Source organism: Cyrtonyx montezumae, unplaced genomic scaffold (genome assembly GCF_038088225.1).
Source record: "Cyrtonyx montezumae isolate F1298 unplaced genomic scaffold, pur_monq_1.0 scaffold_16, whole genome shotgun sequence".
NCBI lineage: Eukaryota > Metazoa > Chordata > Aves > Galliformes > Odontophoridae > Cyrtonyx > Cyrtonyx montezumae.
The window spans coordinates 10,123,128-10,195,216 of record NW_027071892.1 but is presented as its reverse complement, the minus strand read 5'-3'; the positions used below and the strand labels follow the sequence as shown (position 1 = coordinate 10,195,216).

The 72,089-nt window shown below is 43.3% G+C and overlaps 1 protein-coding gene across 1 annotated transcript; it reads left to right on the top strand.

The window, feature by feature from the left end:
• The first annotated feature begins 38,896 nt into the window (after positions 1-38,896).
• TEKT4 (tektin 4) lies at positions 38,897-50,639 on the top strand. The gene is made up of 6 exons (XM_065732800.1): positions 38,897-39,463; positions 44,969-45,039; positions 46,374-46,517; positions 47,697-47,919; positions 48,724-48,878; positions 50,423-50,639. The coding sequence occupies exons 1-6, from the start codon at positions 38,897-38,899 to the stop codon at positions 50,637-50,639; spliced, it is 1,377 nt and encodes a 458-aa protein (XP_065588872.1).
• The last annotated feature ends 21,450 nt before the right edge of the window (positions 50,640-72,089 follow it).

Below are 72,089 nucleotides of genomic sequence, written 5' to 3'. Positions count from 1 at the left end.
CTCCCTGTGTGGAGAGGAAGGACAGATCTGCTCTGCTTGTCATCAGGGCACAGGTCAAGAAATGATGAATCTTGTGTGTGGAGGATTTAGAGCAAGATGCAGGAAGGACAGCTGTCAGGGGTGAGGGTGACAGTGTCTGCCTGGAGCTCTGTCTCCATCGCTTTTTGTATGTTGCTGCTCGTCCTTAGGGATGGCTGATATTGCCCAGGGGCACGGATAAGGCAATCTAGAGATGTCCCAGTGTCCCTCCCAGCCCCAGTTCTCCAGGTCTGTAAAAGCTGTCTGTTATTAACAGGACAATAGCACTGTGCATTTCAGTCCCCAGAAGGACTCCAGGAGGAAGCACAAAGCATTTCCAGCTGTAGCAGGCAGCCTGGTGATTAAGGATGGGGAGAACTCGTGGGTGGTAAGACACCACAGACATTGCCTCCTTTTATCACTGTGTTACTCTAACAAGCAACTGTGTAGCAGCCTCTTCCGCAACCAGGACACCCAGCTGCTGCGGGGCCTCTCTAGCATTTATGTGCCCGCCCCAAATACCACTTCCCCAACAGGGATCCCAGGATCCACACAATAGTGCTCCCCACTGAAAGAAGATTAAGATGCTTAAGGAAGAAAACTCAAATGATGACACCACTATTTTCAGAAAAGTCACTATCATGAAAGCAGTCTACTCCAGATAGGACCTATATTCTTGCATAAGATTGGGGTGTGATCCACAGTAGGACAGGTTAATCCTTTTCAGAGGAGAGGAATGCCGACAGACAAAAAAAATAAGAGCTCCTTACAGAACCTATTCTTGACAAAATTGGTTTTATTTGTAACTCAGGGCCAGAAAGCTTCCTAAGAATTAGAAAGCACTCACAGCTGATGGTGAGAAATAATTACTTTAAAACTGCAAAGTAATGTTAACTGTGATTAAGTAGAAAACATAGAGCAGTCTTAACAGAAGTTCAGATGCATGTCACCTTTCATAGAATTAAATGGTCAACCTCTATAGCTGCAAATGGAGTGACAGTGAAAGACTCTAGAACATAAAGGAAAAATAACAGTGAGATGTCATCAAACCTAGAGTAAATAATTGACAAAGAAACTCAAGCAACCGCTTCCTCATCAGAATGCTACAGTCCTGACCTTGGCAAGAAATCAAGTAGACCCAGAATAGATCCAGAATAGAATAGAATAGATCCAGAATAACATCCCTGTTTCACATGCAGCATAATTTGGAATCTACAAAGTAACCACATCTTCCAATGCCCTTGCTGAGTTTTCGTCTGTTATGTGAAGTATTCAGTATTGTTCTCTCCTTTTCATGCCACAGCTCCTTCTTAAAATACAAAGATGTGATGGAAGAAAAGGCTTCTGTGTAAAGCCTTGACTTGATCGTGACTTCAGGAACAAATCTCCATCAACAGAAGAGTCATACAGGCTGGCCTCTGAGATGGAGAAGCGCTGTGTTAAGGCTGGAAAGGCTCTTCAAAACTAAAAGGAGGTACATTTAATGAGTAGGTTATTAAGAGCTCTTTCCCACCGCCTCATTGGGAGTTTATTTTGTCTTTTGCAGATATAAGAAATACAAGAACTGGATGTGGAGGTGTGTGCAGTCTGCTGGGCAGCATCAACCCAGGCTCTTCTGCAGCAGGATGCAAATGCAGGTGTAGGATCTTGCCCAATAGAAGGTGGGACTGCAGAGTCACTTTGCTGATGCAAGGACATGTGTCCTCCTCCTGGCTTTGCTCAGTGCAGCATTTGGTTCTTTACAGATAGCAGAGATGACATATTTTGCAACTACGTTTTCTCAGAGAGGCTGCAAAGGTATTGTTTCATTAGCACTGTATCAGTTGTCTCACACTTCCCTACTGCTCCCTTAATGAACAGGGTTATCGGTATTTCAACACTGTGCATTAACAGAATCAGAAAATTAAATGATTCAATATCCACAAATGTTTTTTCAGGTTCACGTTATTCTTGTTCATTCAAGTAAAGCCAATTCTGGAACGTATTTGGGCAATGGCATTGCTACTGTAGCAGAATAATTACTGTAATTGTCACAAATTGTTAACTCAGTGGGTGACACAGTGAAGTGCAGATCATTCAAAATGTACGTGAACCAAGCAGCCCCAGAAAACAATATCCTCCTCTGAATAAATGTCACAGGAAGCTTTACATTTCACCCTGCTCAAAGTGCCTTTGAATGGTTTTAATTTCTACTGTTTTGCATACCATTAGCGAGTCAGCCTCCTTCCTGAAGATGATGGTGCAGTCAGTCATCCTGTCTGCTGAGACCTGGGCTGGAGCTACCTCCGCTTATGTGCTTTTACTGTATCTACATCTGTGCTCATTTAAGTACAGGAGCTGCTGGAAATGTCACTCAGACTTTGCTGTGATTGCTGTACCCATCAGTGATGTCTCGATAATGCTGATAACCTTCCCTCCCCCTCTTTGTGTGTGCCTGCATCTGTATAATAGAAGACACCAGAACAGCTGTCACTACCCGCGTCTCCCATTTGGTCAACTCATCTTATGCACATCCCGTTTGGTAAAGTCATTCAGCAAAATTAAATGAGAAGAAATCTGGAAACAAGATCTCTATATCTAAAAGCCTTTTCTTTAAGGAAGGTCAGACCTGAGCCTAGGCAGATGGAGCCCTTTTACAACGGGGTAGTAAATAGATAAGGATAGCAGCATGTAACTGACTTTACATCTCAGTGCACGTACCTAAAAGTGAGCAAAGGATTTCCTGCAAGCTCCTTCCTCAGGCAGCAGCTACAGAAGGTTGAAACTTGTCAAAGTGATTTTCCAATCTTAAATGGTATTTTTTTTCCTCCTAAAGTAAGACATTTTCATTCTGATGGATATTTTCTCATTTTCTGATTTCTTTTTTAGATACTGCTTTCTGCTGTTTCTGTCTTCGCTTTTTCCAGAAGGCAAAGGGGACAGAGGACTAAAACCAAATGAATCATTCTCTTTATCTTACAATCTACAGAAGGAAGATAATTTTCTGTCACTAAGATTTAATACCCTTATAGAAAAACAAACACTTTTTACCTCTGAAACATTACCCACTTTAACTACTTCCTCATGGCAAGGAGATCTTCAAAACAAACGCAACATGCAATGTGATACACAACTGAAGATAACCTTTCCCAATTTTTTTCTCCTATGATACCTCTAGAGCTGCAGACCTTTTGTTGCCAGAAGGATTGCACAGGGATCATCTGAGACAGAAGCCTACTTGCTCAGTGAGTCTGTAAGCCCTCTGCAGAGCACTGGAGCCAGCGAGAAAGGGCTGGGGGAAGGCAGCATAAGAGCTAGCTCTATGGCAGGGGAAAATCCTCATCACTGCTTATAGCTTTGCTGGAAATAAGGCAGTGCTCCTCCTCCAAAAGCAGTCTACTTTTAAGAAGATGGACTCATCAGAACTAATCCCGTGCCAGTGCACATGACAGTCTAAAGGCCAAATTCTCATTCCTCTCATGCTGGGGTAAGAGGTTGGCATGCCACAGCTGGGCACTAATGAGACATAGCTTTGGGTTTGGGACTTGTTTCAGGCATCACCACGTTTCCCATAAGATTCCTATAGACGCTCTGTCTGATAATTGTGGGGATGATGTTTTACAGTAATGATGAAATATTGCTTTTGAGAATAGTGCTTTCAAAAATAACAGCAGTTGCGTTCAAAAGAGCAATTCAGAGGCTGGCTGTGCAGGTAAATTACCCGGAATACCTGTAAAGATAGTCAGATAAAATAACTGGAACAACATTAGGGCCAGTACAGTGCTCTGGAGGCAGCTAAAACACTTTTTCCCATAAATCCTTTGAGTAAGTCCAACCTAATAACTTCCTCAGGGAGTGACAGCCCTCTCCACAAGGAGATTTTCTTTAAATTTCTTAATGTGCAAAAGAAAACACTTTTGATTTCATTTGACAACAGCAAGACAGATTTTTTTTACCTAAGGATGCAAGCGAGCCAGGTTCTTCTCTGCCTTCTTTGCAACCTGTCCTTGGCTGCTTAATACAGAAGCAACAACCTCTGCAAGCACACACTTGGAGGTTCACCTGGGGTTGAGGATAAAAGGACTGTGACTGAAGCCTGTTCAAGCAACCCTTCACTTGGTTGGATACAGCATCTTAGTTTGCTAAAAGGAGCCAACACATGCTGTCCAAAAAACGAACTGTGTTTAAACAGCATAAAGCTTGTTCGATTTCTATTGCCCAAAGCTTCATTTTGACTGGCTGTAAGCCTTCAGAGTTGCCCAGCCACCAGAAAATGAAATAAGGTTCTGGTCATTCAGACTGGAATGTTTGCTTCCAGCACTTAAAAGGTGAGACGGCATGAGCAGGGAGTATGGATGGCCTGCTATTCAAAGAGAAGTAGAAAAGCACTGAAATGTCAAGAAAAGGGAAAGGTTAAGCAGAGCATAACTGTTCCGTGTGCCACGATGGGTGCACAGTGAACCTTGTGTAAGAGGACTTAGAGGGCAGGATTCAGACATAGTCAGTAATTAGGTTTTTACCTACCCATGTAGACTTTTAGAAAGCCTCTTCAGAGAAAAGTCAAGTGCAGGGTGTCAGACACATTTATGGACCGATTTATGTAACACAGCTGCTTGCAACAGCTGGGGTTGGTCAGCACAACCCAGGAGGACTCCTTTTGTCTTATTGCTTACCGTGCTGGTGGGGGGAGTCTGGAGAGACTGTTCAAACACAGGCTCTGGACCTCTGTGATGATTTGCTTGGGGAGCAGGCTGACAATTGCCTCTTTCATCTACACATGTGAGATCAGAAGAAAATTATCAATGTTGTTTCAAAGAGTAAACCAAAGGCAAAGCAGTTATCAGCTACATTTTTTCTCTGCTCTCTCTACTTCTTGCTCTATATTTTTGAGCCTACGTGAGACACTCAAGACAGGGAGAGGTAATGGAGTCACTGCTGTGCTCATGCTCAACTTGTTTTTTTTCCTGTCTTTATTTTTTTATTCAGGAGCAGAAAGAATTTGGATCCCCTGCACATTTCTGGGATGGACACTTCATTCAGGCCACAGCAACCCTCAAAAATTGGTGCTCCACCAAATTGGTGATGATTTGGGAAAGAGTCCATTTTGGTTTGGACTTTGCTTTTGTTTCTCTTGGAGCTGCATGACATTGCACAGCTTTACTTAGGATAAGATCACAGACAGTGCACCGTGAACATTAAAGGGGCTTGTTCATGGGGATACTGTGGTTTTGTTAATGGACAAAAAAGGAGATTTTTGTGAGCTCAACTTACATACAAAATAAATGTACATCGCTATGTTCTAATTGCAAATAGCTTGGCTGAGGCTTTAAAAGCCTTTCATTCCAAGTCCACTGTTTGTCAAATGTCTTTTAAAACTAACTATGGTTATAAAGAGTACATTATTATTGTCAATACTTACAGGAGCCCTTTCAGCAATTGCCCTACTCCTACTCAGTCCAGTACAAACATTTTCTCTAGCATGGAGGTTTGGAAAGAACATGAATTAAAAGGGGCCAGATAAGAAAAATATCAGGTTTCCTAGAGACTGTAAAGCCTGAAAGGACTCTTGAAAGGCTGGAGACCCAGAGTTGCTTAATCTGCATGCAGAGACCTCCTGCACCCCTTGTGCCAGAAGTACTGAGCTTGCAGAACTTCACTCTAGCCATGCTTTTTCCCTCTTTAATCTGCTGCATTGTATGTTTTGGGCTTTAGTTTATCCTTGGGAAAATTAACTATTTCATTTCACTCACTAGGTTTCAGCACCAGAACTGCAGGGGAACAGTTGTCCTTTCAGAGCTGCAAGGGAAGTTCTGCCTCTCTCATTCTGGCCAAGGGTGGGCGGATGACCCTGGATGAGCGTCTCATAGCTATCCTTTCCTGCCCACTGCCAGCACCTTTATGAAGTGCAGAGCCACTCTATGAGCCCTGAACGTGACTTGGACAGTGAGATTTGACATCCAGGGATCGAAACAGAGATCTGAAAAACTGAAAGCATTTGAACTCCCGCTGAAATCAGTGCAATTCAGATGTCTCAGAATATGAAAGATTGTGGTTTAGGATCATGAATCCCATCAATTTCCAGTGAGAATCCAGTGAACTCTTACACATTGACATCACTTCTGTAAGTATTCCCAGATTGCTGCAGGACTTCATATTTTAAGTGACTTCACCAAGGCTCTAAAGAAAAGCCTGTAGCACAGCTAGGCATTAACTCAGGTCCTCTAAATCTCTGTGTAGTCCTTTTGGTTCTAAAGAGCTCAGTTAATTCCATGCCCCATGTAATTTTACAGCTCCTTACTTAAAGCCACGTTACACCTCAGCCCACTAAGTCCATCTCTTTAAGAAATATTTTACGGCATCCAGGCAGTAACATGTAGGAAAAGAACAAATCCCCTCATCGTTATGTGGTTTAATTAGCTGTGAAACAGTTGAATAAGAAGCCTCATTTAGACAAAGAACATTGATTAACAAATATTTACCTGGAGATAGTTGTGTGGACACAAGAGAAATAGTGGAGCTGGGAGATGCAGACAAAGGCAAAGGATGAACTAGAAGCTATTCAGTGCACTACAAACACAGCAGACCACAGCCTCTTTTGGTCACGTAACTCCACCACAGCAAGATTAGAAATTGAGCTGAAAGTATAAATCACATGTAATGCTATTCAGTAAGTACGATACAATGCAGTGTAATAGTCTGATATTGTATATTAGCCCTGGGAATTAGTAATTAAACTGCCCACACTGACAAGCAAACAAATATCTGGCTGAGGGCTGAGAAGAGCAACATTTTTGCTATGCAGAGTCATAATCCGATCATTCTGTGAGCGACTTTGGAGATAAACAGTCCAGGAGAAAATGTCAGTTCTATCTACAGACATTAAGTGCAATTTACATAAATTATCACCCTGTAAAGGATCAATATGTGATCTTGTTCATGACTCACCTGTCATCTTCTGTTACCCCATGTGAAGCTGGGGGTGATCTGTATGTCAATGCACGGCCTTGTCTGACCAGGGCTGATGCCAGCCCCCAACTCCAATCCTGCCAAAGACACTCTGAACGTGTGCTAATTGGCCAGGCTCCAATCTAGCTTTCCCCCCTGAGCATTTAACACAGTCTTCTAACAAAATTAAAAAGTATAAATTTCTGCTTATGCTACACTCAGACACTGTGTCTGAAATCACTACAGCTGACAATGTCAGCTATGACCTCTTTCCTCAACTGCACAAGGCCAGCAAGGGCAGACTGAATTTTTAAGCTGTTTGGTTTAAGTTCACATAAAAACAATTGTCTGGGAAATGTGAAATGTTGCAAGAAACTGTGTGATAAGATTATGAATGTCACAAACTGTTTACATGAAGCATTCACAAGAAATTCTATTTTATTGTTTCTCAGGCTGAGAACTCCCCCTAATTGGACATACACTCTCCCAAGCTTGTCCAAACCCTAACGAGAACTGATGAATCCAACAGGAGCACAGGGAAACCTCCTAGCCAGCAAGTCTAATTCTCTCCCTTCACAGTAGCCTTATTCATAACCATACCAAACTCTACCTTAAAATACGTGAGGTTGCGGGTCCAGAGGGACTTCGTACTTCCTTCTAGTCCCCAAAATGGACAACCTCATTTGTCTGAATATTTCTTGGCCTCTAGAGGGATGAATAAAACAGCAGCTTCAGATCTGCAATTCTTGGGCTGTCTACCACTGTGCCTCATTGCTGTAACAGCCATTGTTGAGATTGTGTCTAGCTGTGCCAGAACCAACCCACCTTTCAGACATGCAGAGATTTCCTCTCCTTTTTGCAAGGCATAAAACCTCCCCTCAGAACTCTGTCTCCCTTGGTAAAGTATTAAGTGTGGGCTCCCTCATTCACTTTCTTGACTGCTGGTCTGACAACACAGACCTCTTGTTTTACTCTGTATTTTAATTCCTCCAATCCTTTAAAAATATACCAAAAAAACCCAAAACAGATGGCACAGAAATGTCACTGCTAGTTTAATGGTAAATGTGACAAGTAAAACAGAAGAAGGAAAAGCAAAGAAATTTGTAAGCACTCCTCCTCCATCCAAAGCAACCCAAGGAAGCAGGTTCTCTGGAGACACAGTTCTCTTGGAATTGAACATATGGCAAATAGATTTTCTAATTTAAATTCACAAGTGAATGTTAGAACTTCAGAGCCAAAACCAATATACAATTTTTTCTCTTCACTCGGCAGTAGTTAGGGTCTTCTACTGTGCTTTGCTTCAGAAACTGGAAGGGCCAGAAGTGAGAACCTCACTGAAATCAATGGCCAAAATCCTTTAACAAAGGCAGGATTTCAAGCCAACCCTGGCAGACTTTCACACACAGAGTAGCTGCTCAGAATCAGCATCCTGAAAGCACCAGAAGTCTACATAAGCTCCCGATGACAGTACAACCACAGTCTACAGTCCGTGTGCTAGGCTGGCAAGCAAGAAGTGACAGGTTACTCTAAAATTAGAAGTGTGCTGAATGGCCATTCTTGGGCTTTGAGTACAAAATCTTCATGTTTCTGGCAAAAGTACTCCTCCTGTTCACAATGTGTGATCCTCATCTGTGTCATATTCCTAGTGTTTACCAACAGCACCTCAACACAGGCCTGCTCAGAGTAGCCACATGCTAACATGTCCCACAAAAAGCATCAGCAAACTGCAGGGCCCTTCCTCTGTCCCAAAAGCCCAAGGAGCCCAATCACACTCCTTTTGCATGAGGCTTTTCCTTCTCTTCAGCCTTTTTTCTAAGCCGGCTCCCACCACCTGGCTTTAAGATGGCAGGGCTGGGCTGAACTTCAGCCTTAGAAGGCATCAGCCTCTGCTTATCAGGACTAGGCCAGCAGTTATACTGTATTCCTGGGTCTTTAGAGAAGAGATGAGCATTTTAAATGCAGGATGGTGTTATCAATGATAAAGAAGGCATTATATGATGTAAAATTAGGCTACTAGAGACATCTACCTTTTTCTATAACGTGTGACACCCTTATGTGTCTCTGCACTTATCTACAGGGAAAATATTTCATTAGTAAAGTGGAAAAATCCATCTCTCCTAATTATTCATTATTTCTTACAGCTTGTTAAAGCTAAATTAGAAATTTAAAAACTGGCTCAGTAAAACCACAGCTGGGGCTCCCAGAGAACACCTTCCCTCCTGTGGCCCCAACACAGAACTCTGGTTGTACCGCTGCCATTGCACTGAGTTGTGGGACAAACTGTGACCTGACAACAACCTGCTGTCAACCAAAATCTCAACCTTTGTTTTGAAGCCACAACAGAAGAGCCACTTCAGCAAATCCCAGCCCCACGCAGTTGTGCCCTGAGCATGCTGCAAAATGATTTCCAAGGAGGACAGCTGCTGATGAAGGCAGGGTCAGGCTGATGTCAGACACTGAGGACATGTTGGGATGGTGCAGCAGGAGCAGAATGCTACTGGCAGCTTTGGGATAGAGAGAGGTAAGAATCCAGTGCCTCACCACCCAGGATTACCACCTGCTTCTGAGCAAGCAGTGAAGCAACAGGTCTAAACTGTGCCAGAAGATAATAGATTCTTAATGATTTGTTTTTACTGCAGGAAAGAAATGAGATAGTGGAGCTAGAGACAGAATTATGTTCCTTTATAACGTTATGGGCATGCAGCACAAAGTTCATTGTTAATGGGGTTAACCCTTCAATTGGGAAAAAAATATCAGATGGTAGCACCTTTAAATTGGCTCTTGGCAAGTACTCAGTTATTGTAAGACACCAATTAAATCAAAGTAGGGTCATGATGTTACAGAATGGGGAGAAACAGTTCTCAAGCTTATCTGGCTCGTCAGATGAGGAGGTTAGGAGTCCACAGCAAATGAAGTTCAAGTCAATAAACTCCTTGTAATTAGATGCACTCTGGTGCTTTGTTTTTCTTAAAATACATATAATTAAGTGGAAAAATAAAAAAAAAGAAATGTGAAGAGACAGGAACATCCTATGGAAGTAGAGATGAGGAAGGCATGGTGCTGCACTTCATGCTGCTGCTGCTGCCTCCAGGCCTCACCATTCAAGTCAGTGCTGGTCTTATCTGGAGATGAGATCAGAGCCTCCTCTACCATCTGAGAGCCATTCAAATCCTTGTGCTAAGGCTTTAAAAATACAGTGATCTTGGATTTCCTGTCTGCAAAAGGGAACATAACTGAGTCTTCCCTATGAGATGCAGGCAAAGACTGCCTGTTATTAAAGGCTCACTAAAACCATTAAACACTTGAGATAAAATTATACCTAAGTGGGACTCTCATTACTCTGAAAAACATAAATAACTGCCTAGCTGCCTCTGGAAGAATTTAACTGCTGCTCATGGAAGCCTGTACCCGGGTTACCATTCACTATCTGGGCAGGGGTCACTTGCTGTGACCAAGATATCAGTGACTCTTCCTCCAGATGAGGCCAACTATGGACTACTGACCACAGGAACTTGTGCATCAATGTGCTCAGGCCCCACCTCATTCCTAAATGCTTAAACATTTGCAAGTACATAGCAAAAAAGACCAAAACAAATCTCAAGCCTTTTGAGAATGGCTTGGTTTCATGCACTCTGAGTCAGACTTTCTACCTGCTTCCAGTGAGCTGAAACTACAGGTCACCAATTGATTTGGATTTTATTCTCTAATAGCTCAGAAAGATTTCTCCTGCATTGATTTGACAAGAGCCTCTTCATCACACCAGTTGGATCAATTGAATCCAGCTGATAATGCTGTGGTCTTTGTTCCTTCTTTTATTCTTTATATTTCAGCATAAAGAAAATGTGCAATAGGATGCTCTTGTGATATTGGGAAGAGAAAAAAAGATAATACGCTTGGATTTTATCACATCTCTCCCTGATTCTTAGTTTAGTACTTTAATACTTCTCTAGATCAAGTTGCATAATTATATAAATTCTCAGTTACTGATAATTTGATAGTGCCAAAGAATACCAGTCTGCCTCCTATATCTTTTTTAATGTAAGTCCTCCAACAAAAACACCATCCTTCAATAGCAGATCTCATACAGCCTGTGTAAGGTTGTAAAGGAAAAGACAATGTCAGATAACAAGCTCTAAATTACCTAAAAAGCCAAAAGTCACAATCCACTTAAAGAAAGAAAGAGCTGCTTATCTGTCCCAAGCACAGAGGCTCACCAGACACTCCAAAAGGACGGATCTCCAGGTAGAGAATTTTCTTTTGGGGCATTCAGCCCTTAAATGAGGCGTAGGGAGGGGGTGGAAGCTGGTTCTACCCCTTCTGGTCTCACAGATGAATTGCTTTCACCTGTGCTCCCTGGGCTGGCTGTGTTCCTTCACCAAGTGCTCATTCATTGGTTCAGACCATGACTTAGCAATTCCCATACAGGTTGGTAAATATCTAAGATATTTGGGAGTCAGTGTGTATGCACAGTGAATATGCAATCTATGAGCATATAGAAATGGAGATAGTAGGAAACTCTCCATTTACAGAACATACCTGAATTTTAAACAACAACAACAATGGAGAACAATCTGAGACTTAGAAAGGTGTTATGTAGTAGCTTTGTGATAGGAGAAGCCCAGTATATTTTCAGGACAAATTCTACATCAGTGAAAGAAAGCAAAATTTCATAATGAACTCAATATTATTACTGGCATTTAGGAAAACTGAGGCTCAGTTATCCAGAAAGCCAGCGGCCAAGGTGGTAAGGACTTGGGTTGGGCTTGGTTTGAACCTATTATTTAGGGCTTCATAACACCTGGCCATCTGTAACTGCACTAACTGCATCTGGTAAGGCCGCTCACAGACTGTCTGCAGAGCTCTTCCTTCCCTGCATCCTTCACCCACGTTCTGTTTATCTGCTCTTAAAATCTTTATCTGTGTTTTGGCCACCCATTTTGTTAACGTGGCAGGGGCACGGGTTAAAATGGTAAGAACTCCTACAACGAATAGAAAACTAACTGCAAATCATCATGGATTACACAGCACCGGTGTTATAAATAATTTATAATATATTAATCAGAGATGAAGAGATGTTTTAATAAATAGTTACTCAGTGATGGCCATGTGTATACACTTGTGAAGTTACATCACTGTTGCTTTTCACCTTTCTAACGTTTATCAAACTCCTGCCATTATGAGCCCTGTTTTGAAGCAACGACAGAACAGCATAGGGAGGTTACAGGCATCTCCAGTTTCTGAGTATTTGCCTAGTGTGATTATAATCTCTGAAATTAACCTTGGAGCCATTATGCTGCAGAGATGGTTTTAGGACTGTCTAGCCTTTCTGGCCTTTGGAACCAGATACAGAGAGACAATAGCTCTTGGCAACAGATCACCCCACTGATGGCTGCAATCTTCAGCATCCCAGATGTACTCAGAGCAACTGAATGGGATTATGATGAAGTTAAATTGGCAAAGGCTTGTCCTCTACTTTATTTCATCAGAAGATGAGAATACAAACAGCCATGCCTGGCATCACCCTGAACAATAACCTGAATCTTTTACTAGTTTTTCACTCCTGCAACCTGGAAATGTTTGTTTTGCTCAGACAGACAATCCTGACAAGCTACTGATGGTGACACCCCAACAACCTTTCTATGGACATCTTTCCTCTGGAAGTCTTTTCACACATTACTTGTGTTCTGTAAATTTCAGTGGTCTCCATAAAGAGCTGCTCTGAGCCCCACAACGCCTGGGCAGAGACAGCATGTCCCATGAGCTGTCTTTCTGGGGTAGAACATACCAGCATCTCAACACCGCAGTTCCACTATGGATGAAATGTTGATCTGTTTTGATACCTTCATCCCCATCCCTTCTCTTTTTGACATTGCAAAGCCATGTTCTTTCAGAACCAGAACAACTGGGCATGCTGTAGCTGAGAGCTTCCCTTTACCTTCAAAAATGTGCATACAGCTCTTCTATGTATCAGTGGGAGGTTGGAATACATATTTAATACCAAAGGCTTGTATTTAAAAATAAAAGACTGATGATTCTTGCTGCCCAGCTTTGAGGCACATGAAAGGAACGTGATTTGAAGCCATGCTGTGCTCTGACAATCAGGCCCGCCAGTTACACACCCAAAATGCTTGTTTCTTTTTATAATCTCAGCTGAAAAATGGCAAAAAAATAAAAAAATAAAAAAATTAGAGAAGCAAGAACACAAACTACTTGTTATCTATGTAATGTTTATAGTGGCAGTCCCCTGCTTTCCGTAATTTCCTTACAATTTACATATAAATGAGACTTTGTATCACTGGGTAGTTTTATTTCTCCAAAACATTGCCAAGTGTGTTGACAAAATTTTAAGAGACTTAAATTAAATATTTGCACTAGAGCCATAGCTCATCATTCAGTTTAAGAAGTAACTGATTTAAAGGTGAGTGCTTGGAGAGCAGGCAGCACCGCAGAGCCCAAGCCCAGGAGATTCCCCCTGCAGCTACTGGTCTGCCTGAGAGCAGCAGCCACCTTTCTCCATAGCTTCCCTAAATATGAGACATTGACAGCAGAGTCTCTGATAGTCCCGACAGGAGTTCTGCTGAGTTTTTCAAATGGAAGGAAATTTGTTGTTTGAAAGGTCCCAGTTGAAGCCTGTGTTCTGCAGCAGTCCATGCCCAGCAACTGACTAAGCCAGGAGAAGGTAACTTTGCCAGCTGCAGTACTAGTGCAGGCTAAGTTAAAGCCATTTAGCATCTATTGCTTAGTGTTCAGCAACAAATTTTGCCACTTAGCTACTACTTAACTAGCGCAGGAGGAAGAAAACAACTCACTGCTACATCTCAAGGACATCTCCGAGGTAACTTGCATAGGATGAAGGAAGTTTTGTAGGACAAGATATATATACATTAACAGCCACAGATTGAATCCTCTCATGTTAGCTCTCATTTGCTTGCAGCAAGGAAGGTGGGCAGAGAAAGACTGGCAAGGGGTTGTGGGTTGGTGTTGGTCTGTATGTATCAGCTGCATCCATTTAGCTCTCTGCCCTGCTCATTGCTCCTGCTGGAATCAGTCCCCTTCACCAGACACAGGGTTGTTACTGAGTCTCACCTTCCTCTTGAGATTATGGGCTGTGGCATCAAATCTTCCCTGGGTCCACAGGGAGAGGAGTACCAGCTCCAGGGCTGTTCTTCATGCACAGTGGAACAGATGGAGATCATGCAAAAGAATTACAATCTGCCTAGGACCTAGCACATCCTTACACAGATGAGTAGAGTAAATCCCTGTGTAATGCTTTGTTGCAGAAGAAAGACTGTCAGATCATGTTTAAGCTTTGAAGAGATGCTAAAACCAGACCACAACCAGCAGCATTTGCATTTTAGGCTTTGTTTTGATGCAGAGAATGTGCATCCAAGCAGATGGTTAGTCACCAAACCTTTCTCCAGGCAGGAGGAGGAACAAAGAAGCACAGGATCCATTAAAAGCAAACGATGGGAGAAAAGCAGTCAGTCATGGTATTAATAAAGCATTGCTTGCCATCAAAACTGGATTATTCCAAGCTAATCAGCTTCTGAGCATAAAGAAACTCTGGAGCAAGTATGATTGATGACTCAGATTCTACTAGAGCTGTTGTAATGAGAAGGGAAATCAGTAATTCTTTTCTGTAGCATTACCCTAAAGCTCAAAGGCACTGGGAACAGGCTTGGACATGTAGCAGCTATGAGTCTGAGTAACAGTCATCTCTGCCAGCCTAAGGATCCTTTTATTTCAGTAGGATCTATGGATTTAAAAGCATGAGTAATCCTTCAAAGCAATCTCTGCCAGGCAAGACCATAAACCAGGACTGGGTGTCAAATGGACAGATGCTTTCAAAATTCACACTGAGCTTCTATCCATCAGTGACTATGTAGTTCAGAAATCCTACCCACAAACCTACTGTAACATCACCTGCAGTTATCTCACCTAACTTCAGCCATCTGTAACTCAAGCCATTTTCTTGCTACTTATAAGTTTTTTCTTGTATTTGAGTCACTTAAATGCTTCCCTTTCTGCGTACATTAATTTCCTTCTGGATGTCACAGAATGACAGCTATATTCAAACCAGAGGGTCACAAAAAAAAAGTGTTAGAATGCACAGATGAGGCCACTAGCTGATGCATTCAGACTGATTTATTACCTACAGTCAGATTTACACATTCAAAATTATGTTAAAACAATTTACAGTGACACTTAGAGCTATGAAAGAGAAATCAGGGATGCTTTGCCAAATCTATGTATCATCATCTATCAGTCTGATCCCATCATTCATCTAACTTAATTCACTGCCTTTGTAAAGGCAACTGCTATCTTAAGGTCTAAATGCCATACCTATGTAGACTTGAAATCCATGCCTTGATGTTTAGCTGGCATGGGTAAGCAATTGCATGCTAGGAGGATTGGCTTCTTCACTGGTTTTACAGGGTGACATTATCATCTTCCATCAGTTTTGCATTTGAACTAATTGTAAATAAATTAGATCAGTGTACATAACATTCAGAGGGAGTGTGAGCCTGTGAGCCGCTGCAAATTAAGCAAAAACACATACCAAGATACAAAGTGTTTTTCCAGGCAGCCTGGTGGGAAATAATGAATGCATGTATTAATAAATTGTGACTGTAAGGCACGAAGCTATAACACAAGTGTTGGAATAGCTCAAATATTCACAGCTAAGCTTTCCAGGGCACAGAGATTCCACTCTTCAATGGAGATTTGACATAGAGGGAAAGGAAAGCACCTAATTTTATACAAATGAGGGCTCTGAAGTACTTCACTGGTGTTTCTTGTTTCATTACTGTGGATAAATAGCAAATCATTGTCAAAACCGGGCCTCTTAAAATCCGGATTGGAACTGGTTTTATTTCTTGCACAATTATGGTTCCTAGGTACCTCACAAGAAGCAGGACTTCTGTGCTCGGTGCTGTCCAGCCCCTAGCCGTTTGTAGCAGACGCATTATCAGATCCCACAATATTAGATTTGATGCACAGTTACCACGGAGAGATACAGCTGATTGATTCTGCATGGCAAATCAATCCTTTCCATGAAGATTTCATTCTCTAAATAGAGATGATGAAGACGAAAACATAGAAAACATGTCCAAAAGGAAATGTGAATTAGCAACACCAGAAAGAATAAAAAATATAACTGCCCTGAAATCATGACTCCTCCTTTCTTTCAGAGGTCTCCACCCACATCGACAAGGCAAAGCCTGCTTTACTTGACTTTGTACAAAGTACTTTGTTGCATATTTTTGCCAAAAGTACTACATCTGCCTGAAGAGGTTACAGGTCAAGATGCCTACTGTTTTCAAAGGACTGGCTTTGCTCTTCCTATCCAAAAATCAAAAAGGCCAAGGCACAAGCAAATGTCACCTGGATTCCTTGGCAACACTGAAGCTAGAATATGACATTCTTAGTGGGACCCAATATGCTCCACCATCCCACCAAGACCAAATTGAAGGCTCATGTTTGTTCCTTGGGTATTTGCCACAGAGGCCCCATTCCAGTTCCCCTTCCCAACCATAAGAAGGACCCCTAGGCAAGCACAAGGGAATTGTACCAGGACTTGCAAGGATAATGCTGCCATTTGTGCTCTTGCAGTAGGAGAAAATACACAACACTTCACCTGTGTTTTCCACCTGCTCATTATATCTTGACTAGCTTGCAATACTGTCTATACAGCCCTTTGGTTGCTAGAGGGAATAGCTAGGGGATGTCAAATATTAACTCAATGCTTCTTAGCAGCAGTGTCTAGCAAGAGCTTCAGGGCACCAAAGGAAAGCTGAGCCCCATTCAGTGCACTAAGTAATATTAGCAAAGTGTGATATATGGGGTTTTTTTTGTTTGTTTGTTTTGTTTTTACATGTCCTGCATAGATATACAGCATTCATTTTAAAAGGATTCACTTTTTCTGGAAGATTTTCAAACATTTTATGCTGGCTTTGTGAAGGGTCAGTTATACTATGTTGTATTGTAAGTAATCATTTTGGCCTAAAGTCCCGTGCTTAACCACAAAGCAGTGGGCAAACTGCATGGCCAGGTGAGCGTTGTTAAGTAGGTGTTTCATTGCAGCTAAATCGCAGTCTTAGTAATGAAGTTTTATTTCCTCCCTCACTGCTCTGAGTGGTCTTGCATAGTTCTCCACTCTCCCTGGATACAAAGGATGGACTGCCTGACTGTCTGTGGGCCTTTCAGGGATAAAGACTGAGGAGCAAGAGCTTACACCTTAGAGTTTATGGGTGAAGCCCTGTATGATAGAGGAGAGATTTTTCTGAGCACCTGAAAAGTACCAAAGTCCTCTAGATCATGAAGCCCAAGGGAATTTAGCTAACATAAACCAACTGGATAGTGTTTGGCAACCTGAAGGCACAATGCTGTCAATATCCAGGAATTTAATATGCCACGTGCAGTAGAAATTCATGGTGTAATAAAGACAACGCTGACCTTCCTGGGTAGGTTATCAGAGCTGCTCGGTACAAGGGTGTACTCAGGCCCTGTGTAACTGTGGCCAGTGGAAACTCATGATCCACACACGTGATTCAGAGAAGGCACTCAGCACAGCCACTGCTCCTGTTTGGCAAACGGTCAAGAATTGCACTTGATTTGATGAGGTGCTGGGAAGATAAATGTCCTGTTGCCTCTCAAGACAGCCATGGCAGATGCTGGTGTGCCACGAGCCCCAGCCCTGTGCCTTCCTGCTTGGAGTTGGGCTGAGCTATTGCACCTGCCAATGCTCTGCTGAAGTGGGGCTGTCTCTGGCTGTCACCTTTTCAGTCACTGTATGGCCTCTGGTAGGTCTGCAAGGACAGGATCTGGGGAGCCGCTCTGCTTCGTGTCAGAAAACTAAAGAAATTCGCTGTGTTGGAATGATGGCTTGCTGAGAGCTTTTTAGTTTATCAGCTTTATCCCGGTATTTCCTGTATCAGATGAATGCTAGTTGTCATAGGAATATTCTCAGTTTATTTTATAACCTCACATACTATCAAAAGACCTCCATAAGCACCCAATTCATTTCCTTTTTGTCCCAAGACTGAAAGGGACCAACACTGGCATTGGACTGGATGATCTCTAGAGGTTCCTCCAACCCCTAACATTCTGCAATGTGCAGCTCATAACCTTTGGCTCCTCAAACACAATGCAGTGCAAACTTTTCTATCATGATGTTTTATAGATACAATACTCATTGAGGAAATACTTTGTTATTTCCATACATTCTTATTGTCTGAGCATTAACAAGTGAAACTCCACTAGAAGAATTTTCCCATATCCAAAAACCAGAAAAGGAATTATTGAATTTAATACAAATAGATTGCTCTTAGATTGTTCTGATGATTATTATTTGTTGAAACAATTTCATGTTATAATAATAGCAGTAGTATCTTTCATTTATTGAAAACTTGTATAGCACAGCATAAGTTCAGCTCTTCCATCAAATGATTCCCCTTAGTCTTGTTGTAACTGTCAGCATTGCTGAATATCTGGCAACCATCTTCTTGCATAGCATCCTCTCTTCTGTGTTGTTACTTATTGAATGAGACATCCTGTGGTAATACTGCAGCGTCAGATACACCCAGGATGCTGGGTGAGTGCTGGGATGGATGTCATACCCACTAGGATGACTAAATTATCTTGTCAGGGAATGTTATGGGATAAAGTTGAATTCACATCTTAGGGAAAGCAGGATGCTTTGTAAGACATTTCTGCAGGGCTACAACTCCTTGTGTGCATATCTTTGTGCTTTCAGTTCACACTTTCCCACAAGCCCATATGCCCTCTGGGCAGGGCAACTGCAAGGTGACAGCAGAGCAAGATGCAAGCAATGGGTACTGGAGGGCTGTATGTCAGCACAGGTGACTGAACCCCAAGACCACTCTGATGGCACAGCTCAGCCCAACTCCAGTTACAGTCAGCCCCAAGGAACTCATTTGGTGATCTGGAGGCTTTAAGAGGATGTCAGTGACCATGTGAAATCTCCTTGGTGTGCTCACCACAGTCACATTTGTGCACTTATCTATGCAGGAGGGTTTCCCCCACTAATGATCTAGGGAGCTAATTTGCATATGCTGTTGGTTATGTCTTTAAAATATAATGAGGGTAAGAAAAGCAGAAGGCCTCTCTGGAATTTTAATTGAATAGTTATCTGTCTCTCCTGTAACCTGCATCTGCTTTCCTCATTTGGACAGGATTAAATCTATATCACTTAAGGAATCTCTGAACAGAAATGGATCGGAAAGTAATAGCCACTTACTTCCCAGCATCTGATAGTTCCTCCCCCAGCACTGACAGGCAGTGATTTGCAGTAGAGATCACACCCTGCTCCTTGGAAGTGATGGCGAACAGCATGATGCTGTGTTATTGCCCCCCTGCAATAATGCAAGGACATGTCTAAATTGATCTCTGTTCACTCTCATTTGGGAAAGTGCCTGGTCCAACCCTGCGGAAGCCAGTGAAGCTGTCTGACTGCAGGCTGACATGTTCCCAGAAAAAAAGAATTTACGCTGTAGACATGAATGCATTTTGCTAATGGAGATTACCCTTGAACATGAGTGAAAGTGAAGCATATCTGAGTGTGGGCCAGCAGGTACAGCTGTCACCAACTGAGCTGTTTAGGGGAAGTCACTCATCATGTGTCTCTTCAGAGCACTTTACCTGGTTACCTCTGTTAGCAGCGGTGTATTGCACATCATTCGTGAACAGAATTAGATTTATGAGAGGTGTGCCAGAGACAAATTGGAGTCTGTACCGTCTAGCCAGGCATCAGCGTCCAGCCATCATCAGACAGCAAAATAGTTGAAAGTGTCTAGCGGATGAAAATTGTCTGCCGAACCTGCTCTGCAGCTTCATTGTCAGATGCCATGACTCTACCCACATCACACAGCCCATGCTGGCATCCCTAGAGCCCTGATTTTGGAAGCACACCCCATAGCAGGCAGCGTGCAGATGGGTCTGGAGCAGGGAGGGGACTGATGGTCTCCCAGAGGAGTTAACATGGCTAAGTCAGACCTAAAGACAAGCAGCTGATGAGGAAATCCCTCCTGTGTTGTGGGATCATTGTCATCCATCCTCACAGCACAAGGAGCCTGCTGGAAGGACTGATAGATGGAGGTCTGCTTCTGCAGAGAGGACTGTGTGCTAAATGCCCTTTGGGAAGAAACATTGGAGAGGTGGTGCGAGTGCGAGATGGCGTGAGTGGAGATGTGGGATCACTGGAGGAGCTGTTCTTGAGAACATCTGAGCTTTAGATGGGTGGTTTGCCCACTCAATGTGACGATTGGGATTGATGATCTTAGTGATCTTTTCCAATCTTAATGATTTACATGAATAGGCACAAGGGGTGCAAGAGAAGAGAAGGAAGTGAAGCAGAGGTGGCTCAAAACCACCCTTGGTCCCTTTTGAGCTCCAAGCTCCCAGATCTGCCACAGAAATGCAGGTGACACCATTTCTTTTGCAAATCTGAGGTGTTTTTTCCATGCCACAGGTTATTGCAGCATGTGGACTCTGGGCTTCAGCTGGATAGACACATCTTTCAGTTTTAGCAGTGGATAACTGATCTGACTCACTGCCTCTGCTCTACACACTGAGCTTGGGACCAGCACTGTGTGGTGCACTGTCCACAAAGGACAGATTTCCTGAAATTCCTGTGCCAAACACAGACAGCTCTGAGTTAGGCCCAACCACCCAACCTAACAACTCACAGCAAAACCCAAGATATCCAAAACGATGAAAGAACAAAAATGCCAATAAAAGCTTTATATCTCTTTCTCCCCTTCCTAAGAAACAAGGAAAAAGAGGGCTTTATGTGACATAAATTTAATGTTGGTTTTTTTTTTTAAGAATAGATTGAGGAAGTATTTATGTTTAATTATCCTTCTAAGAGGACAGAAAACAGCAGACGAGCTGTTAGTGCTGCAATCCATGGTTCAGTAGGCAGTGAGTGCTTTGGGGTGTACAGTGAGCATCTCTGAGCCTGTTCTGCAATGAGTCTGTCTGTCTCATCTTGCCGACACTTTGTTCTGCACTGCTCATGGCGAGGAACTTGCTGATTACTCTCCCCTAATTGAGTTTGGGTAATGAAAGTCACTAAAATTGTCTTTCAAGTCATATGTTGTCATATGTCTCATTAAATGATTAGGTTTGTTCGAGACCCCTTTCAAAAGAGGCCAGGGGGAATAGAGAGCAACATACTAATATTTTTTAAACGTTTCCAGAGAAATGGCACAGTATAATTACAGCAGCTTCTGCATTATTTAACCTGCCTACACGCCCCTGGGGCTTTGAAAAGAGAAAGTCTGGCAAGATCCCAAAAAGCTCTTTAGTCACATACAGGTGTGAGGTTACGGGGTTACTAAAAGGGCCAGAGATCTCAGAAATGCTCACAAACACAAGGTTCTGTGATTTAGCTTGATGCTGCCTGGGTACAGGACAGGGCAAAATGTGTCAACACCAAAATCAGAGCAGATTGAGACCCCTCCAAAGGGTCGTTGTATCCAGCTACCCCTGTAGCACTTCACTGCTTTCCCTAGCTCACTTTTCTCTGTACATTTTCTATCTTTCTGTGCTCATGTTTGTAACGATGTTATCTGCTAGAAAAACTGCTGTAGCAATGGAAGGAACCCTGTTCCTTGCTTTGGGAATCTCCCATTGCCAGGCACTCTGCTGAGATGCTGCAGCAAGCCCCTGAGACTCACAGCAGTGCTCCTCCGGTGCACAGAACCTCAGCAGGAAAAACCAGGAGAATCTTTGGAATTTAACTTTCCCTAATATCAGCCCATTTACTTTGTGTCAGACTGTGTTTATCTTCCAGTGCTCACATTTAAATGTCAGAGTATCAGCATGTCTAAATTCCTCTTTTCACAGATGGAAACTGTCAATTTTTGAACACAAAAGGTACTGGGGAATATGATATACATATTACCCTGGCACAGAGTTTAACCTTCAGAGCCTGTTCTTTAAGAACCTGCTTTAGGATAAAGCCCAATCACTTCAATAAAATGATAATTTGCTCCTATACAGCTCCTGGATCTAAAAGAAACTCCAAGTACTTTGCAAAGGATAAAAGCAGCACAGAGCAAGACCTTAATAATATTAATTAATGCGCAAGGTAATGGAGGACTGAAAGTTTATGCTTCCTTTGTGCCTTGGGTTCTTCCTGGCAGAGGTACTACATGGCAATAAGCAGGAGGATGGCTCAAGCAGTGCCTGGGGGCAGCCTATGGCACTGCTGCTTTTCTCAAATTATGAAAACATGTATATGTAAAGGGAAAAAAGCCACTTGCTGGAATTTGGCACATCACCACGATTCTCTGGATGCTGCCCTTGGAGCCTCTCAGCTGGGAGAGACATATTGGTGTGGCATGGGGCAGAGCCAGACAAGGTGTGAGCAGGGCAGTGGTGGGGAAAGCGTTTCCTTGCAGGTTTAGCCCTTTGCTGCACTGCAGAGGGCTCACAGCCCTCCTTGCCAAGAAGCAAATACCAGGGATGCTTTGTGACACAGTCTCAGAGTCATTAAAAGCCAACACTCAAAGGAACAAGGTTTCACTGTCTTGGACATGAGGTAGAAATCGATATGGATTCCTTTAATTTGGGTAATACCTTGCTTTCTTCTTTAGAAAAATGTGCTTCTCTTCTTTTTCTTGGTGGGAAAATCTCCCTCTTGCTTTCACTGATGGAGCCCAGGAGATATCTCCACCAATTACCTTGTTATTAGCTCTTTTAAAGGACAAAAACAAATGGGCAATTGAAGTTTGATTGTGTTACAGAATGGTCTTTTTTTTTCCCACTGTTTATTTTTGTCAGCTAGGCCTAGGTAATACGTTCCAGGAAATGAGACAGCAGTGCTATCTGGGGGCACATTTAGCCCGGATAGGTCTGTACATGTGTTTTGTCTCAGCTCTGTCAATACCCTGCAGAGCTCCATCCTCAGCCCGATTCACCCCTGCTTCCATCTCTGCCAACACCATCATGAAACTGTACTGAGAAAATGCAATTTCTCGAGGTGTGGCAGAAGGGCTGCTCATAAGGAGGAGTGGAAATGAGGGCTGGGGTCAGTCCCAAGATACCTGCATTACACTGAGCGAATAGCTTCAGAGCCTCAGCAATGTGGCTCCTATCCTGATTGCTCCTGTGCACCCCAGGAAGCCCAGGGAAAGGCTGTGGTAACAGCCTGCAGCAGGCTCTGAGCTTTTATATAGGCTGAGGGAGGCAGGGTGTACCAAGGCTCCTACAGACAAACAGGTATTTGAGGCAAGACCAGCGCGATCCATCCCTTGCAGATTTGTATGCTAATCCAGCACACTGCCTTATCCACTGATCCCTGAAAAGCATTCCCATAACTGTTCATTGATGTCGGCGCTGCTCAATTAAATCACAATGAAATGCTTGTTTGATACCCTTCATTAAAACAAAGCTATTTGGCAGGAGAAGGTGAAAAACGGGTAAAATACTCTACAAATTGCGTTACATTTCATCCTCCGGCACTGTAACCTCCCCCTTACAACTACAACAGCTCCGAGGGTTCGTGGGATGAACGGGCTGAGTAGCAGAGAGCGTAATAGTGCTGAGGAAGCAGAGAGCTGGTGGTGGAGTAGGACACGTGCCTTGGGTGGCACTGAAATGTGGCTGTCAGCACACAGAGCTCTGTCTGCACGCAGCTGCGGCCACCAGATGCGATGTAAGCTGATTTGCTGGGTAATTTTACAGCTCGTCTTTAAAATATGGCTGTTGGGTAGTGATAAGCCGACAACTTTATCTGCAAAAGAGAGTTGTTATTTATCTAGATTGATTGGATTATAAAGTCAAGACCTTTAATTAAAGAGTCCCGTAATCCAAAAGCGAAATAATACAAGTTGCTGCCCGGCAGCCGGGCTGGGTCCCCTGAAGCAGCTGGGCTCTGCCTGCTGCCGTCAGCCTGCTCCTGCTGGCAACCATTTCTGCTCGGCTCCATCCACTGACTGTGTTTTTAATAAAATCCATGATATTTGAATTCACCAGCTCACGACCAATGTGCTCAGCTTCCTGAAGAAGCCATGGCAGCCGCTCCACAATTTCCAAGCATTTCCAGTTGAAAGGCAGCCCCAAAAGAAGGATTCCCCCTTTGCTAAGTGCTTTCACATGCAGTGCAGCTGCACCCCAGCATGAATTGCACAGGGAGAGAATAGCAAAGCCTTGACCTCTCAGAGCTCACACCAGGATTTGCAATCCAGACTCACCATTGTCTTGCCTTTCAAATGAGGAATATGAAGAAATGTTACCCTCTTTTTCCCCTTTTTTTTTTTTTTTTTTTTTTGAGCAGCTGGAATATGTTCTGGAGGAAATTTCAAGCTGATTACTTAAAGTCTGGTAAAGCAATAAAGCGGCTGAGAGCAAAGTACAAAAGCAGAATTCCCCAACTGCTGCTGAAGCACTGCGAGGTCCTGGCTGGAGGGAGCACTGCCCTGGGCTGGGCTGAGCGGGCAGGGACAGGTCAGGGCTGTGCTGCAGAGATGAGCTGCAGTCTGGGCTGAGGGCACTGCAAGGGACCTCAGCTTCCAGCAGCACTGAGCAGTGAGAAGCCCACAGAGCCCTGCTGATCCTGCCTGAGGAAACAAAGCCCCAAACCTCTTTTGCAAGATGAGGCAGCCAGGGGCTGCGTATGAAGTCACTCCTCCTGTTGTCAGGGTGCAGTCCTTCCACCTCCCCCCATTTTGCTTCACTTTCAGCCCTAGGTGTTCCTTGCCTTTCTTCACTTTTTTATTTTCTTCTTTTTTGTGGGTGCAGGCTCTGGCAGAGGTGGTGCTGCCTTCCAGATGTTATAAAGATTACTGCATTAAGTCTTTCTGTGGTGGAGATGGAGGACACTGTGAATCCACAGCCTTCTCCATTTGCTCCCTGTGAAGGGGAGGACTTAGCGGATCCAATGGGATCTCACAGCCATATTCTGTAGGCAATAAATCAATACACAACTTCAGATGTCTCTTGTTATCAAATTAAAATAGAGACATATGCCATATTACAGATATGTATACACGCCAAAGCTAAAAACACAGCATGTGTGAGATACTGGAGCCTTGCCAGCAGCAGTGTGCCAACTTTAGGACCACTGCCTGTGGGCCAGGTGAGCACGGTGCCCACAGTGATGGAAATCACCCCTCAGCCATATGGGACACCCCAGTCCCAGCAGGAGGTGGTGGCCAGGTGCTCAGCTCCACTGCGTTCCCTGCCTTCTCCTGAGCCATTTTCTGAGCCACAAGGAGATATACAGAGCCTGTGCCTGCGATGGACATGACAGCTGCACAAGGGTAGGTGGCTGGCAAGGGAGGGAGGGCAAAGCATTAAAGGTTTCAAACAAATGATGCTGTAAGGGCACACAGGCAGAAGGACAAGCCTGTCTGCATTGGCTTGGAGAAAATCAGGTTTCCTACGCTCCTGTGCACTGCAGCAGTCACCTGCAGCCTTTGTGCTCCACAGGACTTGGAAAGGACCCACGAGCAGCACGAGGAACAGCATTTCCCTGCCAAGATCACACACCATGGAGATCATGCACAGAGGATGCCTTTGCTGGTGTTGCATCTGAACAAGGGGAACAAGAACGCAGTGATGTTTTCCTCGCTCTCCTGATGAGCCATTGCCAGGCCATTGCCAGCCCTTGGGCAACACCAGTCTGTGTGCTGCTCCAGCATGTGGAGCAGCCTGAACCATCCTCAGAAAGTGTGAGCACCAGGAGACACCTTGAATCACATGGATGGTGAGAGCTTGATCACAGCTCAGTGCTGGCAACACAAGCTGTGCAGTTTTACGCTGCATTTCCTCCACTAGAGGAGAGGGATGAGATACCCTCTTGATACCTCTTAGTGGAATACAATTCTTCAGCACTTGTAACTGACAATACTTATGCCATTGCTAGGAGACACTAACAAATAGCTACCTTTTCATAGCTCCAAACAGACGTATTCCTGTGGGAGGCAGATTCTTTAGAAGATGAAATACTTTCAGATGTAGTCTTTTGGCTTTCACGTAGATGGAACAGACAACGTCTCCTGGAGACAACAGAGTTCCTGTGCATCTGGAATTTGGCTGTAATGTGAATTTTACTGCCATACAGTTCAGGGCAGAAGAGCTGACCTCTGTTCCTACAAGCATACGAAGAAAGGAGGCTGCACCATCAACTTTCAACCTCTCAAAGGCAAATCACCCAGTAAATTCAGGTCCAGATATATCAGATGCGTTTTCCCTGGGCCAAGAACTATATGCTGATGGGGAAGGACTTGGTTTCATAAAGTGACATCCACATAGGCTGTTCACCAACTCCTGAAATGCAAATTGCTGTTAGCAAAAAGCATCATCATAAGCTTAGCTAACAATAAGAATATCCATTTCTGACTTGTGTCTTGTCCTCAGTCTAGACAGATTGTTAAATGTCATTTTTTATTTTTGTATTTCTAGTATTGCCTATGTGGCAACATGAATCAACTGGCTATAAATAAAGATGGAAATCAGAAATGTAATTCTAGCCATCAGAGGCATGAGGTTCGGGAACAACCTCACAACATGATTAACGAAGCAAAATCTCACCAGTTTGAAGACAGAAGTTGATAAATATAAACGAGCTATGTGACACACTTGCATATGGAGCATCCTGGGAGTCTCCTGATCCAGTGCTGCTTTGTAATCAGTAAATACAGAGTTTGTGCAATACGTTCAGGGAAGCCAATTGTTCAGACTTTCATTTTTTTGTAAGGAATTCCACACAAGAATGTAAGAAATGTGGTGTGGGGAGCAAGGCTTGCTCTAGCCCAGAGCTCCTGGAAAGCAAATGGTGTTCAGGAATAAAGCAAATAGGTTTGGGACAACTGGTGATGCCCTGGGAAAAGGACCACCAGGTGCATTCCTTGTGGGCTTCTACTCTGTGTCTTCCTGAGCTCCTCACACCCAACACATCTCATGAGAATTCCTGCTTTCAGTTTTGGCTGAGAATGGACAAAGTTTCAATAATACAAGCAAGCTGTCTAGGGCACCCCTTGAAAATCTGTCTCTCAGCAATCCTCAGGCAATGGGTTTTGGCCAGAGAGCTAATCCCTAATAAGGATTTAAGGCTGCAAACTGAGTTGCTGCATCCCTACAAGAATGTTCTCCTCTTGGTGTTCTTTGGCAGCATAGTGCTTTCTTTCTCAAAAATACTAAGATAGAGAGGGATGTAATATGAGTTGGATTTGCTATTGAACTTTGCAAGGCTTTACCTTGCCAATGAACACCCATAAGCTATGGACTGACTGAAGCAAGGAGCACAACGTGAGACCCCAACCATAGAGGCTCACCCAGAGCAGAGGCACTGCCAGGAGGTAGACATAGAAGCTCATCTATAATCAAGCACAGTTGAGAGGGCCCATGTAACCTTTTGATATGCCAAAGCAGAGAGAGAAGAAACAAAGAGCATCAGAATCCCAGATGCAGACAGAGGATGGGTGGCAGCAATCAAAAAATGTGCAGCAGGCAGGGTTTGGGTGTCAGTCTGAGGTCTAGAGGCATGAGGTTGAGCATTCAATGAAAAAGATAAATTGAGTGTATGAAGAGTTTACCAAAAAAAGTGCCTTTCTTGCCTGCACCTGACAACTAAAACCCAATTTCTAACTCCAACATGATCCAAGACCATTTTCCAGTAAGTAAACTCAAGGCTTAGAAAATTCACACACACACAAAGCAGATGAATCTTAAATGCATTTTCCCAGTACAGATGTTGCAAAAAGAAAAAAAGAAACAAAAGCAAACAGTGACCTTTAAAGAAAGTTCATTTGCAGCAAAAATAAATAAATACATAAATTATCTGCTGAGTTAATATAAAAAGCCCTACTCTCCTGACAGTACTCTGCCACAGTTTAGTACTTTTTAGTTGTTATTTCAGTAGTAGGATTTAATTTATTTTTTTTTCAGTGCTAGAATAAATGTCAGTCAAGGGCTAAAGCATCCTCTTCTTTCCACTCTCCCCCCCCATGGAGCACAGCCAGACACAGTGGCTGCTCCTGGCCCTTTCCCTGCCATTACTTCCATGCAGATGAAATCTCAGCTCTTGCTGGCTTCCAGGGAGCACCAAGGGAGAGGTAGAACATCTCTCTCTCTCTCTCCCTTCCCTCTCCCAAATGTCAGTTCTGGAAATGAGAAAAAAACCATTAATTCTGTCCAGAAGTTATTTAAATTGGAAAATAGATGCCTCTGTTAAGTTGCTGAGAGCCCAGAGCTGTGCTACACACAGGGCAGTACCCTGAGCATATGCTGAAGCATTAGAGGAAGAATTCTCTGTCTTTATTTCTTACAGTGTTGTTGATTAACTCAGCTTGAGATGCTTGAGCTGCTGGAGGCACCTCCTGCCCTTTTGGTCCCACTGTTAGAAAACAGCTGAGCAAACCAGCACCACGAGGGCCAAAGCAGAAGAACAGGACACACAGCCCAGGGGAGTGGTTGAGCTGGGAATGACACTCACCTGTGTCACCTGCTGGGAAGGCCTAACAGCCCACGGCAAACCTGGGATGGCCCCGGTGATCCAAGGAATTACAGAGGAATTGGTACGGGGAGAGCAAGGGTTCCAAGTCCCACTAGTGATTGCAGCCTGCATGTGCTTTAAATATGATCATCCTTGGTGCATGTTCACAGGTTTTATTAACTTTAAGAGCTTTCTGATCTCTTTCAGTTAAGCATTAATTACTGACCTTCCATTTCCAGCCACAGAAAGATGAAAACCAGCTTAGAGGAAGAAGCTTTTTATTCCTCACCAGTCCTGCTCCCTGCCTTCGCTGGGTGTGACGTTTCTCCATCACTCTGCAGAATTTATCATGCTCCCAGTGCCTGTGGCAAGGTGCTAGGTACAGTAAATACAACTGTAGGGCTGTGCAGTTGGTCCTCCGAGCTTTAGAGTTTCTAGCTAGTGGGAAGAAGGAACAAGAGAGCAGCTGGTGCAATGACTCTAGTTTTCATTTGCCCGTAGTGCAACAGGCAGGTACATGGATACAATCTGGACCCTCCAAACTTGCATCAGTAAGTTCATCACCAGCCCTACAGAAGCTCTGCCTGCCAGAATCCACCTGTGCATCCTGCTGCATGTGCTGTACTGGGATGGGCTGGTCTCTGCCTCACTGACCAACCAAGCTGACCCCATAGTTCTGGCTGTGGTGCTTAAAGGCTGGGCACTAAATACAAAATCCAGCACCTTCCCAGTTCAGTTCATAAGCTGTGACCTGGAAAAGTGATGTGCTGACCCACCAGCTCTCCCAGTCCTTGCTGCTGACTTGCACTTCACTACCAAAGGGCAACAATGCCAACCTTTTGGGTGTATAGAACTGTGTAATGGGACTTTCAAATGTAGGAGGTTCAATTTACACCAATTTCCATGACAGTTAGGTGCACAGATACTTTTAAGTCAGGCTTATGCTGTCTGAATGGGGAACTAAATGATGCTTTCTCTAATGGGACTGGTTGTGGATGCTGGAAGCTCTTATGTTACACCTTAGACATGAAGGGGCTCCTGATAGAGGACCAGTGCATATCCATCACTCCTCCATCTTCTACTTCTACTGAGGTTGAAAAGTAAAATATGCAGAGCAAGAGCTGCTTTTCCCAAGTGTGATTTCCACAGTGACTTGTCTGGGATGCAGACATTTTTGCTCTATTCTTTGGCTGCCATAAGATCTCTTGACACAGTCACAACTCTCTCCTCTAGCTTTCACTTCAGTCCAACAACAACTGCAATAAAGGGAAAAACAAACAAGCTGAGAAGTGTTCTGAGCAGCCAGTGAATAAATGCAGGGGAAATATTTTTCACAGAAAGTCTAAGCAGTTTTGCAGAGCTCTTTTCAAGTGCATTTACTGAAATTTCCCCAGAGCCTTCCTAATGTAAGTACAGTTGGAAAGATCCTAACTAAGAGAAACAGCTCCTGCTGAGTGATAGTCCATAGCTTTATTAGTGGAGATCAAAGAGAATAAAACAATTACTGAAATTTCCAAGGAGCTGTTTTTCTAGGGGCAGAGGAGATGAAGGCTATGAAAATGGGTTTGTGTGTACTTAAGTAATGGGTAGGCATTTTGGCTTTCTAATTTATTATTTTTGTCTGGCAGAGGAAGTCACTTCCACTAAAAAGTTCACTGCTTCTATTTGGGGATGTACTAATGCAAAGACGAAGTAACATTGTGGGCTTTTGCAGAGTGCCCCTGGTTTTAGAGCTGTGTGCGTGGGAGCACTGCGTGACCCCATGGCACTCACAATGGACCAAAGGATGTGGGATGCAGGCCCAAAACAGCTTGGTGGGGACAGGGCCCTCACATGGCCCTGGGTTGGATCTGATAGTGCTCATTTTTGGAGTCCTGGGTGACTCCAAAATCCTCACGACTCAAACACTGCCACCAGTGAATTTGCTGGGTGAGAGCTGTGGCTGACCCTTCATCTGGGCAGTGCATGGAAGTTTTTTTCCAGCAAAACAATTGTCCTTTATCCTATTATATCTGAACATGTGATTTAGAGATGATTCATCCCTTTTATTTGAGCCTGGACTTTGCTATTATCTTGCATTTCAGCCAAATATTATTAGGAATGTTGATGTGTCTGCACAGGGACATTTTCTGCAAAATTAATCTAAGAACTTCTAAAATGAATGAGCACACACCACATATTTCTTTGGGTCAACAACAACCAAAAAAGATCTTAATTTGTCCTATCTTAATGCATTTTGGAGGCAACTCACAACAAACCAAAGAAAGGTCTCTAATTCTGTCCGCATGGAGGCTGAATGCAGTTCAGTGAATCCACTTGAAGTTTAAGCCCTTAATTAACACAGGCTAATTTGCCTGATTTTCCTGTGTAAAGAAGCAATAGATTAAAAAGCTTAAAAATGAGCACTCATAGGCATGGGTGGGCTCTCACTTCCATTTCCATCACTTGACCCGGTGCCTTCAGTCACTGCCTTCAGTCACTGAGCAAAGCATGAAAGATGCTCAACCACGTCAGTATATGCCCTCTGTGCCATAAAGGGCACCAATTCTTTGGTAAGATGGAAGAAAATGTGATAATCAAGAAGAGAGTAATGTTCTTTCACAAAACCTTCTCCTTATGCGGAAACAAAAGTTTTCATGGAAAGTGCTGGCAGTTCCCTGGATGTCATTTGTTATAGGACATTAAAGATTAAAAAAGAATTTGTCTGAGGGATGGTTAGCAAGGAAGCATGGGTGTCTGTTACTGACAACCAAAAGTCTTGAAGTTGCATTTGCTGCATCTTTTTTTAAGAATGAAAGCTTGTTTGTTCATTTTGTTTGCAATTAATTTCCATTAAATTTTAATTTCCCTCATATTTCCATACATCGAGCCATTCCCATGTAGTTTTCTGAGGGGACAGGAGTCTGTCAGACAGAATCTTTTCAGACAGAACATTCATGATTTAGCTGAAGGAATTGAGCCTCCCCACCACACCATGCCGCACCAGGGCAGGCACACATCTGGGAGCAGATCCACACCGAACTCCCGGCGCCGTGGGGACAGGCACTGCCTTGGAAAGCAGAAGGGGAAATGAAAGTGATTGTAGGACAGTCTCCAGGGCACAAATCACAGGATAAATAGGCTTTGTTTATGTAGACGGCTTTCTAAAAGTCAAACCATTGATAATGGGGGATCTTAATATCATGCTGTTGTCTGGGAAGACTGCAGGCGGCTCACTGGGGACTGCTCTTGGAGGGTGTACAGCACACTGTGTTTACACAAATACTCCAGCAGTCAAGATCAGAAGCAGTTTTGGACTCAGACCTAGGAAAGGAGCCAGGTATGATAACTAAGATATATTCTGGGGAGTATGTAAGGCCAGCGAATTACAGTGGTGGGCTTGGTGTCAGGCTGTCTTGCACTGGGATCACAGCCCATGTCTGTAAATCCCACAGCAGCACTCCGGCCTCCCCAGAGCATCCAAGGCTCGGGTTCATTTTCTCTGTCACCCAAAGCAGCTTTCTGAACGGCTGAGCCAGCTCAAGACAGAGCTGGGTGTTGTCAGCAGAGAGACAGAAGCAAACAGCATCCTTCTGGGTTAGGTCATGGATGCATGACTTGTTGTTTGAAAAAAAAAAAAAAAAAAAAGACCTTGAGCTTTGCTGAACCCAATGTACTCATCTTTAATTTTCACTTTCCCAGCCGAGATACACCCACAATTCTCCAAAGAATTATAGTCAGTTTGGTCCAGGCATTTGCTGAATAACTTCACTTCTCATTGCCTCTGCTTTAGGGTGTCTGAGAGAATAAGTCGATCTTTTTGTTTACTCTTTCCTAAGGGGATATTATATTATTAATTTTTTTTGTCATATTTGGAAGTTACAGAAAACATTCACTATCTACTGCCTTCAGGGCTTCTAGAACCAGTGTTTTATCACCCAAAACAATGTGCCAGAAAGTCGACTGCTGAGCTGGTTTCAGCCAGGGAACAGGGAACAGAGACAGCGCTGGCAATTTAGGGGACCAATCAGGCAATAAGAATAATAATAGGATGATATTAAGAACAAGTGATTCATGCAAAAAGAAATAAGCTGATGCTGTTAAGTAAATATTTACCAACAACTAATAGCTCTGCAGGAGATCTGTTAGTGTCACATTTGCTAATAGTAAGAAGAGAGTAATATATACCATGCATACCACTCAAACGTACAAATTTGATTAAGTTCCTTCCTAAGACAAAGATATTACTTTTCTATTTTCCCCCTGCTTTATGAAGATTTATTCAATGGCTGATACTGGAAGGATCTCAGAGTAGAACCACACTCCAGAAATTCTGAGTTGTTATCATCAAGCCCAAAGCACATATCAGTGTTAGCTGTGTGCTGTATCTGCGAGCTTTCCACCTCCCAGACAGGGCTCTGCTGGAGCCTGGACAGACACATATCATCTCCTGACCATAAAAGACGAAAGAAAATAAAAGAATTTTAGTGCTGATCAGTTAGAAACCCATCGTGTCATTTTCATTAAGGCTCTTCCACTTAGTGACTCCAAAAGTGTGGCCATATTGCTGTGAAATTTTATACTAAATAGCTCCTCGCAAGTGAAGTGTGTCCTGAAGTAACAATCAGTAATCCTCAGCTCCTAAAAAGGAAACAAAGCATGGCCTGTCATTCCAAACCACAGCAAACCTCTGGGCTTCACGCAGGGAAAGCAGTGACCTTGGGTGATAAATAGATTATTATTATAAAGTATATGAATTTATATAAAATTATATAAAATTATTATTATAAATGATTTCTCATAAATAAATAATTATTATAAATAGATTATTTGCCTGTTAGCTGTGGAATTTGATAGTAAAACTGCTGTCTGTGCTGAGGGCTCCTCCTGTTATTCCCTTGAACCAGGAGAATAATAAAAGGTCTCACTGGAAATTCTTCATATCTTCATTTTAAGCAGATGGCCACTGAACACTGTAAGGTCAGCACTATGCGGCCCAATGGTCAGCACGTGTCTGCTGTAAACTGAATAAATTAGGAAGGAAAAAATAAAATGCTCAAAAGACAATTTTGAAGAATCACAGGACACACTTCCTGCACTTCCCTGACTAGAAGCAATTGTTGGAAAGTAAAATACATCTAGGGCACTGATGTAATGTGACTAATGTTGGAAGGCATTTTGAGGGAGACTCAACAAACCCAGAAGGTGTGGTCATGATTCGAGGCCACATTTCCACTGATGCACACTTATCATGGGCCAAGTGGTTGGTGTAGAAGGAAGGCATGCTGTACAGCAGATGCCAGGACAGTATTTGGATGAGCACAAGGGAATGTAAGAGGACAAAAGCATAGCAAAAGAAAAAAGACAAGTGGAATCCGAAAGTCAGAAGCTGAGAAGTTTTTAAAAAGAAAATCGTAGAATCAGGGAATCATTTCAGTTGGAAAGTCCTGAAGGATTTTAAAGGTCCCCTAGTCCAACTTGCCTGCAATGAAGATGGAAAATGTCCCATTGTAAGCATGCAATCAGATTTTCTGTCGGTGTCATTTCATTGACCTACTGAACAAAACTAGTTTACACCAATGAACTGTGGCTCACCACGATGCTCAGGGTGTCACACAAGTGAGGCAAACTTGCCCTTTCTCTTATGTCTTACTAACATTTTAATCAAACCTGCTGGCACAGAGATCTTGACCTTTCAACAAGACTCCCATTTCCCATGCTATAATGAAACCGATTTGACTAATGCTGTCCCATCAAGATGGATTACAGGAAGCACAAACTCTCCAAGCTGGTGGAAAATAAAAATTAAAACAGCATTGTCCTGGCACGGATAGCTGTCCCTCAAAGAGCCCACCCGCGGCAAGGCTCTCATCAAACACAGGCTGCCTCCAAGATATCAGGCTGGGAAATGAAGCTTTAAATGGGGTTTTCATCCATGCTGGAATGGCTCCATTTACGCTTCATTTTGCTTGTAAAATAACTGCTTTTAGATAGCAGTGCTAATACTGCTACAAATAATTAACGTTATCTGAAACTATCATGTTATAGGAGGGGGTGATTACGTTCAAATCAGCAGAAACATGTCAAATTTCAGTAGTATGACATGATATAAAAACTATGCCTATGTTCTTAGATAACCTTTGCTCTCGGCATTTTGCTAAACATCAGTGCTCCTGAGGCTAGCACATGTTTATTTCTAGAGTTGAAATGTAATGTTTTGCCCATATGTTGATAGTAAAACAAAAATTTCACTTCTGAACTCTTTAATCTTTTTATTCATGTGTTCTGTTGCTCTCAGGCAGGGATTGTGAGTACCAGACGCTGCCTTATGTAAAATAATTGACTGTATTTTCTCTCCTCTGAACTAATTCACCACATTTTCTCCCTATCTATCATCTAGACGAATGCACTATGCTCTCTATCCATCACCCTGCTATGGTACTCATCACTGGGGTATGCAGCCAGCAGATAAAAAGTATAATGATGCTATATTAAATAAAGAAAATCGATGTTCCACTCGCAGTCAAACTGAGTCAAATTGTGACAAGTGTGTTGCCATGAGGAGAATTAGGCCCTGACTCAAGCTGTGGGCTTTTCTGAAGCAGTGCTCCCAGCCCACAGTATTTAAAGGCCTTGCCTTGTGATGCTGGGAAGGCATATCCTGTCCTACCTCTGCCCCAGCAATCCTCACCAGTGTCAAGGACTTCTTATCTTGGTCAGTGTGGACGTGGAGAGCCATCTGCTCAAGATGACTCAAAAAACTGGAGCACTCAAACAGCAGCAAATTTGACAAGACAATGTAAATTGTAGAGGTTTTGTGAATGCCTGCCCGATTCTCAGGATCCTTGGCTGCAGCATTTCATGTATGTAAAACAGTGCACTATTTAGGGCCCTTGGCGTGAATTGCTATGTGATGGCAGCACCAATACAAACAGCATGACTGAAGTCTGGGATTCAGCAAGCAATGAAAGTCACCCCTCAATGCTCTGTAGACAACTGAACATAAGAATGTACACTGTGAACACAAAAAGGGGGACTGAATTTTCAAGCCAGTGTATCCTGAGAATGGGTAGCTCAGACCAATGCCCCTTTAATGTACCATATGACCATAAATGTACTACCAGTCCATTTCAGCTGTTTTTTTCCCTCTCATTGCAAAATACTGAATTACAGTTAAATGCTAGATGGTATTTCCTGACTGTGTGACTGATTGCTTGCCTTTGTGCATGGCTGCTTATTTGTCAGCGGTGAGCACTTCAAAAGCACATCAGCTAGTCCAATTGCCCAGGGAAGGAGCTCAGATTTCTTTGCCTACCCCACTACATTAGTTCAGAGGGGGAAACACCTTCTGGCACTTCATAACAGAGATATGAAAGTGATGGTACTGCTTTTGTGCAAAGGAACCATGTCTCCCTGACAAACAGCACATCCAGATTTTCTCTCCACAGGAACTGGGACAGAGCTGGAAAGGGATCCACATCTCTCTCCCAAAGCACTGACACAGCTCGTGCTGGGTCCTGGGGCAGAAAGCCCATTCTCAAGACAAAGGATGCACTTCCAGGCAGCACAGTATCTCTGCTGTCTCTCTAAAGCCTCCAAATCAAGGCTTTGCCATCCAGAATTTGTTGGCTCCACAAATTATTCTTTGCCTCAGCAGCAGTTTCCCCTGAGTTCTTTTATCTGTCCAGACAAAGCAGCACACACAGCTCTGTAACAGCTCAGATTTTGGTTGTACATCTCCTAGCAAATTATGTTTATGCCAGGCAAATAGTCTATAAATTACATGAAGTAGATCTCTTTACAATTGGCAAAACAAAGGTTTGTGATGTGCCCTCAAGTCTTAGCAAGATTCCTCTGCATTGTACATTGAGAAGAAAGCTCCTTCTTCCATTAAAATACATGGCAAAAGATGGAGGTGTGCTCTTGGTCTTGCTTCTGATTTCTCTGCTGACATGACTGCATTTAATTAGCAATTATGCTCATTTTCTTCAAGAAAAGGACCATGATATAGCCCCCATGTGCTGAGATTCTGTTACACTTAAACAGCAAAGGAAGCTGGGTTCTACTCTTCAGCAGATCCCCTGCTCTCGAGGTGTGGATATTTGCAGAACAGATGCTGAGGAGCAGCCTCCAAAGCATCACCATCACTTGAAAAGCAGATTTTCAGAATACTACGTAATATATTGGCCCCTGCTTGGAGAGATGTTAGGGTGGAAATGGGTCACATTTTCAAGCTCCTGAATGCCCTTACGAAGAGAAGGAAAGGATTCGGACCAATTTTCTTTGGACAAGTTATTTCTTCTGTGCTGTAGTCAAGAAAAAACTTCTCAGCTATCAAAATGCAAGAGAACTTTCCCTTCTGCATTTGCAAGAACTGTACTCCTCTCACACCAATTTAATAAATCAAACAAAAGAAAAACAGGGAAAAGCAACAGTAGCAGTCAGAAAACCTCATGGAGTACCTGACACAAACAGGAGCATTCACTGTGGAAAGGGGAAACAGCTTCCCATAAAAGGAATTCTAGCCAAGAGAAATCTTACATATTGCACATCAAAATATTTGAACTGGAAAACATTTCTCTTCTTCTCATCCAGTATGTTTTGTCATCCTGTGCTCTGGAAACATCTTGGATAACTGTTAATAATTTATATGTTACAATGGCATACTAAATCACTTGGTTGTTGGAAGGGCTTTGAAACACTGAGTCCCTGGGTCTGCCCTGGATAATGATCGAACACCTGAATCTGCCAGGTGCCAATAGGTTCTGCTTTTCTTTCCTTCAGTGATGTGATATACAGCCTGTTAGGACAAGATGTGTTTGTGAACACTTGAAAGCAGGCTTGGACTGACAGAAGACAAGAAAATAAAGAACAAAACCTAAACAACAACAAAAACCTAGCCTGACAAAAACATTCTCCAATTCCATCTGTTCCTTGAAGCAATGTTCATTTGGGATAACAGCCATGAAACAGCTCACTGAAATAATGCTTGCAGTGGATCAGGAAGAGTTTACTATTTTGTGTGTGTGTGTGTGTGTGCGCAGTGTTTCTCTATTGGGGAAGATTAAAATTCACCAGTCACATCAGTCACACAGCCCAGTTTGCAACCTCAGACACTGAACGGGCTGTGATCAAGTGCCACTAAAAAATTTTGTTTGAAACCTTTAGAGAAAAATACTATTTAACAGCAAATTGTGGCTGCACTTACTTTCAAAAAAATTTCCATACCATCAACTTCCACCCTGAGTAACTCAGCAGTGTTTTTCCTGTATGCTTACTGTACTTTATAATTGTAAAATATGCATAAACCATCCTGCTGAGAAGTTCTCGAGAAAAATACAGACTAGGGGTAACTTCAGGAAAGGAACAAAAGAGTTAGAGGAAAGATGCGTGAAAAAAAAAAAAAAAAAAAAACAAAAGAAGTGCAAAGGGAAAGCAAAGGGTGCCATTGCAGTGACTTAGCAGTGCCAAGAGCTCACCAATGGTGCTGTTTAATCAAAAGGCCAGATACACCACAATATTTGCAAGGGAAAAGATTTCTCATCTCTGCTGGAATTCTGTCTCCTTTTCCAACACTGCTGAGTGGCAGGGAAGCTCTGCTGTGGCCATGCTGCCAGCTCACAGGTGCCTTGGGGCCACGCAGATGCACACAGGCCCCACATCAGTAGCAACCAAACACTCGAACTCCAAAGAGCACAAGGTCCTGTAGGAAGAATAACTGTGGAGTTTCTGTGGGCTTAGAGCAAACTCATCTACTACTTTATGCAGCCGAGGCGCAGTCCAGGCATCGCAATCCTGGACCCCAAGGGGCCCATTGTGGCACTGGGCAGGCTGCAGAGCACGTGGCTTTTTCTTTTTTATTTTCTACATCAAAAAGACATTGCAGGAGAGGTGCGCCCAGCCCAAGGACGAGAGTGCCCTCTGTTGTCACGGCGCTCTCCAGCACCCTCCCATTGCGCTGAGCTCTTCCTTCCCTTCCTGCTTAGGGACGGCAGACTCCTTGTAATTAAATTAAATTCGAGCACAAGCTGCCTGCGTCCCGCCAGGTGACAATTACACGGGGGGATGCCACAAGCAGACGGAATTCACGAACACCTGACCCGTGACGCGGCCGGATCACGCCAACTGCCTTAGGAGAGAGCATTTGGGGTCGGAACCAGGTCTTTAAGGTCCCTTGCAGTTACACCGCACGCCGAGACCCGCGCAGGGAATCCCTGCCACCCCCTCGGGGGCGCCGCCATGACATCCCCCGCATACTCTGCCGCATCCTGATTGGGCGTCCCCGTCACCATGGCAACAAGCAGTTTGGAGGCGGGGCCAGCACTCCCCCTATCTAATGGGCCCTCGGGGCGAATCGGGGCTCTGATTGGCAGCTGAAGTAACGGGGCGGGCCGTTCTCCCGCCGCCGCCGCGGGTTTCCCTCCGTAGTAGGGAGACCCGCCTCGTCATTGGCTACCGCCGTTACCATGGCAACGAGAGGACGCGGCGCGGCCTGGCGGAGATACGGCCGCCATGGAGCAACGCGAGGGAAGCCCCAGAGGCCCAGCGCCCGCCCAATTGCCGCTGACTAAAGAGCCAGCAATGCAGACAGTACCCACCACCGCTGAGCTACCCATGAAGGTTTACGAGGCAGCGCTGAAGACAGGGACTGATTCCTCAAGCAGCCTAGCCTCAGCAGGCTTCTGCACTGCCAAGCTCCTGCCCCATGAGTGGCACCAGAACAACTACCACCTGTACTACAAGGCCTCCACCAGCTGCGAGGAGGCTGAGTGCAACAGGGCCGAGGCCAAAGGGCTGTCTGAGAGCAGCACAGCCAGCACCCAGTGTGCCCAGAAGGACTCCACAGCTGCCCTGAGCCAGAGGCTGCAGGATATCCATTTCTGGAAGATAGAGCTTCAGAAGGTGATTGAGGAGCTTGATGCAGAGAGCAACCTACTGGCAGCCCAGAAGCTGAGGCTGGAAAGGGCACTTGATGCTACCCAAGTGCCCTACATCATCACCACTGATAACCTGCAGTGTCGGGAGAGGAGGCAAGCCCCAGACCTGGTCTATGATAAGGTGGAGAGGGAGCTGCTGAAGGTGAGCACGATGCTGGGGGTGTTGATGGCAGTGCTGCCCTGATCTCTGAGCAGTTTGGCCAGTAGGTGGTTAGTACAGCTCAGGAAGGTGCCCTCCGGTGATTAACAAAGATTTGTTCCCACTTCCAGGCAGCCTGGACTCAATTCTAAATTCAGGAAGGATTATTTAAAATCCTCGCTTTCTTTTAAAAAGCATTAAAAAAAAATCACAAGAGTACACCCAGAGGAAATCAGGTCCCTTCACTCAGACAACACCCAAGCAAATTCAAAGCATAAGTTTCCAACATGAGGCACAGCATCCTATTCTAGCACTAAACATTTTCTAGAATCTGCTTGGAAAGAGGTTCCCTCATCTATAGAGGTCGCACTTTAAAAAGGCTGTACTCCCATGAGCAGCCTATTCAGGACCAGAGAAATGCTGCTTGCCTGTTCTCCATGCTCGAGTGAACAGTCTCTGCCTTTTACCTTTACTACAATCTAATAATGTAGTCTTGCCAAGGCAGTGATCTAACATCAAACTTACTGTGTTTCAGCACAAGCCATCACTTTAATTGTACTGCAGAACAGCAGCATGGCTCTCTCCAAGCAGTACAATGTAGTTTTGTGACACCTGCATGAGATGACAGCTCCAGACACACTGGGAGGCACAGACAGATGGTACTTCTGACAGTGACTTCAGCAAACCTGGTGCTCTCCTGAAATTTGCTTGGTCCTTTCCTCCCCTAGAGGTCTCTACTCCATCTGACACTTTGTTACCTGTCACCAAGATCCAGTACAGCACGTAGATTGCCTTCAAACTGATGCAATTACTCTGATTGCTTATGGTACAGAGAACAGATTCTGGGTCATTTTTCATTCTTGAATGATACCTTTTCTAGTGTCCCATAAATAAATGAACAATCATTTATTGGCCTGCAGCTTCCAATATTCTGTGGAGGTACATTCATGATGAGTTACCAATTAACACAGTTGATTAATGTTTGTTGTTAGGAAAACACTGAAAAGAATTACAGAGCTGATGAGGTGATAGTATCGGGTAATATTTTTGATAGGAATAATCCTCTAAACAATGCTTAGAGGTTGTTCTAGTCAAAAATAGAAAAGTGAGAGAACTGCATACAGAATATTTCAGTGGTGCACTAGTCTACTTTGTGAATTGCTACAAGATTCACATGATAAAAAAATTTCATAATTTTAGAGAAACATGTGAAATAAACCCCCCCCCAAAAAAAATCCAACTATCCAGAAGGATTTCTTGCCTGCATTTCTTTCCTCCTGATCTCTATGCCAGAGAATAGTTTGTTCATTGCTAAGAAGTCCATCTGCTGCTGCTAATTCTTCACCTGTAATTGTGATTCTCTGCTAGTGACAGCAGACCATCCACAGCCAAGTGGGATGTCATCAAAAAAGAATGATGTGAGTTCAGCTGAGGCGGGTGTACCAGCAGCAGATGGACTCTTGAGAAATGAAAATTTTGTTGCTATGCCAATGACCTTTGCAGTACAGAAGGAAGAGGAGCATATAATATGAGAGGAAACCCTTCCCCTTTTCACAGAGGGATAGATTTTATGGCACAAATGTTTGCAAATAGATTTTTTAAATGTGCCCTCTGTGGCTTTGTCAGCTCTTTAAGCTGCAGCTGTACTCTGTACCTCTTTCAATGCAAAAAAAAAATCCCAGTACCTTTTCTTTCTTATTGTCTCCAAAGCTGAATTCTTCACACTTAGAGCTGCTTTTCCATGACTTCTGACTGTTCACCACATAGATTTCAGAGTTAACAGCCCACTCCACCAGTAGCTCTGTTCATTTTGCTTACTTAGAGGACCTATGCAAATTTTATTACTGAACTACTTACACTTTATGAATCTGGCTTACTTGTTAAGACTAGAAAGTGTCTGGACATCTTAATAAATGGCAACTCACAGGAGATCAGGAGTCAATTATTCCTCTTGCTATGAGAAATTGAGAACAAGAAGAAACTTCTCCAAAAGTCAGCTGTGAGGAAATAGACACTTTTCCTTACACAAGGAATTGTAACTACACAGTTAATTTATATCCTAAGGCATTTTCCTTAATTTGGAATTTTTCTTCCTCTACAAGCAGCCCAGTCCTGTGTTGGCTTCACTGGATAGCACCTTCACTGCGTGACTTCCAGCTCCTACGGTTAGGTGCACAGGGAATGTGCATGCTCCGGGAAAGACAATATCTGGACAAGGGATTGCCTTTCACATGGTCTTGGAAAAGCTTTGCACAGGGCATAGGTTTTCTTGCTGCTTTCAACTTCTCGCAGCAATAATGAACATTCCCAATGCATCCAGCTGAGATAACCACCATTCAGCAGCCCCTTGGCAAGTGACATTTAACAAGGGAACACCAAATACATATATACAAGCAGTTCTGAACCCCTACTTTTAATGGGACTTTCATTATCTGTTCAGCAGAGATCATTTCAGATGACTCACAAATAAAACAGAACCATCTCTGATGAAAGCTTTATGCATCCAGATAAGACTTCAGTTTTTCCTATTCTCTTTTTGGCACACAATCTATTTCTTTAAAGGGGCTTTGGTTCTAGCTCATCTCTCCTATTCGCTTTGCAGGACAGAGCCATATTTAGGTTCCCCACTGTGTTACATAACCCAGTTAAATAGCAGCTGCTGGAATGAGGGATTAAGGTATCTAAGTGAAAGCTCCTCGCACATGTAATAAAATCATCTGTTACTCAGTACTTCATAGACTCCAGTAAACAGCATATGAATCTTTTCTAATATAGTTCAGGTTAAAAGGAATCTGAAGGACACAATTCTTTTTCCCTGTAGAGAGTGATCTCCAGCTAAAAAGAAGACAAAATCTCTTAAGTGGAATAATTGTTTCTTTGAGTTGCTGCATTGGAAGTAGCAGAATTCTGCAGAAAACAGACGCATGTATTGCTCTTATGAGGTTTCTGCTTTCATAGCCCATATTGCATCTCCCCTTTGCATTGCCTTAATGACAGTTTAGTATTTTTACATGTGCATTTAATACTGAAAACATAGGCAGTAGCACAGAACTTGCCACATAGTGCTATATTGCCAATAAATCATGTTTCAGCTGCATATATCCTGTGTTTCAAGGTTAGTTCTGCATATCCAGTGTCCCAGTTCATTAAGTGAGTGCCAGATATGCCTGTGGTATAAGCAGATGTAGTTACATTTATGTCATTTTCTTCTGCCCAAAGATTGTACTTGACTTGATGTTGATTTGCTTCAGTGATGAAGTCAGCCCTAGTATTCCCTGGTGCTGAAGATGATGGCATTAGCCAAGATCCAGTCAGCTATACAAAATTAAAAAAGTGGAGAAAGGATACAGTTGTGTGTATGCTTGCCAAACGCAATAATGGGGCAAGGAAATCAACTGAAACCCCTTTCCAAACACCATTACCTGTAGCTTTGCCAAGCAAACCAGTGTGCAGTAGGACAGTCCTCTCCATCGCTTCATAAAAGTAGAGCACTTCATTTCAATGCCTGCAGGCTGACTTTGGCAGACCCAGTATTCATGCAGAGCTGACCTGTGGCCCTTCTCCCATGAGCAAGCCACAGCTACACTTGCTGACTGGCTGGATTACTCTGTGATGGCTGTCAGCACAGCCAGAGCTTTGTGACCTGCATCAACATATCCCCACCTTTAGCACAGCACCATAGCTCCACTCAACCACTCAGTATGACTTCTCAACTGCTTTAAAAGCTAGTATAAATCCTTGATAAGTGAAAATTCATCATTTACACCTGCTTGTTCACTCTGAGTACTTAGTCTTAGGTTGCCATTAATTATGAGAACTGCACTTTCAGTTTTAAATATCATATTTGAGTGCATATCTCCTCAAAAGGAAATCTATTTTTTAATTTTATTTTAGGTCATTCAACAAGGGAGTTCTTTATTTTGAGGCTATTTCACTTTTTCCATGTGAGAGACTTCAATTACTAAAGGAAAGCTTTCCTCATTTCAGATTGTGCATATTACTCACAGGAAAACAATTGTCTCTTTATTTACATGGAGACTGACTGCCCAACACAATATCAATTACTATAAGAGTAATTTCAAGTGCTAGCTCTTTATAACACTATAGTCCTGATTATTTTCTTTTTGACAACTCAGCCATTGCAATACTTCCTTTTTGCAGAAAGCAAGTCATAGTGTTCTCAGTTTGTAAATTGATAGCTTCAGCTACGTGTATTTCAGTTGAGCTCTTCCAGACCCTTAGAAATAATATTTTCACCCCAGTCTTAATTGTACTTTTCCATTTAGAATAAATGGATCTTTCTTATGCTCCCCACTGGTTTCTTGTGATGGAGAAACTGACACCACAGGGACATATGCACTCATTTATTTGTCAAGAACGCTATGAGGATTGACATGCACCAGCAATGCTCTGGCTGTAAGTCATTAGTTATTACATGCTCCCTTAATTGTCACTGGGTGACCACCATTAATGCACAACAGCTAAATTAATCGGAAGCTTTTCATTTAATAAAAGCTTCTTAACATTTGAAGATCAGATATTTTAAATGCCTCTATATAATAAAGAAAATGTGTTGGTCTGGCCTTTATACAGTGTATAACCACCAATTCAGTGAAGTACTTCACGGAGCACATGGTTAATCACAGAACTGTGGGGGTGGAAGGGACCTCTAGAGATCATCTAGTCCAAACCCACCCCCAAAGCAACATTACTGCTGAGAAAAGTGATAACCAGGTACTTCTTGTTCCGTAAGAGAATATTACAAACAATGGTCTTTTTTGGCCTGATAATGCTTGTGTTGCAAAAGCATTCTTGATAAAAGCAGCATGGGCTGTAACTTCTGACTTTGGGTCTGCTCTCAAAGTGAGACTGAGCTTTGTGGCTTTGAGCAGTCACCTCTTCTATCTGAAAGAACTCAGCCACTCCAATGATGTTACATACCTGAGTTAATTCTGTAGTCCCTGATACCGTCCCTCACCAGAGGCAAAAGCAGTTGGTGTAATAGTAAGAGTCAAGCTGTTGGCACATGTCATCAAGTTTATCTTGGCTTGGTTTTCCTGTACCTGCCAAAGCAGACAATAACTGTTTAAGCCACAGAACAGCAACTTCTACTCTTAGTTAATGCGGAGCATTCAAAAGAAGTGACTCTGGGCTCATACTATGCGCAGTGCTGCTGCCCTATCTGTTCCCAACTTTAAGGCTGTCCAAGTAGATCAAGTGTTTTAATCTGACAGAACATATACTTTCCCATAGAATACACACACAATATGAAAATAATGAACCCCCAGACTTTGGAAGTACTTCAAATATTGCTGCCTTTGTAGACATACAGCTGAGTTACTCGGTAGTTACTAACTCCAGAGAGAAGCTTGTCTTCTAATAAAAGGAGTGGGTAAGGTAATGAGTGGAAGATTTAAGTATATATCCACAACCACTGAAATGAAATTGCTTTGCAGGATGGTATGTACTGCACTGAATTCCATAGAAGTCTCAATGTTTTTTATCTAGGAAGCTGAACTTATCAGAAAAATCCAGGAGCTTTTGAGAAGAACTTTGATGCAAGCTACTAACCAGATCCGGTAAGATGATTTCTGCAATACTTCAGTCATTAATTTATATTACCAAATAAACCTGGAAAGAGGCACTCAGTGAAAGGTAAGAGTTACCATGTAAAGTAAGGCATAGTAAGAGCCACAGCCTTTCATAACTTCCTGTATGTGGATTCATTTCTCCATTTTCCAACACTAAATTGAAATATAACAAAACGTTATCTAGATATCACCGTCTTGTTGCAGCATGTGATATCTGCACTGTGAAATCTTTTACAATGATTGATCTGTTCAAAGAGCCTTCTCAAGAAGAGTTTTCTTGCCGCCAGATGTCACTGTGAATTCACAACATACAGCTGCTCAGCTTTCCATATCAATATGAGTGTTCATTGCATTTCAAAGGGAATATTTGCCTTTAATTTAAACCAAATCCGTTGGAAAGAAGTTGTTAACAAAATCCTCAGGTTAACTCCATTTGATGGAGTTAACTGCTGGAAACCTTGATATTTCACACACAAAAAAAACACAACCAAAACACCTATAGTTCAATTTGTTCTGTTCTATCAGATAAAATGATTTTAAGTTCTTCTGCCTCTATAAACATTCAAGTAGCTCTGTTACATCAGTTACTATCTCAGAGTAACCCGTTGAGTCTAGGCTTTGCTTTTTATAATTGTTTTAAGATCGCTCTAGTACCCTCATCGGCCAGCGGGATCTTCTTAGTTCTTTAGGTAAGAGCGACATCTGGTGTCTACAGTTGATAAAGGCACACTGCCTTCTGTACTCAGAAGTTCTAATCAACCGGGTGCAATACAACTCTTAATAGACAAGAAAGCATCCGCTTCCACACTGCACGGTATTCTTCCTATATTTTCCGAGGACAAATTACTGTCTAAACCTACAGTCTAGCAAGGAGAGCTCATAGGATAATACAGGGTCACTCCCTGGAGATCTTAGAGCCAGGCCCAAAGTGCTAGCACATGAGGGGGTTAGGTCTCCTTTTAGCACTGCTTGATGTCTTGGGAAGGGTATTCTGTTGTTAAAACCTCTACCTGAAGCTGCTATTGGAGAAAATCCATGCTGTTTTAGGATTGAGATACCTAACAACTCCTTCACAAACTTCAGAAGCCTTAAGCAGTCAGTGGGCACAGAATAGTGCTGAGGGTCTGGATTAGTAATTAATTAACACACCAGACTCCCTGCCCTAGAAGATAACCAGAGAAGGAAGTTTGGTTAGGCCTGCCTCCTCACTTTTCTTCAATAGTGAAAGAATCAGAGCCTAGCTTCATTAATGTTTGTGTTACTTTTACTGAGCTGTATTGTTTTCCACTAACCCTGTATGATAATAACGATGACCTTTTCAGATTAAATCGAGACCATAAAGGGGTATGTGAAAGGGACTGGTCAGACAAAGTTGAAACATACAACGTGGATGATAAATGTGGAAGATACAAGAACCAGAGCACCAACATCCAGTTCCATCTTAGCTCAATGAAGTTTGAAGAAAGGTGAGCAGTTCCTCCCATCATCCTCCACTTTTACATCACCAAAAGCTGTAATGCTGCCCAAAATTAGTGGTATTGCTAGTGTTTCTTTGGACGTGTGATATCATACCTTCAAAACAGCTACTTCAATAGTAATGGCAGTGCTACCATCTCAGCACACCATGGCACAGATGGCAGAGTAAGTTTATTATATACAAACTGAATTTCTTGATGCTTTTCTTAGAAAGATTTGCCTTTATACTTCTAAAGACTGATCTAACTCCTGCTGAGACTTAGTACTGAACACAAACAGATGTGACATCCTTTTGAGAAAGGAAACTGTTGCTTCCTGTACACAAAGTCACTTAATATTGCTACTTGCAGTAAACCTTATGAGTTCCCCACCCCTTTCAGATAATTTTCATGCAACACAGTGGCTGTAACCCAATGGAAAGCACAGCAATAGCAACAAGGTCCCAGGCTGAAGCAAGTGAGAATTTCCTCAAACACAACAGCTATGGACACAAAAATAAAGGCACTGCTTACCTTTAGAAGGCCTCACATATGCAGAGGTCTCCAGCAAGTCCCCTTTGCCTCTACAGCCAACCCTTAAATGAGGTATGGGAGCCAGGCTCCACTCCTTCCAGTCACTCAGCTGCACTGCATGCACCTGAGCTGCCCTGGGTTGGCCCTGCCTTCCCACCAGGTGCTCAATCACTGTTTCAAGCCATGACTTAGCATTTCTCCTACAGTGTCCTAAGTACTGCAGCATCATCTGCTGATCATCATGGCAAAGTATAACCGAAGATCGTGTTGTCTTTGTTTTGAAGCATACAGAGACTGCAATGACTGCATATGTTTATGTGTTTATTTGGTGGTGACTTAATTGCTTGTGCTTGCAATTACTGTATATATACTTTTTTTGGCTAAAGATGAAAGGTCATTGGGTGATTTTTTGTCATGCATTGGTTCCCTCGGAAGCAACAAGGTGAATGAGAGTTTGTCAGTTTTAGAAAGGACTCTTTATTTTTCCTTCTTGCTAACTCTAGACTGCATGCAACATAGCAAGAACAAGGAGAGGTATCCAATGCTTTTACAGAGGAGGAACTGACTTCAGACTGTATTCCCAAATTCAACTTGAGCAAGCTTCCAACCCCTACAGTTCTGTGATTCTGTTTGTATACCATTCCCTTCTTCCTCCAGTGCATCAACACCACAGACATGGGCCAAATTCAGTCGTGACAACATCTATAGGGCAGAACAAGAAAAACTGGCGTCAGTTAAACTTCGCACTTTGATTGATAACATTCTTCATGATGTATCTGAGGACCTGAGGATGCAATGTGCTGCTGTTAATGAGGCTTTTGCCAAACACTGTGTGGAGCTGGATGATATAAAACACAAGTTAGAGTACCACTTGAGTGAAGTAAGTGTCATTTTTTGAATGCTGGTCACAGATGTGATAGCATCTTCTGAGAAGATCACAGTGGAATTATCCTCTAGGAAAAAATTCTTAGTCCATGTCAGGTATAAAACACTGTGGTGTCAGCTCAGTATCTGATAAGAGTCTTCAGTACTGGATTGTGGCTCCAGTTCAGCTTGTTCTGCTGTCTGCAGTGCATCTTCTGTAGTGTCTTCATCAAGCAGTTCCTGGCAAATGAGAGGGGCTATCTTTGGCCTCTGCATCCTCTCCAATGTGGAGCAGCTCCTACTCCTGTGTTAGGCCACTGGATAGTGTAGAAGGAATAAGTCATTCCTTAGTGCTTGTGGGTAATGGCAGCTGCCAGACTATTTTCTGGTTGTGTGTCAGTGGTTATGAGGGAGAAGGGATTCAGAATTTCCTGTCTTTTTCTAATTTCTTCACTAGAAATCTATACAATTCCAAGCTGTTCAGCAGTTCTTAATTTCACTCAAAATAACTTAGACTTAGATAATCTACAGTAAAAAACTTAACATTAAAAGCAATTCAAGGAGGTGGGATGTGTTGTCAGGAGAGCTTTTAAACAGGCTACAGAATATTTTCTGCCTCTTTTTAGACCAGAGTTTAGATTCTCAGTGTAGAAGTAGAAATAAAGAGGTCAAAACCACCTTTTCACTTCTATTTCTTCTATATTCTGACCAAATATGAGCTCAAATCTGTAACTCACTAGGGCCATGAATAAATGTATAACATGCGCAGAAACAATGTGCTTTTTTTTTCAAAGCAGTTTTTTTTTGATATCTTTTTCAGACCCTTAAGGAAATAGGACATCAAGAAGCTAACATTGTTGCTCTAAAACAAGCTATCAGAGAAAAAGAAGCCCCAATGAAAGTGGCTCAAACAAGGCTGTATGACAGGTCTTTTAGGCCCAATGTTGAGCTCTGCAGAGATGCAGCACAATTCAGGTAAAAACTGCTAAACAAGTCGTCCAAGGTGTCCATTCTATGCAAAGGTGATGTAAGGTAGCATTTACACTTATTGGAAACACAAGGTCTTTTGCTTCTACTACTAGGTTTGATTCTGATATGTCAGAAGTAATTCAATTGTCTGAAATCACTGCAAGGAAGACATTATTTTAATCTAATGTATCAGCAAATAGAAAATCTATGCACACCAGTCTGCCATTTGTCTTTAGGCTTTTTTTCTCTCAACTGTGTGGGTTCTTTTTGATTTAGATGATCCAAATAAAAAATAAAAAAATCTGTCAACTTGTGAATAATTTGCAGCCCTTCTGCTGTTAGCAAAAGTTCACCACAAGGTGGACTATGTGCTGAAAGAATTATGTTTTGAGTGCTGAGAATGCAAATGGTTTGCACATATCCATAGCCTGAGACATGTCCTTAGTAGTCAGAAGAATTGGGCTGGTGGCATTTGATTTTCAGTAATAATCCATTTTAGAACTTAGAGGTCAATAAATCCTTTCAAATTAAAGGTCTGAACATCGCATTTGTCACTTTTGATCTCATTATAAGCCTTGTAATTGATTCTCCTCCTTCACATGTTCCTGCCCTTAGGAAAAGTGGGGGATCAGTACTTGTAGCAAGGATGCCTGCCATTCAAAACCGATATGTTCTTCTTTGTGCAGTGAGGAAGAAGTTACCGTTAATCTGAATGCTTTATACCATTGCAGGCACACTCATTTAAGTCCTGATTCAGCAAATTATTCTTGTGCAAGCCTTTCAGTGTGTATATTGCTTTTAATGAGATTTAAGGACACACGCAAGCCACTTGCTGAATTGGCATGTGTTTAATTCCCATCTTTATACTGTTTATATTTACTCTGTTCCCATAGCATACAAAGATTTTGTTTTCCCAGGAAGTAAATATGTACAGACAGAGTGTGCAGAAGGCACCTAACCCCCACTGGCATTCAATTGAAGTGATGTGTATTTTTTTTTAATGGTTTGCTGCTGTTCTGCCACTTCTTTAAAAACTCATATGGATTTAAAGATCATTTCCAGTACAAGTATCATCTTTAATAGTTGAGTGTTATGGCAGAGAACAGGTTTCAAAAACCAGGCTAAAAGAAGTGCAGATTCAGTCAAACTGGTGACTCATCCAACAAGTTTTGTCTTACATTTCTTGGTACAAGTGTCCTACACAATGGGGTACTTGTGAAGTGAGAGTGGATAGTTCCACTGTAGTGGCAAAAGACATCCTTAGTACTATCTAAATAAAGAGGAGGTTGAATACAAAAGCTATAAAAGTGAGTTCTGTTTTTCACTGAGTGCTTTGTACCTCCAAGAGGACTGACATTTCTGAGTCTGTAGCCCAAAGTCTTCAACAATTGCCAGGTCCTCTTCAATGCACTCAGATCAATTCCTCCTGCCCTTGTTGTTGAGTGTTATGCTTCTAGAGCTGTTGATTTTTGTTGCTGTTAGTTCACGTGTCCTTAGCAACACAGACAAGTTTCTGCTCATTTTTATATTACTTATGTAATTCTTTTCAGGTTGATCAGTGAAGTTGAAGTAATAACAGAATCCATTGAATCTCTGAAGAAAAAACTGCTGGAAGCTGAACAGTCTCTGAGGAACTTGGAAAACATACGGATGAATTTAGAAAAAGAAATAGCTGTGAAAACAAACAGCATTTTTATAGATAGGCAAAAGTGCATGGCCCATCGCACACGCTACCCTGCTGTGGAGAAGTTGGCAGGTTACCGGTAGTAATCTCTGTGCTAACTATGCAAAGTATGGAAGAAAAGTTTCACCTTGCATCTTTCATGGAAAATACACGGATACTACTGTACACAGAAGTGCCATGTTCACTGCCGTTCTCCTTTATTTGGATTAAAATGCATGAGTATGTAATGGCTGTCTTTGAGTCTTTAAAAATTCGGGGTCTGACTGCAGGCGTATGCAATCAGTTTGAACTGCAGCATAAGATAGCTCTTTGCATCTGATATGTATCTGTATCATGTCTGTATAACTTGCAAGGTATGCTTTTCAACCTAAGAAGCAAATATTTGAGTAATTATAATATACACAGATGTGAACCTATAAAATTTATAGCTTTCTAGCATTTTACAGCTGCATGAAATTAGAGCAATAAAATTGTGTGCCTGATAGAATATCGCATGATCAGTGAGGAAATGGGTGATGGACTTTTAACCTCTTCAAACATTATTAGTTAAAAAAAAAGTTTGCACAGGTTGGATGACAATCTGACTATTGGCAAAAACGCTCCCAGTCCATGACACCTGTGTATCTAATCTGAAAATGAGATCAGGGATCTGTAACTTTTAAGTCAATTCAATTTGTTGTTGTTTTTTTCAGAGCCTGAATAGCAATTGTGCCTTTCAGCTTAAGCACTTGGTTGTTTAATTGAGCTCTTGATCTGTTCCACCTATTCCCTGAAAGCAAGGTGTGTGTTTGAACTACTACCCTTAATGGAGAGCGCATCGGATTCATCTACTCCAGTGGAGCAATGTAACAAATGTCATTCATGCATTAGCTTAGTAGGACACTGGGCTGAAAATGCAACATGTGTCAAAGAAGAGAAATGATGACACAGAACACAATTACATTATGGTTTCCTGCATTACAGGTTTTTGCTTTTAAAAATAGCAGCTGAGCAAAGAGAAAAAAACCCATCACCCCTCCCCCTCATCTGCCCTGTTACCCATCCTGTGTGCATTTCTGAATTGCCCTGCTCTGTTAACCAGAGCAGGAGAAGCTATTAGTGTCCGTTTTGCACACAGATGGCTATTTGTATGACCTTGACACAGGTTGTGCAGAGCAGTGTTCAGCCATTGCCCTCCTGCTGAAGGATGCTACCATTTATTTCTTTGGAAACCAGCTGTGTCAGTGAGGGCTTTTGACTCAAACATCTATTTTGTGGCCAAAGGGCTATTAAGGGCCAGTTGGCCCCTTCTCCCCCTCTCCTTCCTCCTCTGAGTCAATACACCTCCTCTGAAGGCTTATTTTCAGCTGGCAGCACGGGAGCAGAGGGAGTTTGAGGTATAGGTTACGTGGCTGAAAAAGCATTCTCTGTTGGTTTTATTTATGCTGACGTGATTATCTCAAAAACTGTAGTCCTGAAGGAAAATACTGGAAGTGCAAACAACTGACATTTCTTCAGTCCAACATCTGTTACAGCAGAGGAAAAGAGATCTAAATCTCAGACAGTAGAAAACTGAAGTAGTTAGGGTCAAAGTGGGCTTCAACTTTCAATTATGGTCAATGAGACCACGAAAGTATGCAACCCAGGCCCCAGAACTATTATTTTGATTGAAGAGTTTTGCATTAAAGAGAGGCAAAGTGCTGTCACGTTCTCTGAGACTGTGTTGAGTACTAATAACCTAGTGCCCCATATTGGGCTGTAAATTGATCTTTCCCTAATTAAGGCCTATCAGTTTAATTTACTTTTGTGAACTAAATTGCTCTGCCCTCACTTTAGGCCAATCAAGGGAAATCTTGGCCTGGCAAATGCAGTATATTAGCAGGGTGTAATCACTGCCCTATTCACATGGTAATAGAAGAATACACGCAAGTTGGAAGGGCGTGAATCAGATGGAAAAACTTCAAGTTTCTGTAATTATTTTTCCTTTAATTACTAATTTGTTAAAAATCATAGTTAAGGCACTGCTCTAGCATGTGAACTTGCTTTTATATCATTTTTTCAGAATGCATTTTATGATGAGGATTTCCCAAGGAAGGATTAAAAAGATGCTGTAGCTGGCTCTCATGTGAGCTAAGGTCATGGGTGAGCTAGGGCTCCCTGTTGTCATGAGCTCTACCTGCTAATGAGAAGTATTACCATTTTTTTCCTTGACCCACTGAAGATTGTTGTGTTTATTTTTTTACTTACAAGCAGAAACACTATACAAGGGGAGCAAGGAAGGATGCAGAAGAACTGGAGGTCATATTTGTGCAGTGTTTTCACCAAGAAGGTAGTTTATTTTCTCTAAGACTGAACCTTAGAACAACTATCTCATAATTTCAGCCTCGTATCATGTCACAGGTCACTAAAAATTTAATACCGAAGTGGCAGGCAGCGGCGCTGAGACATGCAGGCAGGATTTGTCAGACATGCCTGTTTCCTCTTTGGGCCCCTGACACATGACATCAGCAGCACGTGCTTAAAATACTGATCTGAAATTCAGTTTGTGTGGCAGAAGGGCACAAGGACTGCCAGTGCCATCAGCTGTGTCTCACAGAGAAGGACTGAATATAGGTGGGTTTTTTTTCTGTTCTTTGGGATTCTTTTTGAGGTGATTTGCAGTGTAATTATAAAAACAACCTGCAGAGCGGGAATTTATTCTGAAATCTTTTCCTGAGCAATTTCTCTGACTAATTCCTGAGTACTCTCTTAGACCTGCTGGCCTCTCTAAGCAAATGGTGTCCCAACATCAGTCTTGGCAGTAATAAAAGTCACAATAACAACTTTATGGCCGTGTACGTGCTCGTTAGTGCCCCGTGTGATTCCCGGGATGTATCTGATAGCCAGGCTGTTCACAGCACTGTTTGCTGAGCTCTCAGGAGCAGGACAGGCAGCATGTACTGAGCTCTGTGCTGTCACAGAGGGGATAACAGACTGGGAACAGTGTGCAGCATCCTGCCCCGGGCCTGGACAAGCTTCAGCTTCCCAGCACAGCACACCCAGAGCATGAAAGCCATGCCAGCTCCTGTGCCAGATGAGAACAGGCTCAACGAAGGATCCTTGTAGCAGATTCAGTACTTCCTCACTCAGGAGTTGTTTGCAGGATTGCTGTGGGGTTGTTTGCAAGGGTTGATTCTTTGGGGAAAGGGCCACAGAGGGTAAAGAAATTATTTCTTTTAAAAACAATAGGAAGATGAAGTTTTTTATTACTGGATCTTGGAGGATTTATATAAAAATGACAGGGAAGAAAAAATGAATGACCTTTTCACATAGTCATGTACAGTTAATCAAGAAAACTGAAAAGCCTGTCATAGAGTAATTCACAAGATTTGTTAAACAAAACTTCCAGAAAGGAAATAACTCTGAAAATGGGAAGAAAATCCGGACTCACTTCTTAGAAACCTACATTGTTTCATCCTTTAAAAATTCAAAGTACTGCCAGTAGCCTTCCATGCTAAAGAAAAGCTGTGCAGCTCCCTTCCACGTGAGCCAGGCACATACTGCAGCTGGGAAAGGGCTCTCAAGTTTCTGCAGATGTATTTCAAGAGCTATAAACATCATGCCAGCTAAACTACCCTGTTCTGCAAATCATCTGTTGGTTTTGGATTCATTGTCAAAGGATGAGCAGCAAAAAGGTGGAAAATTGTTCTCACTCAGCTTTCTGGGTGTCCCAAGGGCTGAAGGGCTCCAGTGTGCCCTTCTTCATCCATCACTGCCCTTCCCAAAGGAGGAGGCTGGTCAGAAACCCAGTGCAGAGCAGGTTCATGCAGTGGGTAAATTGAAATCCACCAAAGTCTTTGGCTGCATTTCCATTTCCCTCACTCAGCCCATGATGATGAACTGTCTCGTTCAGATATGGGCTCATGATTAAGGATTGCCTTAGGGCCTTGTATATAGAAGATCATTTTTATGATTGCTGCAGTGTATGAGCTCTTCATAGAAGAGGCTTTTAAAATCTGAATGGGTTCAAGCGTGCAAAAGATTAATGTGGGCCTGCATGCATCTATCTCAGTCTGCAAAGTCCAATTTATTTCTGTGAAGGCCATTTTGGTTGCAAAACTGCTCTGTTCATTCTGCAAAAGTTCAGGAGACCTTTTCTGCACAGGCACAATGGTCACTTGTCTAGAAATCTGGCAGTGGGTGACCATTAAAAACCGTGCTGCCTCAGGCAGAGGGATTAATGCTGACCCAGCAGAGGTGGAGAATTTGGGGGCTTTGCACCAAATGATGGACCAAGGCAGCAGAGGCTGAGAATACTTTCAAGAGGACTTAGAGCTTTGCATAAAAGCCTACAAAGTCCTGTATGAAATCCATACTAGGAAGGCAGAGCTTCACCTGCACAGCCCAGCTTATGCTGAGTGATGGTAAAGCACAGTGAGCAAGCTTAAATGTTTAGTTAATTTCTGATTATTGCTTCCTGCATCACGGGACATATAGATCTTGAATGGAAACTTCTTGGGATCTGCATTTCCTCCCTGGGGAACCCTGCTGGGAAGGATTCAACTTGCCATCCTCCTGCACACTCCGAGCCAGCTGCCAACACGATTTGGTGACTGGAACTGTTACACGCTCAATTTACTTTACAGGCAAGAGTGGCTTTTACAAGCTCTCTGTGTCTCTGGAGCTGGTGATGCGAACCCATACACAGCTGTCTCCTTCAATAAAATAAAGAAGCACAGGCAGGCAGATCCAATGCATCGCCAACCAAACCTATAGCAGAGCAGGCAGGCACCAGAAAGCACGGCTCCAATGCTGCACCCTGAGCTCCCCCATCCCTGTCACCCCTGCTCACACCCAGCCCACCTCCTGACCCCACAGCATCCCCAGAGCAGCCTGAACCCATGCACCACTGCCCTGAGCTCAGCCCTGAAGCATGACAATTTGTTCTCCCTCTAGTTTGAGTACATCTATTGCTCTATGTGGTCTTTTCTGCAGCATATTTAAACGTGGGATTAGTTCTTCCCCACTGAAATCCCCAGGAATCAATTACTTTGCTGCATGCTGGATATCTGCTCCAGCTGGTGCTGGAGAGGTGCTGCCCTGTTGCAGCAGCACAGGACCATTTCAATGTCTTTCTTCTCATGTGGTCCCTACATGAAAACTGTAACAAAACAAAGCAGACACATTGAGAAAGTAGAAACATTTGCAAGTAACTTCATTTAGCTGAAATTACATTTAGATGAAATTACATTTCCCAAGATTCTTCATCAAGAAGTGACCAGACAGAACATCCTAACATGCACAGTCTGGGCACATCTCTGAAGGCAGATGGGAGAGGATTCTTCTTCTAAAGCAATATAGATTTCTCACAGCTATCATGTCTTTGTGACCCCAACACTGCCCCACAAAAGTATGCAGGGGCTGAGAGAAGCACCGCGAGGCAATGCCTGTGATGGAGCACACAACCTCAGTGATCACACACACACTCCTAATTCCCAGTTTGTGTTGCAGCACAAGATGTGTGTATGCACTCGGAGGTAAATGCATCCCATAGCTTTCCCCCTAAACTAGCATTTAAATTAAACTGAGCAGCCTATATTTAAAGGCTTCACATCTGCTCCAAAATTCCCACTGACAGTTTAATCAAAGCTCTTACAAACACATTTTCTGCCGCTGCTTGTCGGCTCTGATGACTGCTGTGCATCATATGCTGTGATGAACCAAAACTTCTGTGGGAAATGTCCTTTTTCATCCCAATTGCTGCTCTCTGGTGACCAACCTAGTGAGACCCTGGAGAGGGGCTAATGACAGGGGGATCCTGTGTGGGGTGTGCAATTATGGCACAGGGCAGACAGACTACTCAGGGCTGCAGGGGATGGGACGTCCCATGGGGCATCGCACTGGGTCCTATCATCTGCAAAAAAACCCCCACAAAAATAGACCTACAGGAAAGTGTCGTTTCCAGTGCAAAAAGCTGGCAGCAATAAGTGTGAGAGCTTCACTGAGCTGCTGAAGGAAGATCTATTGAGCTATTGGAGGCATGTTGTATTTAGCAGATCAGAATGCTCGGTGCACTGAGAGCAGATTAAGGAAATTAATGGAAAGGGGAAAGCAGCCCGAACCAATCTTTCCCTTTTCACAGAAAGCAGATAGTCACAGTGCTGCTTTCATTAACATTAATGTCACTTGATGCTTTTAATTGTTCTCTTCTGACATTTCAATTATATGTTTTATGTAAATAAATGTCAGCTCTGGGATTTCCCAGAACTGGATTTTTGCAGCAGCTCTTTTCAAGTCCCCATTAGCTGCCAGCACTGTGTGCCCTCTCCAACTCTGTACCCTCTGCACTGGATTTTACCATAGGAGAGGAAGACCTGTCCAGCTCCCAGATGTCTTCTCCTTTGAGGTTCAAAATACTCCACTCAGCAGGAAAAAAACGGTTGTGTTTTTTTTCTTTAATCTGAACTACTGCTAGCACCTTCCATAGACTGACATGGTAAGCACAGAAAGCTGGAAATAATACTGCGAAAGAAAGTGGGTTTTATATAAACAGTATTTTTCCTTGGAAAGTGGCCTTATGGGAAAAAAAAAAAAAGAAAGCCAGAACTGGACTTCTACCCTAAGTCTGAACCAAATAACTCCTGTGGCTCTGGGAAATGTAAACTCTAAAACAGGAGTGATGCTTCCTAAAGCTTCTGGTCCTCTTACCTGGGGCCCGGCTCGGGAGAAGGATCCAGACATTACTTTTCATGGTGATGAACATTTAGTTCTGTTCATGCCCCCAAAGAATCACTTCCTTAATTCATGGAAATGCAGCAGTCTCTGGAGGAAGAATTTTGAGCGTGTTGCTGAGGTTTGAAGCCATCTGAGGTTGCTTTGGGGCATCTCCTGCACAGGTAGGAAGGCATCAAAACTCACCAAAACTTCTGCTATTCACTCTCCTGGGATGAGAATGGCCAAAAGTGTGCCACTTTGAGCTAGACCTCAGGCTGTCTGCCCACAGAGCCAGGGCTGAGCTCTGCACAGAAGTGAGATGAGGCATATCCTGAGGATTGGAGCCACCTGCAAAGCTCAAACCTGAGCAGCTTTGTACTTTCATCCTTGAATTACTGCACTGAAATTCACTCAACTCATCAACAGCAGTTGGGAAAAATAAAAGCTTGGTGAAGGGGATAGAGAATCCCACAAGCTGTTTTCATGAAGGAAAAGGAATATGACCTATCAGAAAAATTCTCTTCTACAAATTCTTTCTCTGCTGATGGTGCCAAACAAGAGTTACATTTTTCTCCTTGACAGCTCATGAAGATGAACAGCGAGCTGCAGAGCTTTGGTGGCACGAGGCAGCTGGGATGCTGCTGTTCCCATCTATCCACCCTCGTTGTGTTCAATCCTGCTGGATGGAGAGCCATTACACTTGGGGAAAACAAACCCTGGAACAGCAACCACTTCCAAGTCCAGCTGTCGTTCGTCCTTCTGTGCATTTTTCTTATTTAAAGAACCACTTTAGAGATTTATAAGACCCCAGGACACACTTCTTTTGTCTTCTTTTCAAGGAGCATTTTCCATATTCTTCCAGGAAGGAAGAGGAAAAACACTGCACAAGATTTTGTGCCATCTCGGCATCAGCACTAGTCCTGCCTCGAAGTCCCAGCTGTGGGCACGTGGAAGATAGGGCTGCAGAGCGGGGAACCAGGGCCTTTCATTACAAGCAAGAAGAAGATGAAAAAATAGGTGTGGGAAAACATAATCCAAACAGATTTGTCATCCTCTGCTGCCCTGAGACTTCTTTTTCGCGCCGTATTTGCCTCAGTGAAATGAAAGTTCGGGAAGGAAATACATTGCTTGACAACTCAAGCAAGGCGTATTGCGGGACCTGCACCGAAGCACTTCGCTTTGCTTACTGATCCTGATCCTTTTTGACCCACTACTTAAAAAATAATGCCTGGTAAATTTCAAGATGGAATTATTTCCTCTGGAAAATTCAGACCGAAATATCTCCAACAGCCAACAGAATATGTTATTGTTATGCTTGCTCTGGCTGCCTGGGGAGCTGCAGCTTTTGTTGTTTTAGCAGAAATCACTTGACCTCCCCACTTCAGCCCCCCAGAACTGCTTTGAGAAACAGGAGGATTTTTTTATTGCTGCTGAAAAAGAAAGATTCCCAGACACATGAACAGAGAAACAGCGCCACAGATGGATCAAGTGGTTTCTTCTCTGGCTTTTACATGACTGGCAGCAGCCTTGGAGTGGATCAGAATCAGTTTCCCCCAGACCTGGATGGGAAGTGATGTGAGCACAACCTTCAGTGCCGGATTTGGCCCTCAGGGCTCCGGCTGAGGCTTTCAGAGGCAGTGACCCAGGTGCTGCTGGGTGGTGGCCCCAGTGCAGCTCCCAAATCCCAGGTTTGCACCCCAGGACCAGCAGTGCAACCCTGCAGCCCCTCCTTCCAAGAGAAATAGGCTCCAGGTTCAGAAATAAGGATTTATGTAAGTGTTGTTCTTTTATATAAAAGAAAAAAAAAGTAAGCTTGCAAACATCACTGAATGGCATAATAGTATGTAATTTGCCAGAGTTTTCAATGCGATGTTACAATGTCTATCTTAATTGTGATAAATTACTTCAAAATGAGTGGGCGTCAAATGAATCGATTGAAACAGTGCAGCATTACCACTAGCAAAATCTCTTCTAATAAGGGTCTGCTTCTCTGAAGTTTTGGGTTTCGTGAGGCTTTCAGTCCACAAGATCCCATTGGAGATCCTTTCCTCTTCTGTTCACACCCACAGAGGAGCAGCTGCTGAGCTGCCTGGCCCTCAGCAATGGGAGCTTCCAGTAGGCTGAACAACATCCTTCAAAACAAAGCAAACAGCCATATCCAGGAGATGTGGTCAGTAATGAGGTTTTGTACACTGCTTCATCCTAAAAGAAGGCATCAGACCACAGCTGCACACTTCCTGCTTCAAGACAGTGGCAATTTGATTTTTCTTTACTGAAAGCAGTGTTCAGAATACCCACGTGTTAATTTTGACTGAAGTAGAGACTTTCCAACTGTGGTTTATGGAGAGATTTGGCCATCTAATCTCAGTCAGGCTCCAGGCTGCTCTCCCTGAGCCAGTTTCAGAGCTGTCCCTTCAGAGCTGTGCAGCCCCAGCAGGGGATGGGCACTTCAGGACTGCTCCATCCTTTGGTTCCTCCCAAGCCCATCCGCAAGCTGCCAGCTACATGTACTCAAATATTCCAACTTCAAGACCATTGCAACGTGCTGACATTTCTGTATGACCATCAGTGGCTGGAGGTTGATTTCCCAGAAGGAAAGATGCTGTTAAACCAGCCATGGCCCCAAGGAAACTAAGGAGCATCCCACCACGCGTGGCCAAAAAGGAGATGCTCATCCCTTTCAACTTCTCTCATCAAACCATTTTTGTTGCCCTGTTGGAGGTGACAGTTGTTTTCCCAGCTGTCCCCCTGGGAGCCATGGTGTCAAGCCCTCTGATTGAATTACTGTGGGTAATATATAGGGAGGTAAAATGGAATGAAAAGTAAAGTAACCAGAAATGAGATTATTTTTCAAGGTACATTTAACTTACTGTGACATTTGTGAGCAAGAACCTTTAACAGAAACAAGCAAGGCCCATTTATCTGAGAGTTTAAATATTTAATTCCCAGGAAGACAGGCACGATTTTTCAGTTTGTAATAATTATTTTAGACTAGATCAGAAGGAGAGAGAGAAGCTTTGAGCTGGTATAATAAAAAAGTCGACCAGGACAAGAAGTGACAAATGGGACACATGCTGGAAAACCCTATACCAACAGCAGGGTGAGTGGCTCAGGGCAGCAGGGATTGTGCTCTGGGTACCAGGGCTCACCTCCTCCTCCTGCTGATTGCCAGTTCCACAGCCACAGGCAAGACAGGTTGTTTCTCCTTTCCTTTCTTTTAGAGCACAAAGTCTTTGCAGCAAAGGCTGCAAATCCTACATAAGCCACGTGCCAGAGCAGTGCTTGAGTCCTTCATTTGGCCCCTGGATTCCAAATGCAACAAAAACATGCACTCAGGGAGAAAGTGTTTAACCAAATTGGTTTTAATTACTACACAACTTGCTGGCTTAAGTCTGAAGTGGGTGCATGGGATTTACTCATCTAATCCACAAAGTTTTGCTGATGCTCTGCAGCTGGGCAGAGCTTGCAGCTGGTGCCCAGGGCAAGGCAAGGGCTGAAGAATTTGTTACCAGCTCAGTCCTCTGTGTCAGACTATTAAAAATAACATCCCCTCTGCTTCTTCAAGTGAGATTTATATAGATTATACTATTTGTGAGTAATTAGGAAGAGAAATTAAGTTTGATTAGATTAACTATCTGCAATTATTCTCCCTGCGCTTACACCAGGCCTGAATGCTAATCTGAACGATGCACTTCTTCCTAACAATGAAAAGTAAATGTGTTTGGTGTTGTGTTTGTTTGTTTGTTTTTTAAATCGAGATGCCCCAATCCAGGTTTCTGAGCCAAGGCCCACACCTCGTTATGCAGAGCTCATTACATAGGGCCTGCTGATGGGGCAGCTTTCACATCAGGACTGTGGGGAATAGTTTTGAATTACACAGATGGTGCCCAGCCTGAAGAAAGTGGCAGCAGGGGAGAGGAATTTGAGTGCTCCTGGGGAAAGAGGAGGTGCATTAATAAATTAAGGTTAAACGCAATGGGTTGATGGCTGTGTTCTCTTTGGAAAAAAAACAGTCATTTTATCTCTAAATCTACCAGATAGAATCAATTGTTCTTTCCACACTAAATGTGATCCTGCTCAGCTTCACTTTGTCCTTTGATTAGTTAAACTCAAAAGCTAAATCAAACCCCTGAATTAATCAAGGGAGATGCCTTCAGCAGCAGATTTAGCAGATGCATCCTTGCTAATCTGAAGTCACAAGACAGACCTCTGCTGTTGCAAACCACTGTGATAGACTGATTTCCAAGAAGCTAAGCCATCCAGCCAGGGGATCAGACCCCACACCTCCCTTCATTTTAGCAGAAATAAAGTGGTTATCACAGTTAGAGACAGTTAATTACAAAGAGGAGATACAACAGGAGTCTGTGTGGAAACCACAGAGCCCAAATCCAACAGATCTGCCCATGCTGACACTGGTGCACGTGTGGGATCTTACATCACCACGTGAAAATCCCAAAGAATCCAGGGTGGGAGGATCAGTAGTACATACTGTTGCTGCCCCAGGGAAATATTTTTTACCAATTCTTTGGATTTGTAAGATCTGAAGCAGTGGTACTGCCAGGGACCTAGCTCTGACAGCCCTTCCAGGCAGCAATAATTAATAGGACCTGCTTATATGGGACCATCTCTTACGCATACAGATCAGGACGCTTGCAGCAGTTGGAAAGTAATTGTAGCCTTTTTTTCTTTAGACAGGCAACCAGAATGAATTCCACTGCAACAGCAAGGACAACAGTCTGACTACATATACAAAATAACCCAGCCCATCAGATAAGTGGCTAGAGCAAAGTCTACCATGTTTTCCACTTTCTAAAAGGTTAATAAAACGCATTCAGCAGGAAGATAATTTTTATGTTTTATTGATTACTACCTCTTGAATATTTTACTTCTAATTTATTTCTCAAATAGCCCATAGAATTGTTCTTTGATGTGCTGAGGTTATTTGTGGGTTCTTTGTAAATGTTTCCAGGCAGCTGCTGAAAAACAAGTACACTGAATGGAGTGAGCAGAGGCTTGGTCCAACATGAAGAACAATAAGGCAGAGAATTGAAGAGAACCAAAAATCAAGGGGTATTTTAGACCGTGTGTAGTAAAGAGGGCTTCTGGTTTAATGTGAACAAACACCAGTTCTTTTGAGGGTTAGTACTGGAAATTCAGTCTAAAAAATTCAGAGTCATCAGTAGCAAGAGCTTTCTGTTAGGAGAGGAAGGATACAGTAGAACAGAAATTTCTGTTGGGAGAAAGCATCTGTTACCTTCCAGGCATCCAGGAAGCTCTTGGGTGAGCTCTGAAGCCCCCAGGTGGTCTTTCTGCCACTGAGCCCAGCAAAGCTGTCACTTGACAGGTGACACCTCTATGCTTCTTGGTAGCACATGTCTCCAGCCTATCACTCCATGTATCACAGTGGTACTGCTCAGCTATTCACATCCAGTTTGATTTATAACCCACTGAAGTCAAGGGAAAGACCTGCCTTTGATTTTAGTAATTGTAGGATAAGCTCCTAATTTCACGCTTTGTCCGAGAAGCAGATAAAATGGATCTGAGAAAGGTTTTTCCTTTTGAAAATTAATCTTCTTTAAACTACTTCAAGATGCAGAATTATTTCTAAAATTGTCCCATAATAGGAATAACTGATGTACTTGAAATAAATGGATTTTACAGTAATCGGATTCTTCAGCCTGGCTTTTTATCCTGTTTATTGCCCTGTGAACTCCTCCATCATAAACAACAGCTCATACAAATACTGAAATAAGTCACTGTCAGCGAGCTCAGAGGAGCTGAAAGATTTGCTGTAATCATACAGCCGATGCTCAGTGGCACCTGAAAATCACAGTGCCTTCCATGTGTTTATCTGATTCAATTACAACACGCTCTGTGGAACTGAAAACACATTCATGCAAGAGTGCCAAAATGCTCAGTGTTCCCCAGCCCGTGGCCCCCACTCTCTTACCCGCTAGGGTACAGGGGCTCCATGGAGATGGGATGGATCCCATACCTGCCAGCAATCCTGTAGTTGCACTCGAGTGGGTTTATTTAAAATTATATACAGAATTAATAGATCTTGACTGCAAAATGTGATTTGCCAAGAGACATCGCACGATGGGAAGAATCTATGTCCAAATATCATCATCATTTTCCAAGGGATAGAACGGGATTGAACTGTCCAAGCAGCCAGCCTGACACCTGGAGAAGGAGGCAACATGGGGCTTGTGTTTTTTGGGCTGAATTTGATTTCCATCATGAAATAGAAGTAATTTTCCAGGGAAATAAAATTTAATCTCAATACAGAGTGGAAGCTACACCAAAACTAAAAAGTTTTGTGACTGTATTTCATGCAAAAAAAAAAATAAGATACTCTAGTAATCATCTTTCAGGTGCAGGGTGGGAGATCACTTGGAAGTCCTAAAAGCTCCTTAGGGAAATAGATGTGCTTTCTGTTCCACTCTGCTGGAGATACAAGTTACACTGTGACTGAGGTTTATGCAGGGAAGATCACAGTGTGGGTTGAAACAGGCTCTGCAGAGCAGCTAGAGCCTTCACTAGCAACGTGCACACTGCTGCTTAGCCTCTCCTGTTTTTGTCTCATTCTAATGCAGGGTTACAGTTTGGGTCCATGCTTTGCTGCTGCTTCATCAGTGCCCACTGCTCCACCTTTGCACAGGAAACCACTGACCTCCTCAGCACAGAGTCCACCTGTTTTTCACACCTTCCTCCTGAAAATAACATTCAAACTTTATTTTTCTCCACCTGTCTTATTTTTTTTCCAATTTATTTATTTACCTCTTGTTTAATGTATCTATTTTACGGCGTCCATTCAGGAAACAGAAGTAACATCACACGATAGGTGTGCTAATGAACAACTGGGATTCATTAAGTGGATGGCAATACATTTAGCAAGCATGTTTGTGAACAACCTGGAGATTGAAGCGTGTTTGCTGAAAAGATCTATTGAACAGCTAGGAACAAACAAATTAGTAAAAATCTAAACCCAGATCTCGCATGTTAAAGATGAAAGGAAAAGCTTTAAGCCCATCAATAAGCCATTAACCAAAATGACATGTGCTCCTTCCCAGCATCTCAGCTGGCCTCTCTGCTGCTCATGGTCTCACCCCAAGGTGGTGCATGTGGGATACTGTTATTTTAACCCTGGGAATCCCAGAGCTCCACAACTACTGAGCTCCTTGAGCTGCTGGGCACCAGGATGCCTTCCCCTGGTATTGCCTTCCCCTAGCATTGCCTGCAGTGGAAGGCACTTGAAATATCCTCTCCTGACCCATCTTGGAAGGAATATTTTTATTATTATCATTACTGTTTTGAGATGAAACAGTTTCATCTTATGAAACAATATTTTATGGAACCAGAAAGTTGCATACAGCATTGCAATTGAGTCTCTCCATTTCCTTTTTGCTTCAGAATGGAAAGCAAATGGAGGGGGAATTTCCTGTGTGGGTGAATCCAGATCACAGCCAAGTCCAAAGTGTGCAGGCAGATACAATACAACTTGGAGAGGCTTTGACATTCTCATAACAAGAGCTGTATAAATGCCTAAAGATGATTGATTTCAGGAAAAGAATTCAAAGTATCCACTGTTGTGAATCCATCTACTGTAATAGAGATTTTCTCCTCTTAATAGCACGACTCAAAATGGCACCGGCCTGTGCTCAGTGTCCTGTGCAACAGAGATATAAAAACAAACCCTTACTGGTGTTAGCAAATGACTGACTGCATTAATGAGGTGAGATTCTGTATTCTCCAGGGCAACTGAGAAATTACATTTAATTACAAGATGGGAGCATCTCTGCTCATTGAGTACAGTGCATCACAGATGAGGATGATTCACTTTGCTCGATTGACCTGAGTACAGAGCAGGGCAACCCTAGCTGTTATCCCAAGGCGGAAGACAGAAATCCTCACTCATCCTTAGGCAGATGCCAGTTACATGCTTCATCCACAAACAAAACAATTTGCAAAGGGACAAGACTACAGAACGATGTGAAAGGGGTCCTAAATCTCTTTCCAGGAAACCCAGTGATGTTCATGGACTGAGACAGAAATTTAAGAGATGATATACTTCATAATAACTTCTGTTTTTCTCCCTTTCAGCTGCAGTTCCCAGAAATGTCAGGGAGACTCCTCAGAACACATATCAGCAAATAATGCTCAATTTGCAATGTCTGGACTGGCACTCCCTTCCCCTAAGCCAGGTGAAGGAGGTTTTATCCCAGCCCCACCAGGGGACCACATTACCCTGAGCACATCCTGCTTCTACAGTCACTGTGTTATGGTGCCTTGTTCTGAACCAATATATGCACCCCTATCTTAGGGCACTGCAGCATGTTACACTGCAGCATGAGCATAAATTCTCAGTGCCCGTTCTTCAGTGATACATGGGGAAGATGTCGTGCTGGGAGTATTAAGCTGCTGAATTGCATGCCTGTGCTGTGAAAAGGGAAGAAAACAGAATTGACAACATATCTGTGCTTCAATGAGGCTGCCCTAATTAGAGCTAATTGCAGCTTTCCATCACGTTAAATTGCAATGCAGAATGATTCAGGTTAGTCCACGGGCGAGTTACAAAGTTTGTCTCCCTTCTCCCTCCCCAGAACGTTAGGTGATGTGTTTTTCTCCATGTACAAAATGCAGAAAGCACTACTCACAGACAGCTGCAAAAACAGGACACCTCGTGGTCTGAAATGGGCAGCAGCTCATTAGGAGTTTGTTACAGATAGCAAACAGCCCTATCAGTGCTCAGCTGAGCTGTAGCATGTATGAGAGGGGAGCAGAGCCTTGCATGCTGGTGAGGGAGGAGCTTGGGGCAGCTTGAGGAAAGAGAAAGCCATACTGACCCTCCAGGTGCTGTGACTGGGTGAGTGCTGCTGTACAGCTTGCATCTCCCACATATTCATAGTAAACACGCCTGCTTTTCAAGGAGAATTTGGGTATCTGCTGAAACACATCAGCATCCAAAACCTTCCTACCTTTTCCTCTAGAAACACAGTGCTTTCCCAGACTTGTGCAGAACAGAAAGGATGCGTCATTCTTCCAGGATCCACCAAAACTTCCCAGGAAGAGCTGACAACACCCCACTGCTGGACACAATGAAAGAAATTCCACCCACAGTCCATTTCCAGCTAGTTCTGACTAACACGTACATGCCTAGCAGTGGGACCTGAATATGCAAGGTCACAGAGCATCAAAGCACAGTTATTTATAAGACACTATCTTTTCCAGGCATGCAGGCAGTGTAATTTAAGACCAGGCAAACATCTGCTGGCAATTGCTGCTCATGGCCTGGGTCTGCTCTGGCTCAGCCTGTGCTCCACATGATAACCCTGGCAGGAACTTTCTCCTCTTTGCTCCTCTTTCTCATCAGCACTCATTATTCTGAGACAAGAACCCAGCCTAATTATGGGTGTCAGCAAGAAGAGTTGTAGGCTTTGCTTCCTGGCAGGATGGCCAGACAAATGGGCAGCTTTGCCTTTGTACTGTGCATTTGGTCTGTGGCCAAAAATGAAATCAAGACTGAGAGGTGATTTTTATTTAACAGCGGATGATGTAGGCTCAGCACAAATGCATTTTGCCATAATTGCTCTTGTGATTCGTAGTGGCTGTGCAGGAATAGGATTTTAAAATGCCCAGGCAGTCCATGGGAGATCTTAGTAACTGCATCCTGCAGTAACACTGGTGACTGTTGCCAGCAGCTTTGCTCTTGTATTAGTGCCAAGAAGAAAATGAAATTAATCCCAACAATTGTTGCATTGACCCCATGCAAACCTGCCTGGATGTCATTAACATGATGGTACCTGAGTGGGATCCTTGCCTCTCTGATAAACGTTTCATGAGACTGATTTCCCATCAAAGACCAGCTTGTCAATATTAAGACAACTGATTAAAACTCTTTCCTTTTCTTACAGTCTCACAGCTATCAGTAGCCTCTCTCAGAGGTCTTCAGGAATGAAAGTCAGGGCACTTCCCTGCCAAAAATTCAACTGATTCATCAAGATGCTTACACCTCTGCAGTAATTCACTATGTGCCACAGAGGGACACAGAGGGACAAACACCTCAGGTGGCTTTTTGAATTGCTAGACAGAGGTGAGTGCAGAGGAGGCTGATGAGCTTGGGCAGCTCTGAACCCTAGCAACAGAAGACACTGAGCCCTTGCCCATTCTGAGAAGTGATTCCCAGATTCACACCCAACAGATCTGGTACCAATGGCTCCAGTTCAGTCAGATTTTACCTCTGAACATTTGCACTGTGGAATCTTGAAGTGCTGCTTGAGCGAGGCTTTCTCTGGAATAAAGTGGTGCAGATTCCACTTAGCAAGTGGAAGATGCTTAGGTGGTGAATATGCACGTGTCACCTTCACTTAGAAGCATCCCTGGTGCTCTCTGTCTCTTCATGCCTTGGACAGCTCTGAAATTGCTGCTACTGTGCATGGGAGTTGTTCCAAGTCTCAGACTACAACCTCTTTTGGAAGTACAGTGCTGAGATGCACTTGATGAGAATCTGTGCAGAACACATTGGGAAGGGCACTAGGAATACCACTGCCACAATACATTGCCTGCCTTCCTTGAAGGCAAATTTGGACTCCTAAGGAAGGCAATTAGTGGCAGCAAGACCTTGACCTGCTGCTAACACCCGCTGGTGCAGCAGGGAGAGGTGTGGGCAGATCCTAAGATTTATTCCCAGGACCGTTGCTGTCGAACTGCGCAGACGGGAAGAAATCATTTAACCTCTCTGCCTTCACTCTGCCGTTGTAAAACGATTACCTTCAGACTGATGTTGTAGGAGTAGTCTCAGGTGTCATGATGTGGCCAAGAAAAAGTGCACATGAATGCTAAAAATACTTCTGATATGTGTCAATGTCAAGTGCTCCTGCAGATTGCTGCTAGATACTACCTTTCTTCCTCTTTTTCTTTAGAGATAGGAAGAAAAAGGATGCTTTTTGTGTAATGCGATAGAAAGCACAGCAATGAGAGCACAGCAGCTAGGACCCAGGCTGCAGCAAGTGAGAATTCGTTCAAATGCAACAGTCAAGGACACAGAAATAATTGGAAACTACTTACCTTCAGAAGGCCTCAGAGAACTCCAGCAAGGTACCATTACCTCCGCTGCCAACCCTTACATGAGGTCTGGGAAGGGGAGGATCCTGGCTCCGCCTCTTCGGGTCACTCAGGTGTATCGCATGCACCTGAGCTCCCCTGGGATGGCCCTGCCTTCCCACCAGGTGTTCAGTCACTGGCTCAAGCCACAACTTAGCATTTCTGTTATGTTTTGGCCACTGCTGGCTGTGGATACAGGATGCCTTTTTTCTACAGAGTTCTTTGGTCTGGCAGCCAGCAGGCAAAGCACATCTGTGTGGCTGTCCCTGTCCCATCTGAGCCTGCTCTTCCAGAGCTTCTCCCAACCCACACTGCACCTGCCTGAAAATGAGGCACAAATCAGCATGAAAAACAGCAGTCTCCAATATGATACCAAACCAACCAAAATCATCACTCCCTGCCACCAAAAGCACACACCTTGCTGTCTGATGCATTCACTGCTTAACAAATGATATGCCCATGGAGGTGTACTGAGCTGTTAGTGGAAGTGAACCTGCCTTGGCTGGTAGAAAGGACTGACAGCACGAATTCAGATGACAGAGAGAAGGATCCAGGCCTGCATGCCTTGTTCTGTATTCACTGTGAGCCAGGAGTGTGCAAACATTGCTGCAGTGAAGCAGGCACATGTGGGGATATCTCATGCCTTGCTCAGGCTTTTCCTGCAATCACTCCTGCCCTGACTGTGTGCAGACTTTTCTTTCACTGCTTCCTTCAGGGTCAATGTACTCAAAGCAAGGACTTTCTTCTTGGGGTTTATGGCACCTCAGGGGTGGATATGAGCAACAGTTTTGGCATAAAAACTGTTTATAAAGCACATTTGAATTTTTTACATTTAATTATCAAATGGCCTAAATTCTGATTTCCTCACCTGGATGCTTTTTAGTTCATGGATATCTCAGCCAGCTTCTCCATGCTGCTTCTGTGCCTAACATCAGAAATTCAAAGTTCACTAAATTCAACAAATATTGAGCATGGACATTTTGAGGACCAGTGGATGCTCTCATCCTGCGTGGAAGAGGCAGAGTGGTGTAGCACAGCCCAGCAAGCTGACCAGCAAACACCATTTTAAAGGTGAAAATTAGCAATTCCAAAACAAACCCAGGAAGAAAAACAATGTTCCATCATTTATACTCTGTTGTCCACAGCCTGTCTCAGTCTCTGGAGTTGTAACTTTTTAAAGATTATTCTGAGGACATGCACATGGGCTTTGTGGAAAATAGCAATTACTATGTGCTATGGGGCTCTACCCATCATTACTTCCATATAAGTAGGCATGGTAAAGCTATTTCATTCAGCCTAACAGATTAAATGAGCCCAGTTGCTGGAACGCAGAGTGGTGGCATGATGAATGACATACCAGGTGAACCTTACCAAGGGATTAAAGCAAACTTCCAAGTCATTTACAAAAAACGTAGAGCACCATTTGTTTGCTTGGCACCATATAATTACAAGTAATCTAAAAACTGGAAAGGAAATTAAAGAGTAAAATCAAAATTCTCTTTTGTTCTGGAAACAAAACAACAAAGAAATATTTTCGTTCTCATTTTGGTACAAATACAGTTGGTGTGACAAACCTATCTGAACATCAAACACTGGTGCTACATTAAGGCCCCCCTCCTGGTCCTGGGTATTTGTTTGGGTCTGTCACCAATGTGGGTCATTAAACAACACATCTCTACCTGCACACTTTATTTGCTCACCCTGTTTCCATAGCTGTCTCTGAAACAGGTGTGGAATAGTCTGTGGTGCTGCCAGGGGTGGTGTTCTTCGCACAGTGGTAGTATCCTTGCCTTCCAGAAAACTGATTGAGTTTAATGCCAAGAGTCCAAGCAGAATGAGAGGTCGATAGTCTGATCAGTAGGATCAGGGCTCATTGTCTAATATTAATGTAAAAAACGAGCTGTAGGAGAAAGTTCACAAAACAGTGTGTGCCACTTTTAATGTTACATGGTGTAGAACTTCCACGGTGTGTGCACAAACCTGAGCAAACACTTTCCACCATTGTGAAGATGCTGTGAAAGCTGTTCCCAAAGCTGTGCTGCTGTCCTCAAGGGGAAAAACCCAAAGGTTCACCAACATTCCCAACACACACCTAAATCCTAGAAGATCAGCTAATGCTAATCACACCAAACCTATTGTTTAAAAGGGATTTTTGCCCTAAGTCCTGTCTGAGAGGCCATTCAGCCAAACAAGGCTGCTCTTTCTGCAACAGGAAGACAGATGCAAGGGAAGATGGATATGTTATTTATGACCACTGCAAAGTTCCATTTCTGTTTAACAAAGGCTTAACTCAAAATTGAGATTCAAATCTTTCAGGATTTCCTCAGTCAGACTTCAGAACAGGGCCTGAAGCGCCTACAAGCCTGACAGCCTGCAGATGAGCTTTAATGATCAACGTCTCAGCTTGGAGCAGCTGTAGTGAATTTTAAGTGTCTCTTGGATATGCAGCAGCTTCCTGGCATGGGCGGGTTCATGGCGACCAGGCCTCGCTAGGCCGCGCCTCGTTAGTGCTGAGCTTGGACAGTACATTAGTCCTTCCTCCAGCCTCACCATGCCAGCCCCACTTAGCATCACTTCCATTTGTTAATTAAAAGGCTGTGAGAAGTGTTTGGCTGAAGTCTGTGTATCTGAACCAAGCAAACTCAAACCTAGGCCAGCATTGAGGCCTGTCGGTTCCTTCCCTGCTCGACAGCCTTGCTGCCCTCCATTAGCTCTTCATTAGAGACCATCAGCAGTGCTGGTACTCGGGCAGCCTCGTGTAAGGCTAATTAACCAGCATGCAGCCTCGTCAGCTGGCTTCCCATTGGCAAACACCATTCTGTGTGAGTGGGGAAAACCTCTCACATCCTGCCTCCACCTTTTCTATTTGTCATTTCTCCTCATGCACAAAGCTTTCCTTTCCCCTCAGAAGCAGGCTTTGGCTGTAAATATTTTCCCCCTCTGTTGTGAAATCACAGCTTTCAGGCTATTCAGTGACTTGTTATTAAGCAGTCCCCAGTTATCATTCACACGCTGATATTTAAGTTCCAACTTACTCATATTATTTTTGGCTTTGTGCAATTGGCCGCTTAAAAGCACCATGCAGTCATGCACACATATACACGCACTTTATCCTATTAAATCATATTACCAGTTGAGGATTACTACATTGGATGCTCTGAGAACTCTTCCCTTGCTGACATGGCAGTGCACATGTTGCTGCTTTTCACTTTTTCCACTTGTTGTTGGAGTTCAGCGCAGTGGAGGCATTAATCCCTGCCCTGCACACAGCCTGCTGCTCCCCCGTGCTGTGCTGAACACATTTTGGGAGTGCCAGAGGGCTGCTGTGTTCCAGCATCACCCCCCAAGCTGAATGCCGGGAGGAATCTGAGTTTAATATTTAATGTTTCCATAGGAATCAGCTGTGTGTGTCTGCCACGTGATGCAGACGTTGTCATGGCACAGAGCCCCAGCCTTGAGAGGGAGGAGTGAAAGCAAACAGATGTCCCTCTCACGAAGTTCAGTGCTATGGAAAAATCCATATAAAACATGCCTTCTTATATAGGGAGCTGGAGACAGGTCAAGAACTTGAGCCATTACACAGAAAGATTAAAAAAATGTGCCTTCGCTTGCAGCGCTTCTAGCACACCTGCTTGGGCACCTCCAGTGCTCGGGTGGTACCTGGAACAAAGGTTAACAGTGCATGACCTGAACCACAAAGTAATCAGAAAGAAAAATTCATTTCTTATAGACCAGACCCATTTTAGCATGCCAGCGCT

Bases quoted from the DNA above. Each gene is read 5' to 3' on its own strand.
- TEKT4 (XM_065732800.1), top strand. From the start codon at position 38,897: ATGGAGCAACGCGAGGGAAGCCCCAGAGGCCCAGCGCCCGCCCAATTG. The intron at 39,464-44,968 runs GTGAGCACGATG...TTTTTTATCTAG, and splicing joins TGGAGAGGGAGCTGCTGAAG to GAAGCTGAACTTATCAGAAA. The intron at 45,040-46,373 runs GTAAGATGATTT...TGACCTTTTCAG, and splicing joins CAAGCTACTAACCAGATCCG to ATTAAATCGAGACCATAAAG.